At 39.4% G+C, this 70,077-nt stretch overlaps 1 protein-coding gene and 2 long non-coding RNA genes across 4 annotated transcripts; all 3 read right to left on the bottom strand.

Annotated features, from left to right (window-relative positions):
• Positions 1–15,302: 15,302 nt before the first annotated feature.
• Positions 15,303–40,868, bottom strand: LOC124276183. The gene is made up of 4 exons (XR_006898438.1): positions 40,800–40,868; positions 17,897–17,956; positions 16,556–16,652; positions 15,303–15,761 (listed from the first exon to the last, which is right to left on the bottom strand). It is a non-coding gene; the product is annotated as an uncharacterized LOC124276183 (long non-coding RNA).
• A 4,150-nt stretch (positions 40,869–45,018) lies between these two features.
• On the bottom strand, positions 45,019–46,161 carry LOC124276197. Its single transcript, XR_006898447.1, has 3 exons — positions 46,131–46,161; positions 45,515–45,628; positions 45,019–45,112 (listed from the first exon to the last, which is right to left on the bottom strand). It is a non-coding gene; the product is annotated as an uncharacterized LOC124276197 (long non-coding RNA).
• Positions 46,162–54,764: 8,603 nt separating this feature from the next.
• Positions 54,765–63,222, bottom strand: LOC124276182 (contactin-2-like). 2 transcript variants are annotated; one of them, XM_046711844.1, is made up of 10 exons: positions 62,898–63,222; positions 61,484–61,558; positions 59,591–59,755; positions 58,683–58,796; positions 57,966–58,068; positions 57,112–57,293; positions 56,738–56,767; positions 56,375–56,446; positions 55,700–55,789; positions 54,765–54,873 (listed from the first exon to the last, which is right to left on the bottom strand). In XM_046711844.1, exons 2-9 carry the CDS (start codon positions 61,542–61,544, stop codon positions 55,704–55,706), a joined length of 813 nt encoding a protein of 270 aa, XP_046567800.1. In that variant the 5' UTR covers positions 61,545–61,558; positions 62,898–63,222; the 3' UTR covers positions 54,765–54,873; positions 55,700–55,703. The 2 variants fall into 2 exon arrangements, with proteins under 2 accessions (XP_046567800.1, XP_046567799.1); XM_046711843.1 differs by having other exon boundaries at positions 62,893–63,218.
• Positions 63,223–70,077: the final 6,855 nt, after the last annotated feature.

The raw sequence follows: 70,077 nt of genomic DNA, 5'->3' as shown, positions 1-70,077 counted from the left end.
TGGGTTTGGCATGAAGACAGCACAGGCAACCATGTTTTGACTGTGGCGTAATGCTTCAATTGTCAACACCTGGCACATTTACTAAGAATTAACTGACTCATTGAAATGAACACAGATTACAAGACAAAACACATTGTATTCAGAAACGCTGAAAATATTGTTTGATACGTTTGCTTTCATCAAAACAGTCCTAATTTTAGGAAAAGATATATATAAAGAGAAGAGAGTATATAAATTGTTTTCCGGCCAAATTAAGGGAATTGTTGTTGTCTTGGCGTGAAAAATACCATACTCATTGATCGCTTCGTTGTCCTCTAGAGGTCCGTCAACTTCTGCAAATTCCCGTAGTGAGATCCAAACGATACTCCTCCGAAGGCAGTTATCGATGAAGTTATTGTCTGTGGATGCCATCGAGGATGTTAGTGAACTTCTAAACCAATCTGCTGCAAGTCGACTGGCTACCATGACGTCAGGTCACGTGATAACTGCTCCCCTCATTAACTCTTGGTAGTTTCCGGAATGCGAGTGGTTTTTAAAGTTTTTCGCTATTAATATCAACAATTTGAAAAAAAACCTTCTTCACGTTATTAATTTTGATATGCCTTATCAGTGATTCCAAATACAGTGACTGTATATCTCCTTTAATGCTGACACTAGATATCCAATAGTTTTATCCAGTGAAAAACAATTAGACCGTGTACATCCTTTAATATCTGAAAATAACTAATTTTAGGTTAAGTTGAAATGTTTCATTTAGTGAGTGTTTAAATACATCATTGTTAAAAGATATACACTGAACGGGTCAAATATCGGGTCAAATCATGGTAAAGCAATAAAATATGTAAATAATATGAATTTGAGTCATAAAAGTGTTGAAGAATTGTTAGTTTTAAGAAATATATAGGTAGTTACAATGAAATTGCTATTGAAATATTAATCATCATCTGACTCTACATTAACGTTGTGGTTTGTCATGTTATTATCTTGTATCATAACCTTTGTAAATTGTATTGGAGCGGCATTAAAATAAGCTTTTAGCTTGTTTGTCAATCCGTTCGTTTCACGAATAAATATGTTTAAACCAAAAGTGTTTCTAAATGAGATTCGAACACCCAATTCTCTTTATTTACCCTCAAACACCGACATTCTTAACTTGTCTCACCTGTCCCTAATACATTATGTCAGCTTAAACTGAAAATATGACAGTCTCTTGAAAAACAGAGCAGATGTCTTTTGCAATCTTTCCAATAAATACAACTTAGGCAACTCATCATTAGTCAATTGTGCTAGACAAAGTCAAAACATCTTTCTCACTCGCACAGAGTATGCACTAGACGCCAAAACAAACGTTACCCTTTTACCTTTATGAATTACTGAAAAACTATGAAAGATATTTTAGAAGGTTTTTAGTTTACATGAAAGCTTAACAACACTGCTTTATGCAAATCACGAAACAAAATCTCAAATGCATTCATATTTTGGTGAAATGCATCTTTTGCAGAAGAGTTAAATTGTTCTATATTCGCCCGTGCCGAAATAAACCAATAATAGTGATTTTGATGCCCAAAAGGTTGAAATACAATTTTTGCTTTGGGACAATGATACACCATTTAAAGTCACCATTTGTCAACTATTAAAACAAGAAACAACTGTTGTAGAGTGTGTAGAATTGTAAACTAATCCATTGCTATGATTTCATTTTCTGCTGATTTGAATGCGTGAAAACGTAAAACGTGTCTTTGATATTGTGAAAAATGTTTAGGAACATTTAAAATTATCTTTGTTAACATTTTTGCTTGCAAAGTAACATTTTTCCATTTTCTGTTTACACATAGCAATATCAATCGCCAAAACGCAGCAATATTTTAGCAGTATTTACATCCATTTCACATGTAGAATGATATATAGGGTATAAAGAAAGCCTAGAAGACAAGATCTGATACACAAGTACGAGAAATATGCCATGATTAACAGCTGAAGGGAGAGAAAGAGCCATTGGGATGTTGCAGATGGGGTGGACGGTACAATGTTGTTGCCAATGCCCTCGGATGCCACCGGATCACGGTTATCAGACTTATTCAGGGCTTCCAGACACACAGGGTCACCAACAGACCATGATGTGGACGTACACGCATCACAAACGCCAGCTGAAGATAGGTACCTCCGTCATTAAGGAAGGAGGTAATGTTTCTTTGGGGTTTAGTGTATACACGCTGTGAAAGAAATTCCCTGTAGTGCTGTAACAGAACGTTGAATTACGCTCACTTGTGGCCTCGGCCAGTATCGACGCCCTAACCCTGGGTCCCAGCGGTGCGCAACACTAGATCATGTGGCGAGACTGTGACATTTTAATTTCGGCTTTAATCCAAGGTTTGGGATATGAGGAGTGATAAGCAAGCCCTCTGGTTGATCAACGCTGCTAAATCTGCACATTCTTTATAAATTCTCGAGAATTTTCACTTTCATTGACTGCTTGACTTGGAAGAAATGCAATGGCTTCTCAAAAGAAAGCATCATTGTAAATGTCTCTTTAACAAACATCAACCAACCAGAGGGCTTGCTTCGACCACACCCCCGTTTTGTGCGGAAATATCGTCAGCCATTTGTGTCAAGATCGTTTAGTTGAGAGTCAAAATCGGGTTTCAATCGACTTGCGGAAATAACAATAAAGAATTGGTAGGTGTCATGAGTGGTGCCCGATAGGCCAATCATCCATGATTATGTTTACATTAAGTTTTATTCGATTGTATGCGACGGTAGTGTAGCGATCGGCAAAGCAGTCGGTTGGGGTGCACCGAAGTGTCCGGCCTTGTCATAATGTATTATACTATGAAGCATTTCGAGTCGGGGTCATCTCAAATATTTGTATATATTTTTATAAAATCTTTAATCCTCGCAAAGACACGAAGACCTGTGATTCGAACCCGGGTCTTCGGCGTAAGCGACATGGTAAGTCGACGACTCACATTACCACAAGCAACATCAAATACAATGCTTTACACTACTGCGACACCAAACCAAAACCTATTGTCAACATGAGATTGATATTAAACACAGCATTGTAACATCAAAACACAATAATGCGGATCTTTTCAGTATTTTTAATTAAAAGCTTTCTCATCAATAGATGGTCATACAAATGTCATACATTTCAATGTTAATGCTAAATACAAGCATATCTATATTGATAACACGATTATATATAACAAACATCACCACAGTATTTAACATTGTTTTCACTGGGGCGTACATGAATAGTCAATACAATGACAAAACGAGACAATACTAATACCACCAACACAAAATCATGAAGAGTTTAGCAAGTATAGATGCACTTTAAAGATTTCCTTGCTCGTGTATAAAGATATATTTCATGTATCATTTCAAGACTGACGTCAGCTACCTATTTCTTACATATACAATAAAATACTCATAAAGAGCCAACTATAAATCGTTAGATATAAGTATGTACACAGGCTTACATTTTATGCAAGTCCTTAATATGATGGGATATGTTTCAAAAGCACGAAAAACAAGATCTGCGGCTTTTCGTGCCATGCGTTTGCCACTTGTTTTGTATACTGCCAATCAATACTGGTTATAAAATGGCATTCCATTCACCGTCCTGAAGGAGAACTTCACCGACCTACAAAACAGGGGTGACTTGAAGTCAGATGTTGCCTGAAGTGTTTGTCGATGCTGGTTACGAAGAAAGGACCGATAAAATACATCAGAGCCCCTTTTCATTGTTCAACAACAATTCTCGTTGAATCAGTTGATGAATCATCATCTTTAATAGATGTCTAGTTGTACCCTGTTTATCAGGCTTGTTGGAATTTTCAGTGAAGGAGTCACTGCCGAACAATCGCCGAAGTCCCTGGTCAAACGACGTCATGCCATCATCAAAGCCTTGATGTGGCGCGCTGTTACCAGCCCTTGCTGTAGTACAGAGCCAAGTAAAAGAATGAAAACGGATGAAAACATTGCGCTCATCTCTTGCCTTCCTTGCCAACTGAATGAATCCTGGAGGGAGAAAAGAAATAATATAAGAATAATAATATCTGCATCACAATATCTGCATCACATTCTCGTGTAATTAAGTGAAGTCGATTCCAGGTTACTTTGTCTATACCACATCACATCACAATGTCCTTGTCAGTTTTACATATTGTATTGTAGTCACATCCTACTGGGCAAGGATTCTCCTTCTGGTTGTCCACAGATGTTACCAATGTATTTAGGGGTACTAACGACTTAGTCAACTGGAACACTGTATATAGTTTCCCTTTCTTTTTATATGGATCCGTGAAGATACAGTTTAGAATTGATCTTCAGCAACCCATGTTTGTCGTGAGAGGCAACTAACGGATCGGGTGGTTAGGCTCGCTGACTAGGTTGACAAACATGTCAACATATCATGCTGTTGATCACCGGATTGTTTGGTCCAGACTCTTTATCTATGTAATCGATAACAGTTATCTTTTATACATATGTGATAGTTATACGAATGATTTTTCTCAAATTTCAACAATGAATAATACAGTACCTTTATGAACGAGTATTGCTGCTGCCTGGTGGACACGAATCTGTGCTGCTTGTGGTGTGGTGTCACTGAGAACAGTGATGTTGCTCTTTACCTGGCACAGTTATATACGTCGCATTCGTGATAATTACCCCCTTTTATGACGTATTAACATAGTCATCCCCGTAGCGATGATAGTACAATTTCCGAACAAAGTCAAATCTCGCCACCTCTTGAAAACTGTGAATTACAAACTGTGAATCGAGTGAGAAAACAGTACATTTTTTTAACGCACTAAAATGTCCAGTGTTTTCAGCATCATACCCTTGCTGGCGGCTGGCAACAAAAGTCTGAGACCTACATCACTTCGACCTTTCCGCCAACATTACGCTGAAATAAATTGAAATATTTCAAAGACACTCATGAAGCATGTCCAGTGTTTTATAGGTTTTGAAATCCCGGGGTTAATTCCGATTCGAAATCTGAAATCTGAAATCAAAAACAGAGGGGAAAATTTAAAACCAACTGAGTCCTTTGTGCGAAGAATGGAAGACTGCAGTACTCGAAATGCTTGCACAAGTCTAGTTCAGTAAAGTTAGTTGTTTCCAAAGCAGAATTGGACGTGCGGAACCTTTTAATATGTTCATCACGTCTTCGTGACAACAACATAATCTTAGCTTTCGCTTTTAAAAACGTAAAAAATAATTTGTGTCTTCTTGAACTCTTCAGATGCTCTAGCACAAATCTATCTACGATAGTTTAGGAAAACAACAACGGGACAAGCAAACACGCTGGCACTAATAATATGGTACATGCCACTCCAAGACATTGTTCCACCGCCAATAAGGTCAGAGTGGCTGCGTGTTGACGTTCATCAGCGAAATCTAATGTTATTTCATTTTGTTTAAAAATGTGAGTGAGTGAGTTTAGTTTTACGCCGCACTCAGCAATATTCCAGCTACATGGCGGCGGTCTGTAAATATTCGAGTCTGGACCAGACAATCCAGTGATCAATAGCATGAGCATCGATTGGCATACGACGACATGTGTAAACCAAGTCAGCGTGCCTGACCACCCGATTCCGTCTGTCGCCTCTTTCAACAGAACAAAGGTTGCTGAAGACCAATTCTAACCCGGATCTTCACAGGTAATGAGAAGATAACAAATCTGAAGAAACACTACATAATTGTTAATATTAATTATCATCTTTAATTGTATTTACTCAGTCGCAATAACCAATCAGGATTATGGTAGTCGCAGTCGCTTGTGCTGCAACCGGGGAAAGTTACCACTTTGACCCTAACGTCACGAAAACAGGTGATAGGTGAAATCGGCCGACTGTAGCTATCGACTGGTCATATCAAGCACTGGGCTAGAAACATGTTACATGACACTTGGTTTCTAATTTTGAACTTTGTATGAATGTGTGCAATGATTCCCATCCTCTCAAACAACTGTACCCGTGAATTGGTCTTCACTAACCAATGCTTGTCGTAAGAGGCGACTAACGGGACCGGGTGGTCAGATCTGGTTGACACATGTCATGGTATCCCAATTGCGTAGAACGATGCTCATGCTATTTATTACTGCGTTGTCTGGCCCAGACTCCATTGTTTACAGACCATGGACCAGGATCTACCATGTGATGAAGATGTTTCAGTTTCAAAGCAGAAGGAAAGCTAGGCAAGGTTTCATAGTCACTGAGTCAACAAATTGAGAACCTCTCAAGTTCATCCTTTGCAATACTCTAAACAATACAAGCTGTCTGTGGAGAGGTCAAAAACGTTCACCTCTCCGACTCGGTATATTTCTTGTGGAGTGTTAAGGAAGACAGCAATCAGTCAATTTATTAAATCGTCAGTGTTGCTGTCCCAAGGCACAGAACACACGGCTCACATACACGCAGTGTTAGAGAGACTGTTGTCTGATTGACGAGTAACTTCTGTCAAAGTATCTCGTTGTTGGAAACAGAAGGGTAGAACTGCACCAAGCAACACATACATACCTGTGTATTAGTGCGGGTCCACATTGGTGATGATACCGAAAAGGTAAGCGTATCCTGCCCCACCGATGGCACCAGTCGTAAACATATGTTGTCTAGTCATTTGTTCACCTGGAATAATTCGGGAACGTATCAAAAAGTCAAAATAGGGAATTGCATCGCACATCATGTTTGTCAATGATGAATCAAATTTGGAAATTTCCTCCACATGTCTACCATAAAAGTTACTGAAAGCTTTACTCCTAACAATATTCCGTTGGATGTATTACTAAGTTAGGCTCAAACCCTTTCTCTGCCTAAGTTTAAACAACTGAGAGAATATCAACAAGAATATGTACAACACCGAACTAGACATGACGCTCCTTGTTCAATGTTGGCAGATGAATCGAAACATGTTGCCAAGGTTTCAAGTGCCACTTGCACCTTCTGGGATCAAACCCGATAGTTTATAATAGTTTCACAGCTGAAGTACTGGATATTGTAGAGTTCATATTCTTCTCTCTGATTCTATTTCCTGTCTAATGAACTCAATAAGTGTCCCCGTTAGCATGACAAGGTAAGGATGTCTTCAACGGGTGACTCAACTCCTAACTACATGTGCATAATCGGAAATACTCTAGGGGACGTCACCCATCCAATGCCAACCAAGTGAACATTTAGTTATACATACCTGGTTTGCTACCAGGGCATTATAAAGTTGAACATGAATATTTACTGAAACGAATAAGATCTACCGTCCTCTGTCCTTTGTGATGAGATTCACAGTCAAGTTGGGCTGAAGGCTTTTTCGTCACAAGGTACATTTTGTTTCATCTCCTTGAAAGGTTCATTTTAATATATATATATATAGATATAGATATATATATATAGATAGATAGATAGATATATATATATATATAGATATATATAGATATATATAGATATAGATAGATATAGATATAGATATAGATAGATAGATAGATAGATAGATATATATATATCACGGTAAGTCCCAAATACCTACTGTAAGATCTTTTAAACCTGAATTGTGAATTATTAAAGGTGGTGTCATTCAAAGCCTTATAGTGGGGTAAAAGATTTGTAACTCTACCATGTTATGCGAGACTATCTATAGGGAAATATACAACACTAACTGATGTTTTAGTTCCTTTTATATTTGTTCAATGTTTATCAGCAGTACGTGCAACAAACGTGTGGCGGAAATCCGCTGGAAATCAAGCAAGACAGCTCAAGCATGGTATGTCCAAAATACCCACTTTCAGATCTTTTAAATCTGAATTGTGATACTCATCTTTTCTATTGTCCTTTGTTTACAGATTCTTAAAAATAACGTTTCATCTCGATATGGCTGGAATATTATTTACAAGGATTATCGCTGTGGTCGAAGTTGGAGAATGTTTTTTGTGATTACAAGCATATTGGGTCTGCAGTAATAAAAATACACTGGTCCCATACTTGGTTGCAGATTTGCAAACCAAGGTTTCAAGAAAGTGTAGTATTAGAAATACATGTACTAATTTCATTGTTAAAGTTTGCTCAGCTTGAAAACTGAAATGTTTAATGTACATGTCTATGGAAACATAGAAAAATATGTGGATTTTGATAAGCAGTCTCTGTCACAGACAAAACTCAATGTCTGTTTTATTGACACCTATGTGTCTGCCTGCCTGTCTGCTAATGACAATATGCAATACACAACTTCAATCATTGACCACATGCAATTTGAACTTAACACCTATTAGGCTATACACCATAAACAAAATACATTGATTTTATGGCTCGTGCACCTGAGTTCTGTCTCTGTCACATTATGTAATTATACAGACAGGCAGGTGTGATACTTGTACACATGACATGTTATTATATCTATGGGTTGCAAACAAACTGCGTCCATTTTTCTCGGATGACTAGATCGGACGGAAACCGGTGCAAACTCAGATTGTCAGTTTCAAGTCCTGCGTTGTACTTGGACGAACGACAGTTTCCAGCCATGCAGTAGTTCACCATCTCAGAATTTGTTGATTGGATCGAACGCAAATACAGAGAGCATGTATTTACAAAACCCAACAGCTCTATATACATGTACATTCTTTATGGATAACAACTTCTTCTATTGTATATGATGCGACGTGTCGGTTGTCACTCTTGCTTGACAACGGTATATGAATCCATACCGAAACGTCGCATCATATACAATAAAAGAAGTTGTTATCCATAAAGAATCTTACTTTCTTATTACTCACCATACTTCTAAAATGCCAATCAAACAGATCATCTCTATATACACACAATGAGCGTATCGGCAAATGAACCAGCCAATGAAAGACTTCGTTACACACCCACCCACTCTGACTGGGTTCGCTCTCCCGGGTGATCCGTTTCGAGGGAGGTAAACCGAAGTATAAAATATTGCACTTTTGATTCGCGATTGTACGCTTATATTTTTTTTTTTGGGGTGGGTTTGTTTTGTGTGTTTTTTTTCACAATCAGCAATGTATATTATATGCCATGAATAAGTGATAATTGTGTTTTAATTATGTTTTTTTTGGGGTTGCATGTGACCTTTAACATTAGGCTACCACGCCGCTCCAAGGCCAGAAGGCGTCTGCTTGACTGGCCAGAAGGTGTGTCAAACGTAAGCTATGACTATGACTCCACGACTGAAAATCCGGGAAAGACCAAAAGCTCTCATTGAGGTAACTCCAAATGCTTCTGGGGAAACATCTTCCAGTTGCATGATACTATGACAACATCATAACTGCGAATGTACATGTGGAGGATGTGAGAAATACCTCTCCACCATTATCACGTTCAGATTTGCCAAAATACCTCAGTGAGTGAGTGATTGAGTTTAGTTTTACGCCGCACTCAGCAATATTCCAGCTATATGGGGCGGTCTGTAAATAGTCGAGTCTGGATCAGACAATCCAGTGATCAACAGCATGAGCATCGATCTACGCAATTGGGAACCGATGACATGTGTCAACCAAGTCACCCACCCGATCCCGTTAGTCGCCTCTTACGACAACCATGGGTTACTAAAGATCAATATTCTAACCCGGACCTTCACGGGTCAAAATACCTCAGAAACCTGAGGATGCTAAACCTGGTGAATGAGGATGCTGTTAAATGATTTCATGGCGCCTTAACCAGCTCGCCCACCGCGCCCCATAGTATGACAAGGTAAGTTTCATCAACGGGATGACTCAACTCCGATGCTGTTGAATGATTTCATGGTGACATAGGCATATTTCCGTGGTGAAAAAGCACAACATTCGTGTTATTTCACGATAAATAGCCCAAACATTCCATCGCAACGTCCCCAGCAGACAAGCGTGTTACGACGTAAATTGTAATTAAAACGTAAATTGTAATACTTTCAGCAAATTGTAATGACCGTTGACGTAAATTGGAATGAATATTGGTGTAAATTGTAATACGAAAATTGTACTAAAAATTGACGTTAAGTGTAATTATTTCAGTTGCAGTAAAATGTAATAAATATTTACGTAAATTGTAATAACAGGTTTAATCATTCGTGAATACGCGTGTGTTCATTTTTCGTTGCATTTCATACATCATATAAGCTTGTTAGGGCGATAACACAGGACACAAATGATGGATTTTGTTCAAATTTGGTACCAAGGTGTATTGGCTGGATTCACCAACAGCAGTTGAATTTAGTGACATTGAGGTCATTTTAAAGGTCACGGCGAAGATTTATTGGTTTTGGACAGACAAGGGTGTATGCTCAGCCCCTTTTTGTTTCAGATTTATATAAATGAATTAGTTAATGTAAAATATTGAAAGTGAATGTCGGTTTGGCGTCCAGCTACATCCAGATGATATTCATATTTACCTTCTTTAATTTGCTGATGAGACCTGCTGATATTTCGTTTGGGAACAGTGTGAGGAGTCTACAGTTTAAACTAGATATTCTTAGCAGGTATTGTTCAGAATTGAAATTGTCAGTCAATATGCATAAAACTAAAATTGTAGTTTTTAAGAATGGAGGCGGTTTATCTCGGTTCAAAAAGTGGTTTTATAACGGTAGAGTTGTAAAAGTGGTTTCGGGATATTCTTATCCTGGATTGTATTTTAGTAACAGGTTACAGTTGTGGAAAGCGTTTGACAATAGTTCTATTCAAGCCAGAGATTGATGTCATTACTTCTTAGCAGTATACATTCTTTGAAACCACACTCGCCTCATCTGTACTTCAAATTATTCGATACAAAGATAACACCCATATTCCTCTACGGGGCTGAAATTTGGGGGCTTAATATTATGGACGAACTGGAAAAGGTACATTTATATGCTTGCAAACGTTTTTAAATTTTAAGTTATCAACGTTGAATAATTGAGTATAAGCCGACTGTGGTAGATATCCTATTCAATTATCTGCTGTTTCAAAATGTGTTAAATATTGATTAAATCTTATAAACATGCCTGAATGCCGTTTGCCTCGAAAATGTTACTAGAATATGATGCGAACGTATGATGTGCAACCGGTGCCAGCTTGAATATCTGGACACAGTGTTTTTGACAGATTAAAATGGGAGTGTCCTTAAAAAAACAGCCCCGTCTAATATAAGTCAAGCAATCCACATCTTTGAATGTTGATTATGACGGGAAGTCATCCAATACTATACTGAACATATTTTATATGATATTATCTGAGGGCATACCATAATCCAAGAGATACAAAATGACAGATCGTTTTTATTTTCTGCAATTTTGTCAGAAATATTATACCCCAATGTGTTGTGATGACTAATATCTCATTAACCACATTACCCACATATGTGAAATTTTGGAAATAGCTTTGCTGTTAGTTCCTTCAAAATAAAATGGAAGCTTTTCAAACTTTGGACATCGAGAATATAACTATCCTGACTTTTGTAACGCCCCTCGTATTTTAAGTTCAATTACCGATTTCTTGTGAAACATACTCATGATACTGTATCCAAATTAAGGTTTTGTTTATCACGATTTAGTTCCCATAATTTCCATGGAAACGAACATTACTTTTGTTTTAGGAAACGATGATATACCTACTCAACCTCACTGCTTGCTTGATAAATGTCAAAGGTTCTTTCATCCATATTAAAATCCATCGCCAGCCTTTTTTTATTGGCTGATAAAAGGTTCGAAAATGTGAGTCAAAATGCATGATAGTATTTATTGGTGTACGTTACATATACCCGTTAGACCCCTACCCCTCTACATGTATTTGAGAATGTTGTATATATCCGCTAGACCCCCCAATCCTCTATAATGCATTTAAGTATGTTAGATATACTCTTTAGAACCCCTCTTTCAGCATGTCCCTACTCTACTGGTAGTTAAGTTTGTTTGTTTGAACATGTTTTATTCAGTATAGAAAGGGATTTCGCACAAGTTATTAAAATTCTGCTCCCGACAATTATTTAGTATATGGAAAACTTCATGTGATGGACAATGAACAGAGACAAGACATGTTACACATTAATTGAAGCCCTTACTAAGTACAATGAATTTATGGATTTGACTAAAAATATTTTCAATTATAGTTTGTGGCAGATTAAGGCTACGCTAATATCTACGCTAACTTTTAGTATTTCAAATCCTTCTATCAAATCAAACCGGCAGCTGACACATTTTAGAAAGAAGTGATTGTCATCTTTCACAAGAGTACAAAGTTAAGCTTTACTTTGAGATAAATTGACACGAAAAAGATCAGCATTTGAAGAACTACATGAGTGTGTAGACTATTAATCTTCCTTTCACCAAATAGGAAATATTTAGGAATTGTATCAATGTTTTTCAGATAATTTAAATTTAAATGATAGAAATGAATTGGTAAATTTTATTGTGGAGGAGAGATTATTCCATACACAAACACAATCATAGATAAATGACTTTGAAGAACTGTGAATCGAAACTTTGGAATAGCCAAATTGTATTGAGAAATAGTTTAAGTAGATGGTGGAAGTAAGTCTTTAAGATAATCAGGAGCTAGCATGTTATCAATTTTCTAAAGTTTCTGTCAAAAGCTTTTGAAATGTCCATACAAAATACCATACAGTAAAGGTGGCGATTATCTAGGGTTGAGCAAATATTATGATAAATTTCTGAGTTGAGAGTTGGTAGAATGACTAGCAGTAAAACCTGACTGGGATTTACTTAAAATGCTGTGTTCATGGAAATGGTTATGCAAATGCTTTACCATTATTCTTTCAAGAATTTTCCCATGGATATATAATAAACTAATAGGTCTGTATTTAGTTTGGAGGAAATTATCACCTTTTTTAAATATAGGAACAGCATTTCCTGTTTTCCACATTGGAGGAAGTACACAGTCACTCAGTGATATATTGTACAACAAAGATACCGGTTCAGTTAACACTCTCACGTTAATACCATCAGGATCACTAGATGTGTTTGCTGGTAAGGTCTTAATCGTATCGGATACCTTCATTTCGGTTACAATGACATACTGTTAACGCAGCGATTGCTAACAGGTGACAAAGTATTGCCGCCTTCATTAACATTTGAAACAGATACAAAATATTCATTTAATGTTTGAGCTTTATCCAAATCTGTAAAAACTAAACGTATCCCAGAATCATCAGTTACAAAAGGGGAAATGGGTCCCGATCACGTAGTACCTTTCAACAAAAATTAAAGATCTTCCAATATCCATCTGATTGAGTAGACTGAGATCATACAACGTTATCTAAATTAGAATAAAAGTTTCCCTGGGCTGTTCTTTTCAGATTATTTACTTTATTTATTTGCTTTTTTTTGTATTTAAATAGGTCAGAAGTATTAAGAGATCGAAATACCTTTTTCCTTAGACATACTCTTTTTAAAATATATGTTAGATATAACCGTTAGAAACCTCCTCTCCATCCCCCCACCCACACACCCCCACATACACATGTATATAAGTATGTTAGATATACCCGTTACAATCAATTCTTTCTTGAATTATCGCGATAACAAGCTTATATGATGTACGAAATGCAACGAAAAACGAACACACGCGTATTTACGAATGATTAAAACTGTTATTACAATTTACGAAATTGTTTATCACATTTTACCGCAACTAAAATATTTACAATCATTTTTTTTAATTACAATTTGCGTATTACAATTTACATCAATATTTATAACAGTTTACGTTTTATTAAATTTAGTTTAAGGATTATTACAATTTACTGCAAGTATTGCAATTTACCTTTTATTACAATTTACGTCGTAACAAACCGTAATACTGTCCATAAATGGTCTGATAGGAGATGGTCTACCAGTAGGTTCTTTGAAATCCCAGAAAACCCATTGGTTTGCCAGCTGATGAAACAGTCTTTGCCTGCTTCTTCAAGGGAGACAATAAATGTTTCCCCATGTCTTTTGTTAAGTCTCTTGCTAGTGAACCCAAGACCCATGCAGTTACAAATTTTGTAAGAAATTCACTTGTTTTTCAAAACGACGTACATAATCTCACGAAGGATAAACGTGACACGGTTCTATTAACACGTCAGGAGGCTTAGTGTAGACCGTTACCTCTGTATTGCCAGCTCTTAACTGACCCATGAAGATCCGGGTTAGAATTGATCTTCAGTAACCTGTGCTTATCGTAAAGGGCGACTAACGGGATCGGGTGGTCAGGTTCGCTGACTTGGTTGACACATGTCATTGTATCCCAATTGCTTAGATCGATGCTCATGCTGTTGACCACAGGGTTGTTCTGGTCCAGACTCGTTGTTTACAGACCGCTGCTATATAGCTGAAATATTGCATAAAACGTGACGTACCATTTTGCTCAAATACCAATACTGAACACACATAAAAGATAGCATCAGGGTTTAATTCAACAGCATTGATATCATTTATGGAAGTCTCTTTTACTGAATAGACGAAATACACAAAAGGAAGAACATGGAATAGTAATAACATTTGTAACAATCTACATATAGATAGTTAAATGGCGGTGTGGTAACGTAGTGACTAAAGCGTTTAACGCCGAAGATCGGGGTTCGATTCCACACATGGGTACAATGAAGGCCATTTCTGGAGTCCTCCGTCGTGATATTGCTGGAATAGTGCTAAAAGCGACATAAAAATAAACTGTACATAAAAATAATTGACAGTACAATATACTGTATATTACAGATACTAGATCTGCTTTTGAATGAGGCTTGTGCTATACCAAAAGAAATGGTAGTTAATTCATGTAAGCTAAATCTAATTAATATGTTTGTATTTCCACAGGTTTCGAGATGTGTAAGATAATGTTCCTTCTGTAATGTAGAATATTATGAAGGAAGGGAATCTCTGTTAATAATCATATAGTCTTTTGCACTCATTAAAATATTAGAGCATTTATTTCAATTCTGAAAACTGCGTATATGGTTTCATTAGTTTCTTCGTATTGTTCAACAGAAGGTAACTCGACTTTCCCTTGTCTTTGAAGAACAATAAATGTAAAAGGTAAAGGGAAAATGGAATTTGATTGTACCTTTGTAAACCAAAAAACTCTCTCTTCAAATACAGTTGCACAAGCATGCAAATGGTAAAGTAAATTGTGTTCCAGAGAGTTTTTGGAATTGTATCACTAATACCTGAGTACAGCTTCATCTGACATAAATATATACTGGAGGAAACAAATAAGGGAACAAATAAGGTGTTCCTATATGTATTCTAAGGTTTCCTCCCACAGCGCTATTCACTGGAAAATATTAAAGGAGCACTTGAATTTTCATGTGTTCCTTTATTTGCTTACATAAGAAAAAAATGCAATGTCACATGACAATCACGTTGTACAAATTAGGTCACATGACTAGAATAAATGCATCGAATGTACGTAGAAAGTAATATTTACCATCAGCCTTATGTCCAAATTTTGTAAACGACGTGATGACGCAGCTATTTTGTTTTGACGATGCAACGAAACCCATCAACAATCTTTGCATTCCAAGCGATTTATAAACGTTAACTAGAATGATATTTACACTGCAGTCGCAAAAAGCGTAACTGATCTCCCCACCTTCATGAACACACACCCACACACGTCCGCATGTACACACGCACGCACACGCACACACTTGCACTTTTGTTTTTACTTTCATTTGCTTTGGGTCCAATTTTACAGTAGGTGAGACGTGAGATTACATTACCGGCCCAAATATGCCCCTCCATCGTTGTGTTGGAAATTTGTTTTCCTGTTTTCTCTTTTGGTTTTTTACAAGCGCCTGAAACCAAACCAAACAAGTTAAACGATTTGCATGTACAAAACACTGACAATATATAGACACATATATGTACATGTATGCTGCGTAACTATGTTGCACATTTTGTCAACAAATCAATGACAGTGGGTGAAAGTTCTTATTTTGTTAAACATTGTAGACCAAATATTCAAATATATGTATCAAAGTAAAAAAATATATTTATGTTCTTTTAAATGTTTTACGTTTCGCATATATATATATATATATATATAAAACACTGATATACGGTCCCATTGTTGGCAGTTCATCAGAAAGTCAAAACAATATAATTCTCTGTGGCTATTGAATCAGAGAGCACATATGCATTGCAACAACATTTTTTAAAAAAAGGAAAAACACCATGTTAATATTTTCATTGTATCATTTCATTTGAGGTCGCGAAACACGGTATTTTCAGACAATCAGTGTAAAATAGGGAAATATCCTGGCCGTTTAAATCAGAAAGTTGTGTATACATATGCGTTATGTGTATATGTTACAGTCAATGTCTACAATTAGGCAATGTGTACAATGACTGAAATCTTGTCTTCTCAATAATCCCTGTTCAACAATCAGTCAATCTGTACAATAATTGGGTTAATTAATCAGGCAATGTACACAATGCCTGGAAATTTTAGACAATGTACACAATGACTGAGTGAATCAGGCAATGCACACATTGACTGGTTATTTCAGTCATTGTACACATTGCCTGATTGTAGACATTGACTGTAACATACATACCATTGAAAACCAGATCGTGGTTCTATTCTCACCATATCATGGTACACACAACCGCTCCAATTAGGACAAGTACGATGAACACAACCGTCAACACAATGACCAGAACAGAAGGTGTCCTGTCAAAAGACGCTGAAAGGATAAACGGACACAATGGGACAATGGCTTTACAAACACCCGTTTGCTGTTGCTGTGTGAGCACTCGAGCACTTTACAAAAACAAATGATTCAATCTGGGAAATAACACTTAAACAATATGATTGACAAGTTCTATGTCCCGAGAAAAACGAGATCAATTTGTTCGTTTCTATTACCAGAGTTTAAAATTACCATGGCGTTTGTGTTACAAGGCTGGACGAACTGTTGTTATACTTAATAAAGAACGAGATGCACATCTTACCTGCTGTCGTGTCAACATTCTGCTGGACTGGTGTAGTGGACTGCTTATCATTTCGTGGGACTGTATACAAAGGGAAAATAAAACCCGTCCAGGTGAATTGTCTATTAGTAAAATGGAAATATTTTAGAGTTGGTTATACGAAGGGCAATCATCATCCCCAGCAGCAGCGTCCTCGTCAGTAGCATTACCATCAACCGTCAACACAATGACCAGAACAGAAGGTGTCCCGTCAAAAGACGCTGAAAGGATACACGGACACAATGGGACAATGGCTTTACAAACACCCGTTTGCTGTTGCTGTGTGGGGGGCGGTGGGGTAGCCTTGTGGTTAAAGCGTTCGCTCGTCACGCCGAAGACCCGGGTTCGATTCCCCACATGGGTACAATGTGTGAAGCCCATTTCTGGTGTCCCCCGCCGTGATATGGCTGGAATATTGCTAAAAAGCGGCGTAAAACCATACTCACTCACTGTTGCTGTGTGAGCACTCGAGCACTTTACAAAAACAAATGATTCAATCTGGTAAATAACACTTAAACAATATGATTGACAAGTTCTATGTCCCGAGGAAAACGAGATCAATTTGTTCGTTTCTATTACCAGAGTTTCAAAATTACCATGGCGTTTGTGTTACAAGGCTGGACGAACTGTTGTTATACTTAATAAAGAACGAGATGCACATCTTACCTGCTGTCGTGTCAACATTCTGCTGGACTGGTGTAGTGGACTGCTTAGCATTTCGTGGGACTGTATACAAAGGGAAAATAAAACACGTCCGGGTGAATTGTCTATAGGTAAAATGGAAATATTTTAGAATTGGCTATACGAAGGGCAATTATCATCACCAGCAGCAGCGTCCTCGTCCTCGAGATCAATTTGTTCGTTTCTATTACCAGAGTTTCAAATTACCATGGCGTTTGTGTTACAAGGCTGGACGAACTATTGTTATACTTAATAAAGAACGAGATGCACATCTTACCTGCTGTCGTGTCAACATCCTGCTGGACTGGTGTAGTGGACTGCTTATCATTTCGTGGGACTGTATACAAAGGGAAAATAAAACACGTCAGGGTGAATTGTCTATTAGTAAAATGGAAATATTTTAGAATTGGTTATACGAAGGGCAATCATCATCACCAGCAGCAGCGTCCTCGTCAGTAGCATTACCATCAAATACTAACACTACACGACAATATTTTGAACAATAGTTACAAACTTGAATATATATTTTCTGTCCGTTATGAAAGAGCATCATCACCACCACCATCATCTTGTACATATTTAGGCTACACGAGGTTATGTTGAACAATAGTTACAAACCTATTCCTAACAAGTAAAAGTTAACCTTCTTACGGAAAGAAATATGAATAGTACATGTTTAAAACAGTAAACATTATCATGACCGTACTGACACATGCGTTTATGATTCATTATTGTAGCATGTACAATTAATGGGACAAATCTGCGGCGACATGTACCTTTATTGTAACAAATCTGTGGTAACATTTACATTTAATGAGACAAATCAGAGGTAACATTTACATTTAATGTGACAAATTTGTGACAAAATGTTCATTTAATGAGACAAATCTCTGGTAAATTGTACATTTAATGTTACAAATTGCTGTTTTCTGTTGTTTGTTGCAATCTTCCAGCTATATGATGGCGGGCCGATAATAAGGAACAAGAAGCTATCACTCATGTGGACCAACCATTATCCTGACAAGGAACAAGAAGCTATCACTCATGTGGACCAACCTTTAGACTCACAAGAAACAAGAAACTATCACTCATGTGGACCAACCTTTATCCTTGCAAGGAACAAGAAGCTATCACTCATGTGGACCAACCTTTATCCTTACAAGGAACAAGAAGATATCACTCATGTGGACCAACTTTTATCCTTACAAGGAACAAGGAGCTATCATTCATGTGGACCAACCTTTATCCTTACAAGGAACAAGATACTATCACTCATGTGGACCAACCTTTATCCTTACAAGGAACAAGGACCTATCACTCATGTGGACCAACCTTTATCCTGACAAGGAACAAGAAGCTATCATTCATGTGGACCAACCTTTATCCTTACAAGGAACAAGGACCTATCATTCATGTGGACCAACCTTTATCCTTACAAGGAACAATAAGCTATCACTCATGTGGACCAACCTTTATCCTTACAAGGAACAAGAAGCTATCACTCATGTGGACCAACCTTTATCCTTACAAGGAACAAGAAGCTATCACTCATGTGGACCAACCTTTATCCTTACAAGGAACAAGAAGCTATCACTCATGTGGACCAACCTTTATCCTTACAATGAACAAGAAACTATCACTCATGTGGACCAACCTTTACCCTTACAGGGAACAAGTAGCTATCACTCATGTGGACCAACCTTTATCCTTACAAGGAACAAGAAGCTATCATTCATGTGGACCAACCATTATCCTTACAAGGAACAAGAAGCTATCACTCATGTGGACCAACCTTTATCCTTACAAGGAACAAGAAGCTATTAGTCATGTGTTCCAACCTTTATCCTTACAAGGAACAAGAAGCTATCATTCATGTGGACCAACCTTTATCCTTACAAGGAACAAGAAGCTATCACTCATGTGGACCAACCTTCATCATTACAAGGAACAAGAAGCTATTAGTCATGTGTTCCAACCTTTATCCTTACAAGGAACAAGAAGCTATCATTCATGTGGACCAACCTTTATCCTTACAAGGAACAAGAAGCTATCACTCATGTGGACCAACCTTTATCCTTACAAGGAACAAGAAGCTATCACCCATGTGGACCAACCTTTATCCTTACAAGGAACAAAGAGCTATCACTCATGTGGACCAACCTTTATCCTTACAAGGAACAAGAAGCTATCACTCATGTGGACCAACCTTTATCCTTACAAGGAACAAGAAGCTATTACTCATGTGGACCAACCTTTATCCTGACAAGGAACAAGGAGCTATCATTCATGTGGACCAACCTTTATCCTTACAAGGAACAAAGAGCTATCACTCATGTGGACCAACCTTTATCCTTACAAGGAACAAGAAGCTATCACTCATGTGGACCAACCTTTATCCTTACAAGGAACAAGAAGCTATTACTCATGTGGACCAACCTTTATCCTGACAAGGAACAAGGAGCTATCATTCATGTGGACCAACCTTTATCCTTACAAGGAACAAGAAGCTATCACTCATGTGGACCAACCTTTGACTGAGCTTGTTATTGCAGTTGGATTTTTGGAAGTGATAATTCGACAAACGGATAGGAGATATAATATGATACGATATATCAGCGGGAAGTAGTACTCCAGCTTGATATGTGTGGTAAACTTAAAACAATAAAGTGTGATATTTGGTCATTTGTATCATCAGTGTTTTTATCATATCACAGACACTGTCAGTATCGGATGGGGCGTGACCACCATTTGGGTTGATACAGGCCTTGTGCGTATTGTGGATACAAAACAACAGAAAGCAACCTACAGTCGTTTCAAGTGTCATCCAAAAACTTGCAGCGCAGACCTAGCGTTACTGCCCAGTTCTGGGCCCCGTTTTAAAAAGCTCTCGTAGCGCTACGACTATTGTAAGTCAATGTTACTGCATAGGAGGTACGATTGCTACGAGAAAATTTACGAGATCTTAGGCTTACGAGAGCTTTGTGAAACGGGGCCCTGGTTTGCTGGTCCTGTCGTTGTCGTCGGCTATCTCATCCAAGATTATGTTCTGTTGGGAGGTGGTTGGGAGAAAGAGCCGGTCATGGCAGTACAGTGATGATGTGCTCCCTAAGAAAGCATGTTGCAACACGTGAAACATGTATGTGGACATTATCTTGGTGGAACGAGGCGTTACGTTCCTGAATTTGTACATAGGGTAGAGCATGATCTAAAAAATCTCATCCCTGTAGCCTAGCCTATGCCATTCAAACCGCCACTACAACATTCCCAGGTTATTTACGGTTAAAAATTGGAATTTATAAACACGTGACACATAAACAACCACTGCGAGGTGATGACATGCGAAAAAGCACGTGAGTGAATATCGTGCTCCCAACAAACACGGACACATCCAAATTATGCGTCGTGAATTTTTAAATGCACAATCGGTCATCCAAATGGTGCATGTTTACAACGGGAATACAGCAACTGTGCATTATTTGATGTTATGCTACTTTTAATGCAAAAAGATAATAACATGAGTTGTGGTGTTTTCCTTAATCAATGTTTCACACTGGGCAGCGTGACACGCCCTTGAAGAGATGTGATGTCAAAATTCAGTTCACAAATTCAGTATCGTGTGTTTCAACCATTGCCGTTGATGCAGGCTTGACAAGGACGACGGGTAGACGACACTAAGCGATTGAAGAAACCCTGGGGGAATATTGTCCTATGTAAGAACCAACGCTTGTCCCAATTTAGTTAACGTCAATGACTGATTCGGGTTTGACGTAAACGTCGCTCCATTTCATCCCAAGCTTGCTCGATAGGGGACAGGTCCGGAGAAACAGCTGGCCATAATCTTTCTGAGGCGTGAAGTTACGTCTCTGTCCCAGAATGAACGGCTGCACATGAGGCCCAATGATCTCATTCCTTTATCGCAGACCTGTCAGATTGCCATTGATAATGAGAAGTTGATGCCTCCCCATACAATAACGCCTTCGCCACTATACTGTCGCATGCTTCAGCATACCGTTCACCTCGCCCACTGCACACCCTTGCTCTGCCATCTGAGATGACCCAGGTAAAACATCGACTCGTCAGTGAACAAAACACGATCCCAATCTTGTCTCCTGTACCGAAGATGTTGTCTGCACCAGGCAAGACGTGCCTGTCGATGACGTTGGAGCAAAATTGGACGTACTGCAGGCTTGTGCTTAGCTACATGTGTATTTATTGTTATGTTCATACTTTTCAAATAACTCTTATTTTATGCAATTTAATGCTATGCAAAGTTACTTTTTTTCAATTAGTATATGTTTTGACAGAGCCATCATTGAAATTTAGGCGTATTCAAAATGGAAACAGAAAAGTCATAGGCACTCACCTATCACCATCAAAGTGACGTTGTGGGAGTCAAACGTGACTTCGTTCTTTCCAGTACATCGATATGTTCCTACGTCCTCTTCAGACACGTTCTTGATAGTTACGGTGGTATAAGATAGCTGTACACGAGTAGTGTTAGTCACTTGCTTGTCGTCACGGTACCAGGTGACTACTGGAACGGGTCTGTCAAACAATCACTGGACATATACTAACCTCAATTTGAGGGGTTATTGAACAAAAACTTGAAGGTGTACATCATTTAGTGCTGATCAGGTAGTTATATTCCATTGATTTATCCACCAGGGTCCCCGTTTCACAAAGCTCTCGTAAGCCTAAGATCTCGTAACTTTCCTCGTAGCATTCGTACCTCCTATGTACCTCCTGGAGGAGCGGTGGGGTAGCCTAATGGTTGAAGCCTACGCTCGCCACGCTGAAGACGCGGGTTCGACTCCCTTCATAGATACAATGTGTGAAGCCCATTTCTGGTGTCCCTCGCCGTGATATTTCTGGATTATTGCTGAAATCGGCCTTAAACCATACATACTCGCTTCTGAACTAGAGATTAGAAAGACCACCTGAACCACCGTATCTGTCATATAAACTCTGTCAAAAAAGAAACGCAACCCCTGTCCTCAGATATGAAAAATTCGTTTGAATGAAGTTATTGCTTCCAAACTAAATTTTATTCGAATGTATTGAAATGATACACGTAATTAATAAAGATTACCATCCAAACAACTGCATTTGTACGCATAAGTGTATTTTATTGCTTATTCCGTCACAACGCATGAAATGACCCTCATGGTGACTTCGCACAAAAAAAACACATGCAAATCATGAAAATGGCAGTTAATGTAGGAGTGTATAAAAGCCCATGTGCTTCCGTATTATATTCATTCATTTGTCGCCGAAAGCTGTGTTAAAAATGCCACGATTGAGTGCTGCTGACCGAAATATCGCCATTGGTCGTGTTCAAGCCGGAGAAAGTTTTGGAACTGTTGCACGGCACCTAAATGTTCACAAAACAACGATATCCCGACTTTGGAGCCGCTACAACAACTTCAATTTGACCAACGATCGCCCGAGAAGTGGAAGGCCAAGAATCACGACCCTTCAAGATCGGTACATCCGGGTCCATCACCTGCGTAATCGGCATGCCCTACCAACCGTGACTGCCACACAAATACCAGGTTTGAGGAGAGTGTCAGCTCAAACGATTAGGAACCGTCTGAAAGAAGCGGGTTTACGTGCCTGTAGACCAGTTGTTGGACCTGTACTACGCCCCTACATCGACGCCGACGACTCAGGTGGTGCAACAACGTAAGGATACGGACTTTACAAAACTGGAGGCGAATCTGGTTTTCTGATGACTCACGTTTTTCTTTGCAACGTCACGACGGAAGACAGCGTCTGTATAGGAGACGTCATAAACGTTTTGCGCCCATCTGCGTCCGACAGGTGGACAGATTTGGCGGAGAAAGCGTCATGGTTTGGGGAACCATCTCATACAACCAGAAATCAGACTTGGTGATCGTTCCAGGGAACCTGACAGCCCAACGTTACATCAACCACGTGTTAGAGCTTCACCTTCTCCCGATTATTGACCAACAGACACAGATTTTCAACGGGACAACGCCCGGCCTCATACTGCACGTGCAACAATGAACTTTCTGCAGAATTCCAACGTCAATGTCTTGCCATGACCCTCTAAATCACCAGACCTCAACCCTATTGAACACCTGTGGATACTCTGGATCGACGCGTCCGTCAACGTCAGCCGCCGCCACAGACGCTGCAACAGCTCGCCGTTGCACTGCAGGAGGAGTGGAGAGCCATTCCCAGGAAAGAATCCGGCGTCTTATCCGTTCTTGTCCGGCTGGAGATGCCGTGCAGTGATTGCAGCGCGTGGTGCTCATACGAGATACTGAGAAAGACGCCCCCCTGGTGACAAACTGGTGTCTGTGAGATGACTTTTGAAATGACAATTTTAAACATGCCCATCTTGGTTATTATTCTGCCAAATTTCAGACTTCTGTCTTAAATAATAAAAATGCCGTGTCGTCCTAAAACTTCAGATCAAAATCTCTAAAATACAGGGGTTGCGTTTCTTTTTTGACAGAGTTTATTTGATTATGTAAAAAAACACATTCAAGAGTGACGATAAGTATTCACACGATTATAAACTCTATATAACAAAGATTTAAGAAGATTTTTATCACGTTTAAGATTAGGTGAATTAAATATTATGAAGAAAACGGGTTAAAGAAATAATATCCCAAACGAATTAAGATTTTGTCCATTTTGTAAGAACATTTTAGAGATGAGGTTCATTTTATGTTTATTTGCCCACAATATAATGATTTAAAAACAAGATATATGTTAAATATTGACTGTAAAGAAAGAAATTCTCTAATTCGTCTTCTTCAAAATGAAAACAACAATTATTTATTATATGTATGCAAAATATATTAAGGAAGCGTAGCGCATTATTATTGTAATAATATAAAAATATGTTTTACTTATTGTGCAAATCATTCCTTTGATATTGCATTATACATTGTACATGGGCTTTCTTTCTTCAGCTGAATTATTTACTTTGATTGACATGTGTTTGTGACTTTTTTATAATGATTCATAAAGTCATACTTATGATGTAGTTTTGACGCTACACACAGGAGAGATATTGTAGCAATATGGAAATAATTTGTTGGCTTTTATTATTGTAAATTATTTTACCAGCAAGAGCAAAGATCGAGTAATACATACACCCACTACACACAAGAGTTTTCTGTCAAACACACTGGATGTATGAATAACTTATACCTGCCACTGAATATACACTGTTGTGTGACGTCATGACCAAGAGAAACATTTGTTGCCTCAGTAGAGTAGATGAGTTTGGGACTTGTATTGGTGACGTTACCTGCAGACAGAACACCATGAGAAGTAAACCTAACAGGACTGGCATAAACCTAGCCGTTACTGTGTAACGTACACACCAACCTTATTGGTTGACAAAGTAATAGCAGAATATAGACGTACCATAAACATGTTAACGATGATAAACATAGCTCACCTGAGTTTGAATACATCACTATGTGGAAAAATTTGCAATTGTGGTAAATGAACTTGATTTTCAGAATTCGTCCTCTTATTGCTCTTATAGCTTTTAAGAAGAATCATTTCGTAACTTAGGTTCTGAAGGATAAACCTACCGTAACAGAAGATCACGATACAAAAAGACATGGAACCGAAACACGTTTTTCAATGTTTTTCAGCGTCCATTTCAATGATTACCGATGCACTACCAACCACATCAATGATTGCATTCCAGCTTAAAAAAGCCGATCCAATCCATCCCAAGCCAGATATCATCACCAAAAAAAACAAAAGCTATAGAAGGTCGCATGCCACCCTAAAGGAGAAAATAAGTCGCTTACTAAACCCCAAACTGTTCAATGGTCAACCATGAATTACGTACCTTCCATGACGTTCAACGTGACAGGGTGGACAAGTTCCACTCTGCTGTTACTGGAAATCCCGCATCTATACTCTGCAGTATCTGACACATCCACGTACGCAAAGTGAAGAATCCCTACACAAATTAAGCAAACCTTAAGAAAGTGATTACATATTTTATAAGGGTATATATATGAGAAAATCACTTTTGGCGTAGCTTTAAACAGCATTCCAGTTATAGCACGACATGCAAGCTTGATGTGGAAAGCAAGGAATCACTATCATTTCAGTGAAACTCACAAGCACTGAAAAGGTTCTGACATAACTAGAAATATTATCTGGACGAACCGGGATTCAGACTCACGGCCACAGGTTTCTGCATGGGAAAGGTACGTAACTCTGTACAGGTAATTGCGGCGCCTTACTCAAACAGGTCCATCAGTATTCCCCGGGAGTTATGTAGCAAATGGTTCGAATATATTGTGGTGACGTGTAGGTGCTGTGCACAGAGCACAGGTCACGAATCAGTTGAAGTTAAGCAACGTCCAGTTCTGAGAGTTCGTCCAGACTTCTGAGATTTTCTAGGACTTCGGTTCTGCCCCATAACGAAGCACATGTGATACATGTGGTCCCACCTTAGGCAAGTAAGTTTGTTGTAAATTGCCTCTGTTCACCCAGCAGAAAATGGGTACCCGGTTGGATAAAGTCATAAGACTATAACCTTCCAGCGCCTAACAGGCGGGTTATCCGGGGTAATAAGAATCAGATTCTGATTAAGCGCCGCGAGCAATCACTTGGTATTTGGAGACTGTGCGCTATAGAAAATGACTTATTTTATTATTATTTTTATATATATTAGTTCAGTAACTTGTTGGTAAACTACAGACGAAGCATTTGCATTTGTTCTAACGCTTTGGGGCAGTGTGGTAGCCTATTGGTGAATGCATTCGCTCGTTCCGCCAATGACCCCGGTTCGATTCACTACATGACTACAATGTGTGAAGACCATTTCTGGCGTCCATCGACGTGATATTGCTGTTATAGCGGAGTAAAACTAAACTTAAGTTACTCACTCACTCTAACGCTTTGGGAAATATGTGCTATATGTTGCTCACCATGTTTGTCCATTTGTCTTCTCCGGTCACCAAAGATAAGCTTACCGCCTACAAACCAGCTGTGTCTACCTGGCTCTCCACAAGTCAGTGATACAGACTGACCTTCTGTTACATTTTGCGTCCTCTGTGAAGATGGATCTCCTCTGTTGCTGAGTAGGCTGGGAAATAGTCAGAAAATATCCATGGCATGAATTGAAGTATTAGATTTTAGACTAATTTTAGTATTAGCCATTCTACTGTAATAAGGCTCCACCTTCCAAACACAAACCTGGGTTACAACGGTATGGTGCTATTCCCCACGTCATTCTTGGAACTGAATAAATAATGACATTTTCGTTGACATGTATTTCAGTATGGTGTTTGGCAACTTAGATCGTTTATTAACGCTTCAGTTTCAGACTAAGTGTCATACTTTTTCTGTCTTGATCACTTGTGATAAAAATGCAAATTGATTTGGAAATATTATTTTAATGACTCAGTAGTGCCGTATAAAGTATACATGTATGTCGACCACTCTCAGGTCTACGTGTATCTTCATTGTACCAACTTTGACAGTGCCCATGACAGTGTAAGGGCTAGTTTTGAAATCTCAGAAGACGTTAAAATCATCTCACCGCCACGGTGTCCGCTCATTATTGTTAAAACAGTCCAGATCAGCTTTGTTCCTCGCATTCTATAAAATACGAAATATAAAATATATTTTATATCTATTGATGAAAGGTGAGTAATGATAGTTCTACCATGACTTCAGTAAGTACTGGATTGTGGTTGGTTAATCAAAGTCATTCAGAGGTATATAATCATATTATATACCTCTGATTTTCCAACACAGTATGTATTTTCTTAAATCTTAATAACGCTGTTATGGGGGAATGGAGATAAACATACTGTGTTGAAAAATCAGAGGTATATAACGAAATTATAATAGCTCTAAGTTTTGTATTTAGAGCTATTATAATTTCCTTATATACCTCTGATTTTCCAACAGAGTATGTTTATCTTCTATTTACACACATTATGCAAAACTCCTGAAATGTTAATTTTGTTTTCCAGTAGATTTGCATCATTACGACAATACATACAGAGAGGAGAGAAATATACCAGCACACACGCACGCACGCACGCACGCACGCACGCACGCACGCACGCACACACACACACACACACACACAATTGCATACATACATAGGGCAGAGGAGACAGAAAGAGACAGAGAGAGAGAGAGAGAGAGAGAGAGAGAGAGAGAGAGAGAGAGAGAGAGAGACACTAATAATAATTTCAGTTTGGTTTAAACTTGCTACTAATGTAAATCAAAATAAAATGTCAGTTATAATTCACAATGTTTTATCACAAATGCTAGAAAATACTATGCATGCTTCACCATGGCTTGCTAATGTTAAACGTATTTATTTATTTATTAAATTTCTACCATGATAACGGGATCAGACGACGACTCACATTTCTTTGTTTTTCTTGTGTATTGAGAGTCCTGGAAACGCTAAAGTCAGTGTTCACTGTAGCATGACCGTTCCCGCGAAAGCGACACCTAAATTGAGGTTTGGTCCAGATTTCGCTTTCCCGGGGACCCCCCACACACACGCACGCACGCACGCACGCACGCACACACACACACACACACACACATACATACATACATACATACATACATATAAAATCGAATACTTACATTGGTCTCGTGTTACTGGGTTCACTAGCGGTGTATTACAGACGATGGAACTGATGAAGTGCGATTGAAATCGCGAAATTGGGTTTCGGTTTCTGGGTGTCACAATTGCACAGGGAAAAGAAAACGCAACACAAACAATAACGTGATGAGATTAGCCAGGCATCTACTCATCCACACTTGAAGTCAAGTAGTTTCATAGCAAGTGCATTGTAACCATTGCAGAAGTGAAAATAAACCCTTTAAAATACTAAATATCTGTAAATATTGCTAACCAATGCTCTGTAAATCCCCTCGAGTAAGTGAGTGAGGACTGTTGGGTGAAGACTCGATTATTTACAGACCGCCGCCAAATAGCTGGAATATTGCTGAGTGGATCTAAAGAAATCAACAAGGAAATTATCTTGCAGTCGATTCTAGTTTAGTTTGTCCATACAAAGACAATATTAACAAATATTCATAGTTCCTTTCATAGACACCAGAAATAGGCTTGACATATTTTACCTATGTGGGGAATCGAACCCGGGTCTTCAGCGCTATCCCGCTCCTGCACACCTTCGGCGTGCGCACGGTCTTATAGTGATGTAACAAGGATTTGAATACTGTGAGTCTGTATACATGTAAAAGCTGTTGTATGGTAATTCAGTAGCCTAACCCTATAAAGCTGCATCAATCTGGACTAGTCCAAACACGTGCACATGCACACACATACGCTCACGCACACACTCATACACACGATAACGTATAGCATATCGCTATTAAAATCTATGCTATCTCACCCTATTGTACGAGGTTTTTGAAATGAAACATGTTTCGTATAAATATATTTTATATGTATGTACGACGTCGTCGGCAGAAATCAGTATATACTGAACCGCAAAAGAAACGTCACCTTGGAGTGAGTTTTTCTTTAGTTTTACGCCGCTGTAAGCAATATTCCAGTAATATCACGGCGGGGGACACCAGAAATGGGCTTCAGTCACCATTGAGAGAACCTTTTTAAATTATTAGAATTAGAACCTTTATTTTTCCAAACACTTTAAACCTACTTTGAGATATAGGAAGAAGATGAAACTTGGCAAGAATGATAATCAAGGTTGGAATGAAAATGTCAAATGTTCTTAATAAGAAACAACACACTATGCTGTCTGGAGTGGCCATCAAAACTCAGTATGTCGTGTGTCCGCCATGTGCATTGATTATTGCCGTCCAACGTCGGTACATGGAATGGATGAGGCGATTGATAAAGGCCATAGGCAGTTGACCCCATACTCTGAGGAACGCCTGACGCAGTTCAGCTGCAGTTGTCGCTCTTGGTCGTACGTCATTCAGCCATCGTTGAATCTCGTCCCACAGGTGCTCAATTAGGAGATAAACCTAGTGTGTTTGAAAATCAGAGACATGCTTTACTGAATTGATGGCGACTAAATATTTCAATTGAAACCTCACTCACGCTACGCGTTCGGTTCCAATTGAAATTTAGTCGCCATCAATTCAGTAAAGCATGTCTCTGATTTTCAAACACACTAGGGTTATCTCCATTCTACCATGAACCATTTAAAATCGAACTTCCTCGCTCTGCGGATGACACTGCGTAATCTGGCATGGGACGAGAGGCGAATTGAACTCGTCTGTGAAGGGAGCGGTAGGTGCCGTTCGTATTTTTTTAACATTACAACATAACAATATTCTGTCCAAAGAAATCAAACTACTGTTTATTCAATGCAATTATGTAATACCCGAGATCTTGGGGTTTTTTTCATCCCAACTCCACACGACTAAACCAGCTTATTGTTTTGTGTGCCGTGAAACTGTACCCCCCTGGCGACACTATAATGGAATCGTCTGACCTACTTATTTTCTTCGAAGTAGACAGTTACGTAACAGTTTGAAATGGCGGACGAGCCAGTGTTTACATTTTGCGAAAGGTTGAAATTTGAAGTGACAGTGGGCAATACTTGACTGACTGTCGAATCCGAACCCTGCAGAATCGAAGGATAGATACTTTCCTGATCAACCTACGACCTGTAACTCATCAAAGACTGTTGATTTTTATGACTGGCCGATCATGATTTCACGTACTGCCTCCACCCCGGCATGCGACAAAAGGGTGACAGTGCTGCTGCGACTTACTTGTGATTCCTTGGAACTTTGCTTTCATCGTTTGGGACTGGACTGTGTCCAATCGTTTTTCAAAGTAGATGAACATAATAGTGACAACCTTGCGGGGAAGCTGGCAGAGAGCAGAATTATTTTGTGAACGATGCAACGGGAAATGATGGAGTATGACTATGAGTGGCATAAATGTGGTGTTTCGCCAGACCGTTAGATCTATCTTGCGAATTTCCCATTCTAAACGGAATTAAATATACCATTTACCCGGTAGGTTAATGTTTACTAATGTTTTGCTGCATATTTTGTATAGATAGGGATGTATTTTTACAAGGCTTTCTGATTTATATGTTAGATATTGTTTTGTTTATGTGTATTGTAATTGAGTTTGAATATTTTTATAATAGAAGGTAATATGATAATGAGGTTCCCTCACAATTGTGTGTGAGTGTGGGGGGGATCATATAATTGTATTTTTCGAGATTAAATAAATGTTTCATCAGCATTTCCATCACGTCTGTTGTGTTGATATTAGTCATGTTGGTGGTCAAGCTGAAGTAGTGCGGCAGTGTTCTAAACGTGCGCAGTGAAGCGCAATGAAATCAAACGCATTTTCCAATTCCTATGTGGAATATTCGAAAGTCAGCGTCAAAATCCATGGAGTTGTTGTTATGATCCGCCGTCATTGTGGTCAAACGGAAGTAGTTCTCACAATAAGATTTGTCAATGCGCGGTGAAGCGGCCTTACAATCAGATGAGCGTCAATCCACAATTGATGCCGTCTGATTTTCTGAACAACCAATCAGAATCTAGTATTTTCTTGATTCATGGTAGAATGGGTATTAAATAGGGACTGAGGGGAGGCCACTGCATGGTCCTGATGCCATTATGCTGGAGGAAGTCTCTTGTTGCTCTCGCATTGTGGGCAAGGACGTTATCATGCGTGGACTCAAGACTTGATCAATGTACCGAGCAGCTGTGACACCATTGCCTCTCCCTGGACCGATGTTCTGGAATACCACAGGCTCGACTTTCTGTGCAAGACCAATTCCAACCCACACCACGATATTCCAACCCACACCACGATGCTAGTGGCACCCCACGAGTCTCTCTCAACAACACAAGCATCTGAATAACGTTCCCAACGGCGTCTCCAGACTCTCACTCTGCCATCTGCTGTTGAGATACAGTAACGGCTCTCGTCTGAGAAGAGGACCCTTCTCCACTGTTGGTGGCGTCAATGCAGGTGCTGTGTTGCCCACTGTAGACGATCCTGACGATGAAGTGGTGTCAGAATTGGTCCTCGGTGTGACCTGTGACAGTTGAGATTTCTGCTTTCCAATCGAGGACGCACGGTGTCCGCACTAAAGTGACGCTGGGTTGTCCCCGTGGTCTGTCGAGTTGTTTCCGCAGCAGTAACAAAGCGACCTTGAAGATTTCGCACAATGTGACGATCTTGACCTCGGCTGGTGACCCTCGGTCTTTCACTACGTGGTCGGTCATCTGCAGAGTCGGTGGCCTGGTACCGTTGCCGAAGCCTGTATATGGTTCTGACGTGGACTTGAAAGGCATTGGAAATCAGCCGGACGGTTGCTCCAGCTTGCAATCGTCCAAGGGCAAGGTTTCGCTGATATCTTGCCAATCTTGGCATGTCGTAGCAATTCAACAACGAATGAATGTTCTCCGTTCTGGGTGGATTTTTATAGGGCTAGATATGGGGAAACAAATATACCGAGATATTTCAATGACAAATTTTCATGCAATTTTACTTCAGGTGACGTTTCTTTTGCGGTTCAGTATAGTTTATTTCCGTAAAATACTGTTCCGACACGGAAACATTTAGAAATTACTCTCCCGTTTGCTACATGAAGCGACCCCACATATAGAAGATTCGAGTGTTAATGTGTGTGCTGGAAATAAAAATTAATTATTCTACTCATGGTAAATTTGAACATGGTTTTACATCCATGGGACAGTACGGCCCGATATATAGATGTCTCAAATGGTAATGTGTGCGATGGAAATACAAATTAATTATTCTACTCATGGTATATTTGAACATGGTTTTACATCCATGGGACAGTACGGCCCGATACATAGATGTCTCAAGTGTTAATGTGTGCGATGGAAATAAAATTAATTATTCTATTCATGGTAAATTTTACATCCATGAGACAATACACCACTGTTATAGATAGACCCGTGAAGATCGCGGAAAGAAGTGATCTTCAGTCACCAATGGTTGTCAGTTTTACATATTGTATTGTAGTCACATCCTACTGGGCAAGGATTCTCCTTCTGGTTGTCCACAGATGTAACCAATGTATTTAGGGGTACAAACAACTTAGAAAGGCTTTTGATTCTGTTGACAGAGATCAAATGTGGAAATGTCTTAGAAACAGGGGTCTTAAAGGGAAAATGTTTGATATTATCAGGTCAATGTATTCAAATGTAAAGTCTTGTGTTCGATGTGATGATGCTTTCAGTGACTATTTTGATTGTCCTACTGGTGTACGACAAGGCTGTGTTCTAAGCCCAATACTTTTCTCATTCTTTATCAACGAACTATATTTTGACGTTATACAATCTGGCAGACATGGCATCCAATTATTTCCTGATCTTGTTGAACTTTTATTTTACTTTTGCCGACGATGTGATCCTTATGTCAAGTACTGTTATTGGCCTTCAGAGACAAATTGATACACTTTCATCTTATTCAGATAACTGGCGACTTGATGTTAATCTTGAAAGACCAAAATTGTTGTTTTTCGTAAGGGTGGCCCAACGGAAGCTACAGAAAAGTGGTACTTTAAATGTGAACGTATGACTGTTGTTAACGAATATAAATATCTAGGGATACTGTTTACACATACACTAAATCTGAACAAATCCATTATTAATTTGGCAATTAGAGGAAAAAGGGCCCTACTTCAATTGCTCTCTGTTATACCAAAGTTGGGGGTTGTTGGTCCCAATATATTTTCAAATTGTTTGATTCCCAAATTACAGCCTATTCTTCTTTATGGGTCAGAAATTTGGGGCAATAAGGAATTTTATGCCATTGAAAAGGTTCACCTTCTTGCATGTAAAAGGTTTTAAATGTTGGGATGTCTACCCCTAATAATATGGTGTACGGTGAATGTGGGAGATTTCCTTTGTACATAATTTCTTACTCTCGCTGTTTAAAGTACTGGTGTAAAGTAATAAATATGCCAGAACATCGTCTGCCCAAAAAAACCTACAATATGATTGTCCATCTTGATAATATTGGTAAAAATACTTGGGCAACCCGTATTCATATTCTTTTGTTTAGATACGGCTTTGGATTTGTTTGGCTATCCCAAACCCTGGGCGACGTTAATGCATTTATCAAACTCTTTCGTACCAGGGCTATTGATATCTTTAAACAAGACTGGCATTCATCTTTATATGAAAGTTCAAGATATGATTGCTATCGTGAGTTCAAATCTTTACTTGAACCTGAGTCGTATTTATACAACTTACGTAGTAAAAAGCTTCGTAGTGTTTTCATGCGCCTGAGACTTGGCCTAAATGATTTATATATCAATCAAGGAAGATATTCATCTATTATAAAATCACAAAGGTTCTGTCCATTTTGTAATACTGTAGAGAATGAATTACACTTTCTATTTCTTTGTCCTGCATATAATGATTTAAGGCAACTGTATTTTCCACAATGGCTACAATCAAATATTAATGCTACAAAACTGTATTCAATACTTTCATGTAAAGCATCCCTATTACAATATAAGGTAGCTCTATTTATTTATCACGCGCTTCTATTGAGAAGAGATTCAATGTAACGTGTGTGTCGCCTGTTGTATATGTTGTACATATCATACATATTTATTCTGTATATGGGCCTCTGGCCTTCATGCAATAAACTGATAAACGACACAACTTAGTCAACTGGCCATGGAACACTGTATATAGTTTCCCTTTCTTGTTCATGTTAGCTATGGATCCATGAAGATCCGGTTTAGAATTGGTCTTCAGCAACCCATGCTTGTCGTGAGAGGCAACTAACGGTATCGGGTGGTCAGGCTCGATGACTTGGTTTGCACATGTCATCGCCTCCCAACTGCGCAGATCGATGCTCATGCTGTTGATCACTGGATTGTCTGGTCCAGGCTCGATATTTACAGACCGCCGCCATATAGCTGGAGTGCAGCGTTAAACAACCAGCCAGTGTTGTACCGTTTAAGTGATGGCACATTATCCTCACAAACATGGTGGAGTGAAGCAACGCTGACGTCATAGAGAGTTCAATAGGTGACCCCAACTAGCAGGGCCCTGGTCCTCCCCATTGCTCTCTGGATACCATATTTTACCATGTCTTTTGTAAAGGTCACCACACTTTGTACAAGTTTATTCAACAATAGCTCCAAACATGAAGAACAGTAAACATCAGTTTTACTATCATATCTTGATCACGTACATGGATATGGTCACAATATAAAGAGACCAATGCTTTATCGAGACAAAAGCATCATACTGAATGCACTGAAAATGCATAATTATTTACATGTGAGGGTTGGAATGTTATATGTCACGGCACTGATATTTGCCAATTGTCACCTGCACCGTAACAATAACGGGGCGGTGGGGTAGCCTAGTGGTTAAAGCGTTTGCTCGTCACGACGAAGACCTGGTTCGATTCCACACATGGGTACAATGTGTGAAGCCCATTTCTGGTGTCCCCGGCCGTGATGTTGCTGTAATATTGCTAAAAGTGGCGTAAAACCATATTCACCCACGTAACAATAACAGATGTCTAAACAAAATATTGGAAAAAGTACAATGACTATTGAATGAAATTGCAACTCCTTAACGGGTCCACGTGTGTGTGTGTGAGAGAGAGAGGGGGAGAGAGAGAGAGTGTGTGTGTGTGTGAGAGAGAGAGGGAGAGAGAGAGAGACACAGAGAGAGAGAGACACACACACACATAGAGAGAGATACAATATGAAACTGTGACAGGGATATTTCCTGACTCTCAGGGCTATTACATTACATGTACACTATTGTTAAGTAGGGACCTTTCTATCGTAGTATAAAACCGAAACCGAGGAAGAGTTGAACTTTCATGAATCATTTATCATTTAACATTTGACGTGTTCACTCTTGCTGCATAAGCTTTCTTTGTAATAAAACTATTTCTATATTAAAAACAGTCTGCAGCGTCGACTTACGATTCCAACTATATCATGAGCAAGTGTTTATGACTATCATTGTCATAGAAATGACACCTGGTGTCCACGTAAAGGTGGGGGTAGCATGTCATACTGGTATCACCATCATGAACACATGCAAGGACAAGTCAACTGCTCACCCGAAAGTAAGTACGACGCTTTTCAGCAATATTCCAGGTATGTCGTGACGGAGACGTTACGCTACACACATTGTACCAATGTGGAGAATTGAACCCGGGTCTTCGGCGTTACGAGCGAAGGCTCTAACCACTAGGCTACCCACACTCACCCGAAGGGACACAAGTTACCCAAGTCTAAATGGGGAATTGCACCGGACGTAATTTTTGTCACTGACCCTTCAAATGTGGAAATGTCCACAACATGTCCACTACACAACATTTGAAATCGCCTTGAATGTTGTCAACAGAATGGAACAGCTTTTGAGCTAAGAGTCGTATGTCATTCTTTGAAACCTTCACGGGAAGTGCATACTCGATTCTTCCCCCAACAATCGTGAAAGGCGGCATAAAACGCTGTTCACTCAGTCATCTGATCATCCTCTGTTAGTACTGGTTGCAGGTACATTGGTGTATGCTTTCTGAGTGGTCGCTCATATGCATTAGTAATTTCGTCCTCGTTGATCGTTGAATAATCTGAAGCTTGGTCATCACATTCTGTCACCTCACCTCTGAAACTGAAACAAGCGATTTGCAATTAGGCAAGTTTCCCAACCGTACATATGCATGCACTGGTTCGAGATTCAAGGCCATAACCAATTTGTCTAGAACCCGTAAAGATCCGGATTACAAATGATCTTCAGTAACCCGACTAACGGGATCGGGTGGTCAGGTTCTCTGACTTGGTTGACACATGTCATCGTATCCCACTTGTGTAGAACGATGCTCATGATGTCAATTACTGGATTGTCTGGTCCAGACTGGATTATTTACAGACCACCGTCTTATAGCTGGAATATTGCTGAGTGTGGCGTTTAACAATTAACAAAGAAACAAAACGAACTAATTTGTCTACATAAATCTTGAGCAGACTGGATGGAGGTTTTTGGATGCGTTAAGTGTGTTGAAGCAATAGCGTCCATCCAATGTTTACACATTTGTACTGTTCACGATCGGATACAGTTCCATGTGGGTCAAAATCTCACTTGCCGTCTAAAAATATTTTTGCTATCTTCAACAAAACATAACTCACCCATCTTCTCCTTTTCCTGAAAGTACAAGTAGCACACTTTGAAATTTGCCTAAATGTAGACATACGTCAAGGAGGGGAGACAACTTTCATTTGTCTTATTTCTTGCCAGGTGGGCTGTTTTATAATTGAATTGTAATATTTTACCATCTTTTACTAAAGTGATAAGTGTGTCATAAATAGGCTGTATTGCTTGGATGATAGCCCCTTGACAAGAAGGGTACTTATGTTAGTAAAGTTATCTTATACTTAGGTAACTTATATTTAATATATGTTATATATGACAATGTAATTACACCACCCAACACACACTTAAATTGTCTTTAACTCGTAATATCCTGAAAATCGCCAGAAAGAACACTGTCAGTTACTGTGTCGTGAAGAATTCTTTTAAACCTTTCAGGCAAAGCTTGTCACCTTTGCTCTATCTTTTTCGCATCATGTAGTCAGTGGGCCTGTATAATTAAGAATCAACCGTATTAAAAAATGATAACGTACAATGATATGTTGCCGTTTATCCGCATTGTAGGATGGGCTAAATATTCTTCAACATATTTACCATTTTGGAGACAGCAACGATTGACGCAAGCTGCTACAGAAGATACTACCGCAAGGAAAGCAAGGCAGGAACCACTGGTGATGGCGATCACTGTATATATCGCTGGCACATCTACATCATCAGCATCAGTACCTTCATCGTTGTAAAAGAAAAACATACATTTTTATAATGACTCAACACTCCAGACTGCGTGTGCCTCTGAAACATCGAACAGTATAAACACTGTATAGTCGCCGCACAGAGAACCTTCTTAGTCCGAGTCCTGTTGGTGTAAAACTTCACAGGGCTATTGCGTGGAACTACCAAATTGATTACTCTGTATCGTCTATGTAGCAACGGCACTGTACGTTATTTATAACGGTATTACCTGAATGTGCAGCGCTTCACTGTCTACACGGTTCTACATAGTGCGGGCGGTGGGGTAGCCTAGTGGTTAAAACGTTGGCTCGTCACGTCGAAGACCCGGGTTCGATTCCCCACATGGGCACAATGTGTTAAGCCCATTTCTGGTGTCCCCCGCCGTGATATTGCTGGAATATTGCTAAAAGCGGCGTAAAACTAAACTCAGTCAGTCAGTCAGTCAGTCTACATAGTGCTGCACTGTAAACGTTGGATTCAAACTACTGGTTATTGAAGTTAACTAAGGACATACCAATTTAATTCACATATTCAATCCCTTGAAATTAAACAAATCTGACGGAGTGGATTAAGGTTACATTCACAATGACGTGATCTCACACGCACACACACACACATGTGTGTGTCAGCTTAATGTTGGAGCCAAGCCCGAAGTGCTGAAGGTCTCTATTACTATGGTGAAACCCAAGAAAACGTGTAAGGCGTTAAAAAACGTAGAACTCTAATCGGGGCGAACCGGAATTCGAGTCCACTCTGATATTCACTCACCCTGTTTCAGGTCTGTTGTCATCTCATCACTGTGCAGTGCAGTTGCACCTGTCACGGTAGATCCGGTTTCATCTGTAGGTACACAGAGAGCAAAAAAGTTATCTGAAATATTCATCAAACCAAGGATTTGATAAGATAGTGTTAGGTATATTAGCAGACATTCTGAAGTGAAGGATAGTCTTAGGTATATTGGAGGACATTCTGATATTCACTCACTCTGAGTCAGGTCTGCACCTGTCACGGTAGATCTGGTTTCATCTGTAGGTACACAGAGAGCAAAAAAGTTATCTGAAATGTTCATCAAACCAAGGATTTGATAAGATAGTGTTAGGTATATTAGCAGACATTCTGAAGTGAAGGATAGTCTTAGGTATATTGGAAGATATTCTGATATTCACTCACTCTGAGTCAGGTCTGCACCTGTCACGGTAGATCTGGTTTCATCTGTAGGTACACAGAGAGCAAAAAAATTATCCGAAATATTCATCAAACCAAGGATTTGATAAGATAGTGTTAGGTAAATTAGCAGACATTCTGAAAGGGAAGGATAGCCTTAGGTATATTGGAGGACATTCTGATATTCACTCACTTGTCACCTGTCACGGTAGATCCGGTTTCATCTGTAGGTACACAGAGAGCAAAAAGGTTATCTGAAATATTCATCAAACCAAGGATTTGATAAGATAGTGTTAGGTATATTAGCAGACATTCTGAAGTGAAGGATAGTCTTAGGTATATTGGAGGACATTCTGATATTCACTCACTCTGAGTCAGGTCTGCACCTGTCACGGTAGATCTGGTTTCATCTGTAGGTACACAGAGAGCAAAAAAATTATCTGAAATATTCATCAAACCAAGGATTTGATAAGATAGTGTTAGGTATATTAGCAGACATTCTGAAGTGAAGGATAGTCTTAGGTATATTGGAGGACATTCTGATATTCACTCACTCTGAGTCAGGTCTGCACCTGTCACGGTAGATCTGGTTTCATCTGTAGGTACACAGAGAGCAAAAAAGTTATCTGAAATATTCATCAAACCAAGGATTTGATTAGTCAGTTTTATGCATATTGACAGACATTCTGAAATAAAGGATTACAGATGTCAGAACACATCGTCATCGTTTATCTTCCACCAAACATCTGACTGTTAGTGATTCGTCGTCCACAGACACGTGCCCTAAACATGACTGAGATTATTATTTGTGCATAAAGGAACATTGATACCATGTATAAAAATATCATTAAATTTATTCCAAAATTTCAAGTGCAACACATCACATATTACAGCGTATTCCGACAACATATTATATCTACCAATTTCTTACTATGACAGGGTTGGAGACTTAACATTTAGCAATGCGCTTTCATTCGCGCTATAATATTGAACAACCCGCGACCGTGCTTGTTATCTCTTCGGAGTCTGATTAAAGCATGTATCAAAAATGATATGTTGAAAAACTATGTAAGATGCGATGTGATGTGGTGATAGTCTTTGTGTGTGGGGATGAGCTTACTATATACACACCAACACACACAGAAAGCCATGTTTACTTGTCCCTTTTTAATCCATAGCAATATTTCTACGAGGTCTTAATTACATTATTGTTTCTTCTTGTTTAATGCAGCCATATTACAGCGAAATGATGGACCTAGATTTTCGAAGCTCACTTAACGCTAAGATAGTCGTAATTGCCATACGTCAACATTAACTTACGACTATCTTAGCGCTACGAGAGCTTCGAAAATCTAGGCCATGGTCTGTAAGTAACCGTTCAGGTCTGCCTTACTTTGATCCTGTTGTACGGATACCCGTCAAGAAAAACTTGAGGTGTACTCTTCTGTGATGTAACGGTGTACCCTTCTGTCATGTAACGATTTCTACCTTTCTCAGTCCAACCATATTGCAATAATTACCGAATCTAGGGCTGTACTTTTTACATCTAACATTAAACAGAAGAAAGTACTCTATGATTGTAGTAGTTGATGGGATTAATAACAGTTAAATACAACAGTTTATACATACTTTACTGTTTTAATTATCATAGCTATTTGAAAGGTAGTCCACTAAGAGTATCAAAACAGTTGAAACCTTGTGAGGAGATTTTCAAAGGAAAACATATGATGTATCTTCAAACTTAATCCCCCTTGTTGAGTTGATATTATTTGTTGATCAATACAAGCTAGGTCCACTAAGCAGGGAGCACTAATTAGGACTGTTCCATTTCAGCCGTGGGTGTTGTCTTAATAAATCTCCCTCATTAGTGTCTAAGAAATGGTTGTCTAAGATATGGCATGGGTGTCTAAGTTTTGGGAGACAACCAGTCTGGACCATTCACATCATACTCATCGATGTACGCAAATGGAATGGCGACAATGAGTTATTCGCATCTTGCGACCAGGTCAGTTGTAAGCCACATCTCCACGGGTGTAAGTAACGCTCTACGCAGTATTCCCGACTACATGTCTTCATGATTTCGGAGAGACAATATGCTCGTATAATAGTAATTAAAACTGCACTCATCGACTGATCTATTGTATCGATATTGGGAAGTGATAGTTACTTACCCGTCACAATCAAAGTGACGTCATGGGAGTCAGACGAGACGCCGTTCTTCCCAGTACATCTATATATTCCTGCGTCCCCATCAGACACGTTCTTGATAGTAACGGTGGTATAAGATAGTTCCGCACGTGTAGTGTTAGTCACTTGCTTGTCGTCACGGTACCAGGTAACTACTGGAACGGGTCTGTAAAAACGGTAGCATTCAAATCTAAATACATATTACATTGTGAACCTTGACTGAAACCATAATCTTATCGAATTTGTCGCAAGAAAAATTCTTTCCTGTGTTAATAAATGAGCTGGTGACAAGATACTGTATGCGATGTTGTGTCGTATATATTTTTGTCTCGTAGTAAAAGCTTATTCCTTATATAGTCATTATTATTTAAATTGTTTCGAACCACGGATGACTACGAAATATTTCCTTGGGTCCAAAGAATTCGACATGAATGTACCTTTTTGTAGTGTTTGTACTTTCGGTTAATGAAACAAATGACCATTTCAGAGAAAGAGGAGTGAGTGAGTGAGTTTAGTTTTACGCCACACTCAGCAATATTCCAGCTATATGGCGGTGGTCTGTAAATAATCGAGTCTGGACCAGACAATCCAGTGATCAACAACATGAGCATCGATCTGCGCAATTGGGAACCGATGACATGGGTCAACCAAGTCAGCGAGCCTGACCAGCCGGTCCCGTTAGTCGCCTCTTAAGACAAGCATAGTCGCCTTTTGTGGCAAGCATGGGTTGCTGAAGACCTATTCTACCCCGGATCTTCACGGGCCTTCAGAGAAAGAGCATTTCGTTATGAGCACCTGCCGCTGAAGATACACTGTTGTGTTACAGCCTGTCCCTGTGTAGCGTCCGTTGTCTCGCTCGAATACATGAGTACTGGCCACGTGTCTACGACGTTACCTGAAACAAATACCATCAAGAACAGTATCTCGTGCAATTTCCCGCTTCGCATGCGTCATTAATCATTCACTTGTGTGGCAACGTTGCACTTTTGTGTCAACAGCTGGATGTTTCGCCAGAATGGAGGAAATAGTTTCTGTTGACACTTACTATATCCCGTTTGGCAGTTGGGATACTAGTAGTTAAAACTTTCGCACGTCACACCAAAATCCCCAGGTTCAAACACCCACATAGGTACGATGTGGGAAGCCGAGTTCTTGTGCCCATCGCCGCGATATTGCTTGAAAACTTGCTGAAAGAGGCGTAAACCACACTCACTTATTACTATATCATATGTGTACGTTTTGATGAAACTTTGGTTTTTGAAAATACTGAGAAACTCAATGGTATTGATTAATGTACCTTTCGTGACGTTCAGTTGGACCGGGCTACCGAGTTGTATGGTAGACGAGTTGGTGACGCCGCACTTGTATACCGCAGTGTCCATGATGTTAACATATGAGAAGTAAAGTGTTCCTGTAACATACAGAAAATCCAATTACATTATGCTGTTAGAGTGAGTGAGTGAGTGAGTTTAGTTTTACGCCGCACTCAGCAATATTCCAGTTATATGACGTCCGTCTGTAAATAATCAAGTCTGGACAAGACAATCCAGTGATCAACAGCATGAGCATCGATCTACGCAATTGGGAACCGATTACATGTGTCAACCAAGTCAGCGAGCCTGACCAGCCGGTCCGGTTAGTCGCCTATTACGACAAGCATGGGTTACTGAAGATCAATTCTAACCCGGACCTTCACGGGTTTAGTGTTAGAACATTGATCAGGCTAAATGAGGTGAGTATTGGAAGTTTCCAGGTGTTTATGGAAAATAATATGCTATCTAAATGCAACTAAAATACATTTATGGCAAAACTCAGACGAAATGTTTGTTTAGTATGTAGCTTGTCCAGAATTAATTATGCTTATGGGCGTTCCTCTTACTGTTGGGCTGTTGGGATAATTTGGTAATGATTACCTTTGGCGGATATTTGTATCCTGGGGTCGACGTTGAGCTTGGAAACATATCCTCCTTTAAGTCTATACCACCCAACATTCCCTGGGGTTGGTTTGCGGCACGTGAGTGAAACCGGCTGTCCGTCAGTTGCATACTTGCTGATCAGGGGAGCTCGGTTATTCCATGACTGTGAGTTAGCTGAAAGAAGTAATGGAATAAACATGAAAGGGGCGTATGTAGGTATCTACATGTATATGTGTATCTGTATATTCATAATATATGCACACAAACACACACACACACATATTAATAGTCTCCATGATATATATGTGTTTGTATACATATATGTATGTGTGTGTGTGCGTCTGTATAACGGAGACTATTGATATATATATATGAGATTTCTGCAGGTGCATAAGCCTTACATACATAAATGATTAGTCCAGTTATTTCTTCTTGTCAAAAGCTCCTGTATCTGCACTATAATATTTCGACAAGGAAATATCCGGACTCATTTTTATTTAGAAACTCATCTTTTATTTATATATAAAATATATACATATATGATTGCTTGTTTGTTTAGCTTGTTAGTTTAACGACGCACTCAGGAATATCCTAGCTATATGGCTGCGGTCTGTTAATAATCGAGTCTGAACGAGACAATCCAGTGATCAACATCATGAACATCGATCTACGCAATTGTGATACGATGGCATTCGTCAACTAAGTCACCGAAGAAGCAAAATGACTAACGAGAATGCTGCACCAGAACCTACACAAGTATTTTACTAATACGTACTCTATCAACTCATGTGGACTAACCTTTATCTTTACAAGGAACAAGAAGCTATCAGTTATGTGGACCTACCTTTATCCTTACAAGGAACAAGGATCTATCGTTCATGTGGACCAACCTTCATCATTACAAGGAACAAGAAGCTATCACTCATGTGGACAAACCTTTATCCTTACAAGGAACAAGAAGCTATCACTCATGTTGACAAACCTTTATCCTTACAAGGAACAAGGATCTATCGTTCATGTGGACCAACCTTCATCATTACAAGGAACAAGAAGCTATCACTCATGTGGACCAACCTTTATCCTTACAAGGAACAAGAAGCTATCACTCATGTGGACAAACCTTTATCCTTACAAGGAACAAGAAGCTATCACTCATGTGGACCAACCTTCATCATTACAAGGAACCAGAAGCTATCACTCATGTGGACAAACCTTTATCCTTACAAGGAACAAGAAGCTATCACTCATGTGGACAAACCTTTATCCTTACAAGGAACAAGAAGCTATCACTCATGTGGACCAATCTTTATCCTTAGAAGGAACTAGAAGCTATCACTCATGTGGACAAATCTTTATCCTTACAAGGAACAAGGAGCTATCACTCATGTGGACCAACCTTTATCCTTACAAGGAACAAGGACCTATCATTCATCTGGAACAACCTTTATCCTTACAAGGAACAAGAAGCTATCACTCATGTGGACCAACCTTTGACTGAGCTTGTTATTGCAGTTGGATTTTTGGAAGGGATAATTCGACAAACGGATAGGAGAGATAATATGATACGATATATCAGCGGGAAGTAGTACTCCAGCTTGATATGTGTTGTAAAATGAAAACAATAAAGTATGATATTTGGTCATTTGTATCATCAGTGTTTTTATCAAATCACAAATAATTAAAAAATTACTTGAATAAAACTGCACTCATCGACTGATCTATTGTATCGATATTGGGAAATGTTGTTACTTACCCGTCACAATCAAAGTGACGTCATGGGAGTCAGACGAGACGCCGTTCTTCCCAGCACATCTATATATTCCTGCGTCCCCATCAGACACGTTCTTGATAGTAACGGTGGTATAAGATAGTTCAGCACGAGTAGTGTTAGTCACTTGCTTGTCGTCACGGTACCAGGTAACTACTGGAACGGGTCTGTAAAAACGGTAGCATTCAAATCTAAATACATATTACATTGTGAACCTTGACTGAAACCATAATCTTATCGAATTTATCGCAAGAAAAACAGTTACTGTATTAATAAATGAGCTGGTGACAAGATACTGTATGCGAAGTTGTATCGAATTTATTTTTGTCTCGAAGTCAAAGCTTCTCTCTTATATAGTCATTATTTTTTAGGTTGTTTTGAACTACGGATAACTCGAAATATTTCCTTGGGTCCAAAGAATTCGACATGAATGTACCTTTCTTTGTAGTGTTTGTACTTTCGGTTAATGAAACAAATGACCATTTCAGAGAAAGAGCATTTCGTTATGAGCACCTGCCGCTGAAGATACACTGTTGTGTTACAGCCTGTCCCTGTGTAGCGTCCGTTGTCTCGCTCGAATACATGAGTACTGGCCACGTGTCTGCGACGTTACCTGAAACAAATACCATCAAGAACAGTAGCTCGTGCCTTTTCCCGCTTCGCATGTGTCATTAATCATTCACTTGTGTGGCAACATTACACTTTTGTGTCAACAGCTGGATGTTTCGCCAGAATAGAGGAAATAGTTTCTGTTGACACTTACTATATCGCGTTTGGCAGTTGGGATACTAGTAGTAAGAACTTTCGCACGTCACACCAAAATCCCCAGGTTCAAACACCCACATAGGTACGATGTGGGAAGCCCAGTTCCTGTGCCCATCGCCGCGATATTGCTTGGATACTTGCTGAAAGAGGCGTAAACCACACTCACTTATTACTATATTATATGTGTACGTTTTGATGAATCTTTGGTTTTTGAAAATACTGAGAAACTCAATGGTATTGATTAATGTACCTTTCGTGACGTTCAGTTGGACCGGACTACCGAGTTGTATGGTAGACGAGGTGGTGACGCCGCACTTGTATACCGCAGTGTCCATGATGTTAACATATGAGAAGTAAAGTGTTCCTGTAACATACAGAAAATCCAATTACATTATGCTGTTAGAGTGAGTGAGTGAGTTTAGTTTTACGCCACACTCATCAATATCTCAGTTATATGACGGCCGTCTGTAAATAATCAAGTCTGGACAAGACAATCCAGTGATCAACAGCATGAACATCGATCTACGCAATTGGTAACCGATGACATGTGTCAACCAAGTCAGCGAGCCTGACCAGCCGGTCCCGTTAGTCTGCTCTTACGACAAGCATGGATGGGTTACTGAAGATCAATTCTAACCCGGAGCTTAACGGGTTTAGTGTTAGAACATTGATCAGGTTAAATGAGGTGAGTATTGGAAGTTTCCAGGTGTTTATGGTAATAAATATGTTTTCTAAATGCAACTAAAATACATTTATGGCAAAACTCAGACGAAATGTTTGTTTAATATGTAGCTTGTCCAGAATTAATTATGCTTATGGGCGTTCCTCTTACTGTTGGGCTGTTGGGATAATTTGGTAATGACTACCTTTGGCGGATATTTGTATCCTGGGCTCGACGTTGATATTGAAAACATATCCTCCTCTAAGTCTATACCACCCAACATTCCCTGGGGCTGGTTTGCGGCACGTGAGTGAAACCGGCTGTCCGTCAGTTGCATACTTGCTGATCAGGGGAGCTCGGTTATTCCATGACTGTGAGTTAGCTGAAAGAAGTAATGGAAAGGGGCGTATGTAGGTATCTACATGTATATGTATATCTGTATATTCATAATATATGCACACAAACACACACACACACACACACACACACATATTAATAGTCTCCATAATATATGTTTGTGTATACATATATGTATGTATGTGTGTGTCTGTGTGTGTGTGTGTCTGTATAATGGAGACTATTGATATATATATATATATATGAGATTTCTGCAGGTGCATAAGCCTTAAATACATAAATGATTAGTCCAGTTATTTCTTCTTGTCAAAAGCTCCTGTATCTGCACTATAAAGGATACGATAAGTGCAGATAATGGCGTTTTCGACAAGGAAATATCTGGACTCATTTTCATTTAGAAACTCATCTTTTATTTATATATAAAATATATACATATATGATTGCTTGTTTGTTTAGCTTGTTATTTTAACGCCGCACTCAGGAATATCCTAGCTATATGGCGGCGGTCTGTTAATAATCAAGTCTGGACGAGACAATCCAGTGATCAACATCATGAACATCGATCTACGCAATTGGGATACGATGGCATTTATCAACTAAGTCACCGAAGAAGCAAGATGACTAACAAGAATGCTGCACTAGAACTTAAACAATTATTTTAATAATACGTACTCTATCAAATGAGTGAGTTTGACTTAAGCAGCTGTTAGCCTTAACGAGAAGTCAGTTTTGCAATTTTCAAAACTCACTTCATATCATATCATTCATGAAATGTAATGACATTTCCGCCTGAGTAAATTAATGCATGCCTTGTTTGTTTTATTGATCCATCAAACAAACAAGAAATCTCGTTGTATCCATCGAGATTCTCTGTCCCATTATGGGATTCTGTTCCGGGCTCTGACGTGTAGTTCATATGGACAGAGGTAACTTCCGTCAGCAGGCCAACAAAATAATGATGTGGGAAAACTAAACTCCCAGCTAAATACCCAAAGCAACGTCAAAGTACCCACTTACAATGTCAAGGCCTTTCTTCACAGCAATGTATCTAAAGCATCGAAAACGTAATTATCAGGGAATGCAAAAGTTGTCATTTTCCAAAGAATGAACCATGTTATATATCCATGTATAAAGCTACAAATGATGGCATACATGCTGCAAGAACAGTTATGTGAATCAAAGCGTTCTACTCACCCACAATGGCATATACCGCTGTTAACACCAATACTGCCAAGCGGATTATCAGCATGTTCTTGTTAAATACTACAAGTAAATGTACAAACGATCTAAAGATGTAATTGTGTCTTCATCCCCGAATCATTTTGGAATACGTTATTGTCGCTCTTATTTAGAATAGATGTTCGAAACAGGATTGTGATCAATACATTACGAGATCCCTGGCGTTGATCAGAACAATATATTGCAAAACGCAATGAAGGGTACGAAAACAAATTGTTGACGTCCAAGAATACGTTAATGCTAATTTATTCACATCATGTTACACACAGATGCGGCACACAATAATGAACGCTCCAAGCCAAGACTCGGTTGCATCTTTGTCGAATCATTCAACTTAACCAGGTGCACGTACAGGGTAGTTGTAAAGACAACCATCCTCCTGCAACGCTTAACACAAACCACCCTACATGTACAACATATGTTATATTTGGGATTACACCTTCTTAGTAAACAACGAATTCTAGTACTGTTTTGGGGTTGAACCCACACCCTCAGAGTCTCAGGGACTCAACCCCCAAAAGTACTAGAATTCGTACTTCACTAAGAAAGTGTAATCCCAAATAAAGCATATGTTTCGGTTGACCACTTTCTAAATGGCATTGTGTAAACACCCTACATGTAGTAGTTTAAAGGTACGTTAGACTCCCACATGTCTCACCATTGGCGCTCCTTGTTTAGTATATGTTCACTGACTGACCGAGTTTGGTTTTACGCCGCTTTTAGCAATATTCCAGCAACATCACGGCGGGGGACACCAGAAATGGGCTTCACACATTGTACCCATGTGGGGATTCGAACCCGGGTCTTCGGCGTGACGAGCCAACGCGTTAACCACTAGGCTACCCCATCGCCCCTTAGCATATGTTGAATCATTAAATACACAGAAACGTACGAGACCGTCATGGTAATGCAATGAATGAGTTCAATAATAACAGTCTATTTATCATGCCCATTTCTCCATGCACTATGCATGCTCGAAGCTCCCAAAAATCTGATTATTATTACCCCGAATAAGCCAAGCTGAATGTAAGGTTAATATTCACATGACCCATCCCACCGGGTACCCATTTTCTGCTGAGTGAACAGAAGCAATTTTGAACAAACTCACATACCTGAGGTGAGACCACATGTATCACGTGTGCTTCGTTGTTTGCTATGCAATTTGGATTATTCGACCTGAACTCTATGCACAGGACCACACACCACCACGGCATGTACCACGGCATGTACAGACTCATAGATAATTTATCAGCATCTCTTCATATAACTGTAATACTTATACATTAAAACCTTAGATCAGCTCAATGTGCCCAGAACCCAATACTACCCATGAGAGTTATACCTGAAATAACAAGAACATTAAAGCTACGCATGTCGTTCACAACCCTTATCTTACCTCAATGGAGGGTAAATGTGACATGAATGTTCACAGCTGTAATCGCTTACGTATAATGCCCGCTTTAGGTGAATGTCTAAATATATAAACAAGAAAGCTGGCACGGAAAAAAGCATTTTGCTAAGTCAAAATATCGAAAATGAAACCGGCGCAGCTTACGACACTGACATCACATCAGGTTAAGACACGTGAAGATCCGGGGTAGAACTGATCTTCAGTAACCCATGCGAAATTGGTTGACACAATCACGTCATCGTATCCCAATCGTGTGCCCCGTGAAGGTCCGGTTTAGAAGATTGATCTTCAGTAACCTATGCGTGTCGTAAGAGGCGACTAACGGGGATCGGGTGGTCAGGCTCGCTGACTTGGTTGACACATGTCATCGTACCCCAATTGCGCAGATCGATGCTCATGCTGTTGATCACTGGATTGTCTGGTCCAGGCTCGATTACTTGCAGACCGCCGTCGTATTGCTGAATTATTGCTAAAATTGTTAAACACCAAATAATCAAAAACATCAGGTTAATATTTTCTTCAACAATCAGACTTGCCGACTTGGTTGATACATGTCATAATATCCCATCCTAATTGTGTGGATAAATACTCGCGATGTTGGTCACTCGATTGTCTGGTCCAGACTCGATTCTTTACAGGCAACAATCATATAGCTGGAACATTACTTAAAGAACAAACAAACTGAGATGCATTGAATTTTCAGAAGATTATTGGACAATATATCATACTTAATTTGCTACATAACGTCAAAATACAGTGTGCTAAATATTTGACCTTAGTTTGTGTGAACTATACAGAGGCCTGTATTACTACCACTATTGTTACATCGAATTATTTTTCATCTATCCAAATATGGATGTATTCTAACACGATTCCACAAGTATGACTCGTACATTGCAAAACAATGGAGATTCAATCACAGTTGAATCAAGTACATTACAAACGAATGACTCAGGACATCTGTATCACTTTCCTAATGTCACGACGTCATAACGCCATGCTCTATTCCAGCGCATCATAACTTCGCTTCCCTATTGGGATCAACGCTGACACCAATATTGTGCAGGTCATTGCTGGAATAAAACCATTTCTCTGCATGCCAAAACTGACACATTTTCCATGCTGTACCTGGGTGTCTATCATACAGAAAAAATGCAAAGAACTTTTACACAATAGAAATAACCCTCTTGATGTCAAAAACGACAGATGTATTTTTTGCCCCTGTTACCTCTTCTGTTGTCCCAATCTCCATATTAGGCAATCTTCGTGTTCCCATTTCTCTCTGCACTAAACGTATCACTATGCATAATTATATATTTTCAAAAATGGCAACCATGGTTTTATGTACTATAAATATCCTACCGATTATGCCTACCGACAATTATCTTGTTCAGTATTGAACAAACGTCATGGATAACAACTTCTGTTTTCGTGAATGCGACGTTTCCATACAGATTCTTGTACCATTGTCAAGCAGAAGTCATTCCTGCTTCAAAAGCCTCTGTTCAATATTACTGACTGACTGAGTTTGTTTTTACGCCGCTTTTAGCAATATTCAAGCAACATCACGGCGGGGTACACCAGAAATGGGCTTCACACATTGTACCCATGTGGGGATCTGTTCAGTATTAGGTTTGATGAGGAATATGAAACTATGTCTTATATTTCATACGGGGTATAAACGTTGCTAATGTACAATCATATATTAGTTTAAGTGACGGCTGATGTATATTTTTGGATATAGGAATTGAAACAGTATAAAATTTCCGCAATCTGTACTGACCCACGTAGCAAGTGCAGCAACGTTATACGCAACCGCAAAAATAACGAGACTGATAAAATGAAAGTGAAGGCGTGTAAAACTAATTCTGGCATCTCAAGAGTCCAGTCGTGTTCACTCTACTCCCAAAAGTTCAGATGTTGCATTGGGCTCTTTCCAGGCGCCTCATCGGGTCAGTACAATATCCACGTGCCTCCTCGATGGAGAAAATCAGTGGCAGCCAGGGATATGGGGTGGGGGAAGGGAAAAGACTTGCGCTGGTGGCATCTGCTTGTCATATCTAGATGGTTGATAAATAGCTGTCTTGAAAACATGTTCAGTGATAGTATTCAGTGAAATCGTTGATCTACAGACACAGGAACATAGTTAATATAGTTCTGTATCATAAGGAAAGTTGACGTGGATGTTCTTTAATAACATGTCCTGTATAGACCTTGATCTGATTATTGAACGTCAACACCAGTCTCGATTATCCAACGACACAGACGAAACCATCTGTTGCTACTACTGCCAGGAACTGAACTCTATTCTAACTCTACATTTGAAGCTACGAGGGAGTGAGTTTAGCGTTACGCCGCTTTTTGCAATTTTCCAGCAATATCATAACGGGGACACTAGAAATGATCTTCACACATTGTACTCGGGTGGGGAATCCAATCCGGGTCTTCGGCGTGACGAGCGAACGTTTTAACCACTTGGCCACCCCACCGCCCCTTGGAGCCTACGAACTTAATCCTGGGGTCATCGTTAACGGGACTTTCAAAGCTCATCTTTGCATGAATGACATTCTTCGTCCATTTTAACTACTAGTTCTATTATGTCACATGGTTTCCCCGATCTGCATGTCAACGCCAAACTCTGTACCGCCAGAATTGTACACGACTTCATTGCAGCCAACAACGTCAGGATGTTGCCATGTCCTGCACGCTCGCTCATCACGTTCCTCATATAACTCATCTGCGATGTCATGTAGTGTTCCTACAGCAAACCATCTGCCTCACCCGAATAACCATTCACCTCCTTACTCAGATAGCAGTGAAACCAAGCTTCGTTACAAACACTGCAAGATTAACAAAATACCTATTCTTCGTAGAATTAGGCTTCAGGAAATACTTCATGAGCATTCAAAACTGAATCTTTAACAACCACAGTGTCCAGTGTCGTGTTTGTGGTCAAACAATGATTTGTCTTCAAACAATCGTGTGTGTTTTATTTGAAACTAAGTGTTCCTACTCACAAGACAGGATTTCACATGTTCTCGTCTAAGTTCAATAGAACAATTGACTTGCCTTTGCATGTGTGTATGCCGAATGTCAACGCTTGGAGAGGACATGCTCACCTTTCACGAAGACAGAGTGTCATCAATCTTCGATATTGACCTTGAAACACATACTCGAGATACAAGCGGATGTTATGTTAGTCAGAGATTTCGTATGGCCATTGGATAGGGTTTTGTCGCCAATATTTTCAAATCTATACAATGTATTCTACAACAAGGCTATACATTTTAACTCTTGGTACTAAATCTGCGCGTCACCACACACCCACCCACCCACCACACCACCCACCCACGCAACCCACACAACCCCCACACACACGCTTTTTGTGTCACAAGTCAAACCCATGTACACATCTCTCCATACTGCATGCAACGAGCGTGCATTTCAATCCAAATGACTCGTTCTCTATGTTCAAGATGACCCGAACAGTGATCCGTGATTCATGAAAGTCCCGTTCTTCTCCGGTTTCGGTTTTCTACTGTAGAATGGACCTGACATATAATATCCTTGGTTACAGGTTTTCACATAACATAGTCAATATCTCTCTATGTATGCTACGTATAGGAGGTGAGGTGAAAGTGGGTTTAACGTCGTACTTGAGAATATTTCGCTCATATGACGACGTGCATGCGTGTGTATGTGTATGTGCGGCTGCTTGTACTAGCTCAGACTTAAGCTGGTTTTATAGTGCTTGCCCACTGAGATACCATGCCGAAGTGAAGCATGAATACCCCACTCAGACACATTATACTGACTCCGAGCCGACCAGTCCTTGTTGTACCCATTAATGCCGAGCGCCAGGCAGGGACCAACAAGTACCATATTTTAACGTCTTTTGGTTTGACGCGGTCTGGGATCGAACCCGCGACCTTCCGCTCTCCGGGCGGACGCTCTAACGACTACACCACGGAGGCGGTCGCTACGTATAGGAGAAACCACGACTACGAGGGTTTACTAGAGATTGTGAACCCTGAGAGGAGGGATGTTCTAGTAAACCCGAGTAGGATTGGTTTTTCTGACTTATCAACCGTTTTTGCGTAAAATATATTTTAAAATAGTATTTTACGATCGACATCAATACGCGCAGAGCAGAACAACATTGATGGGACAGCCGGTGTCAACGGGGATGCGACTGGCAGCCAACACCTTGCCTTGCACGCGCAATGCACGTGCTCCCCGTTCCCTGCACGTGGACTGCCCGAAGTACCCGTCTTGTGAGAAACACCCGTTTCATCTCATTCTTCACAGTGATCCTTCGTAGCCTAGTGGATAAAAGCGCCTAGTTAGAGAGCAAAGGGTTGCAGGTTCGAAACCAGTTATTGCCACTATATAATGGAGGTTTTCAATAATGTGATAGCAAGACAAAGTTGTATCAATCATGAATAGTATCCTAGGTTTAGAAATGATCAGTGCAAAGTCACAGCAGAGGTCTGGGAACCCACTTTACAATTCACGTCCCAGGGATTACAATTCACATCCCATGGATTTACAATACACATCTCTGATTATATAGTATAACCATATGATACGACTTTGAAGAGACTGTCTGAGCTGACCCGTTATTCGTGAGGTAGGTTGATAAAAGACACATAATTGTTGATGTTCGCAATGTATTTTTCACTATACCCCAGGCAAGCTGATTTGTCAAATGACACATACAACATGTTCAAAATATTTACAACTGGTCGCATATAATATTATCCTTTGCAAGAGGATAGCTTGACGTTTATCTAATATACATTGGAGGACTCTTTTAATGATATACATGTGTCAGAATAGGTAATGTAAAAATCGACAGACGTTGATATTTTTCATGCACATTTTATTGATCAACATTGTAAGATATATTTTAAACAATCGAAAGGTGGCATTAAGTGTGCGTTCGAATACATAGTCTAAATACTTGTTCAATCATGGACACGAATGAAGTTTGTTTTTCTTAATTAAAGTGTATATTCCAAATATAAAACAAAGATCAACTGTAAACGTATTGTAAAGATTAATGAATTAAATGTTAGTCATGTTGAAATACTTGCCGCCGTTGTGTCATGCACTGTGCTTACCTAATTGAAACCATAACTTGTATTATAATATCATAAGGCTGCATTATAAAAACGTAGACAATGGTAGACATAATCTTCTCCTACATACAAAAGTTGGCAATGGTTTAGAAGCACAAATATATGATAAAAATAGGTTACACGCAAAATAACATTCAATATCTAAAAAGCGAAAAGCCTTACATAGTACAGTATATACAATGTATCATTTATTTCACAAGGAAACTCGTCATGTGACTTTGAAACATGAGGGAGTCGAACCTAAATTAATAAACTTACGCTTCGAGCGACGTGTAATAGTCTATCGGAACTTCAAGCAATAGGCAATAAATGCAATATTTATCATACACATATGGCATTAGGGACCGTTCATAATTTATGGCTAGGGGGCTGATGATGATTTTAAGGGGGGTCACCCATTTTGTTCTGGGGATCTAGGGGGGACAGCAATTTTGTACACACGTACTGGGGGGTAGGGTGTCAGCAATTTTGTACATAAAATACGTTTAAAATTATGGGGAGGGGGGCATTGATTTTGTACATAAATTTTAGGGGGGGTCATCCACATTGTAAATGCTTCTCCATAAAAATAATCATCACCCCCCATCTCCACCCACCCCTAGCCATAAATTATGAACGGTCCCTTATGAGGAATGACGTCAAATACACATAAAGCTTCAATTGAGGGTTCCGTTAACAAACATCTCCTCAATGCAATCTACAAGGCGAACCCACATTATATTGTTCATTCTTCTTTTATACAACCGCGGGAGTTGTCGTGGTACCTCAACGAGCCCAAAGGACTCATTTTAAGCATGGATCTGAAATCAAAGAAAAATAATAGTAACACGTTTACTTATTAAATTGTAAGAGACCTAAACGTTACTGAGTGAAAAGAGGATCATTTCATACATTAATTGTAAAGGGTCGAGATGCCGATAATACAATGCAATGTGGGTGAGTATTTCGGTTATGTAAGCTTGATGTGTGACGTACATCACGAATTGACCAAGGTCTTAGATGGAAACCTACGAGCAAGGTAATGAAGTAGACTAATGCATAGTCGGTGAATATATAGAATTTCTATAGAAACAAAATTAATGCTTCCTCTTTAATTGAAAATTGAGATGGGGATTCAGAACCTGAGGAAAATCGAGATTCGTTTCATTTTGGTCTTTAGCATGGCTGAAAGGCCAGTGTACGAAATAGCCACTGCCCCGCTAGCCCGTGGCTAGTAAAAATCGAGTCGGGCGAGTAAATCTCCACAGTCACTGGCCCTAATGGCTAGTGAATTTTAGTGGGGTCATTTTGTAAATATGTCACTCTCTCCGATTTGTTAAGTTATAATACACTTTTAATTCATGCAAGATGGTATTTTACCTTTTTGTAATGTTTTGCTTAGTTTCTACATTCAAATTTCGAGCTAGTGAAATATTTTGTGGGCTAGTAACTTTCAGACATAGCTAGCCCGACTGGCTAGCAAAACTTGGGAACTCTCGCACACTGCTGAAAGGGCTGGGTGAATTGAAACAATGTGGTTCAGGGACTGTGAGAAGGACTGGGTTATGGAGCGGACAAATCTAGACCAGGGCCTTCCTTCACCCGCTCCTCCAGACATACAGAGTGAAATATTAACACGACTCTCACCATATCAGAGGAGCCAAAGCGTTGCAGCGACAACGACGACCACACCTGTGGCAGATACCGTGCCACTACCAGCCGACCCCGCTTCGATCGCTGAAACATTAACAACCAGAGTCAGTATATAAAAATAGTCACATTTACATTTAAAATGCTATTTATTTTATAGTTCGTGTTCACATGCACAGTTTCATCGGTTATAAGTAACTGTGAGCTTGTTCTTTACACAGGAGGTTCAAATATATATTTCCGGGATCTCCTTCTCTATGATCTGAGATACTCTCCCTTACTTGACGTTTTTAAAGCACATCTCAAGGCCTATCTCTTTGGGAGATATTAAAATTGACTTGAACTGTTGTATGCGCTTAGAGCATGCTCATGGGGTGTGGAGATCAGCGCTATACACATGTCCTGATTCGAAGTGGGATCGGCTGGTAGTGGCACGGTATCTGCCACAGGTGTGGTCGTCGCTGTCGCTGCAACGCTTTGGCTCCGCTGATATGCTGAAGAGATGCTATTCTCGTACATAACGAAACCAGAAAATCATTTTCGTGACACGTTTTCCCGCACTATTTTATTTGTCATGTGTAAATGTCCTTCGCTTTAAACACGCATAATTTTAACACTAACCGCTAAGCCGACCTGCATAATCACATTACATTGTTTTAATCATATTCTTGCCTGGATTCGGTTTCGCAGTTCCTATGTCTGTCTTCCCTACAGCTAGCGTTGTCAGCTTTGTTTCCCGGTGACCTGCGAGGAAACAGAAACAAAGTTCATATATTAATATTCTAATTTTCAAAAATACACAAATGAAGTGATACGTCTTTCGATGATGTTTGTGCTGTAGAGCGCTTTCCCCTCTGAGAGAGCAGTAGCAGAGATCTCAAGACGGGATTGTTAAGTGTAAAACGTCTTTGCTAGTGCAACGTGTTAAAAGCTTTTCCATTTTTAACGACATAAGCATACGTTAACATTCACATGTTTCACAAATCTTGAAATTCTTTTATTAAAGTTATTTTTTTTTTGCAAATTTAAACCTACCTCTGGTCGAAGGTGGTACTTCATTTGGATCTGCGGAATATACATGTATAGAAATTTACTTTACTGATTTATTTTATGATGACTAAGAAGAGATTTAATGAAATGTGCAAAGATGATTATTTCTATACTCAACATAGAACTACAAGTCAATTAGATGATTGATCTTTTTAAAGTTTATAAGTATGTGTGACCCGGGAAGATCCGGGTTAGAATTGGTCTTCAACAACCTAGCTTGTCGTATTAGACGACTAACGGGATCGGGTGGTCCGGCTCGCGTTAAGCAACAGCCAAACCAAACCTAAAGTATACGTGACATGGATATCTAAGGTAACAAAGAAACTGACTTACAGAGAGACTGAAATTGTGTTACTTACCTATGACATTCAAATTCATAGTTGCAGACTCTTCTCCATCATTGTTATTTCCGGAACAGCTATATATACCTGTGTCTGTCTTAGACACCTGTTTAATTGTAATTGAGCTATTTGATATGGTCAAACTGTCGCTGTTGCTCAGCTTTCTATTCTGGTGGAACCAGGAAACAGTTGGGATTGGCCTGTTAAAGAGAAAAAATGATTTGTCTTACTTTTGTGGGGGGTGGGGGTGGGGGGGTTTACTCCCAATAGGGCAACAGATGTTTAACCATTCCGCGAACGCCTACTGCCACTAGTCATCCATATAGTTCTCACCGCGAGATTGCCTTTGCGTGCTGTTTCACAAGAAAATCAAGATTGTTCTCTTGCCCTGACATCTTACATCGAAATATGTTTTAGTATTCATCTATTTAAACTGACATGGCTGGGTTTGCTTCAAGAACATCTAAAATGGTTGGAAAGATGAATTTACCATGATGTGTTTTGTATCTGTATTGCGGACAGGTTCACATAGGTACGTTGCTACCCACCGAACGTGGTATTTCTCAATACAACTTCAAAACGTCCTCTAGGTATTGGTCATGTTATATTTAGCAGCGAAAACAAGTTTACAGGTTTGTACTTCGATACTGAATCCTTCAATTGCAGAATCACTATGCCTTTTACAAAGAGTGGTAGAATTTGGTTTTACGTCACCTGCAGTAATATTACAGAAACGTCAATTCCAATATGGAATCAACCGGAATCAAACCCGGTCCTTTGTCAATACGAGCAAGTGCTTTAACCACTAATCTACCCCAACCCCCTTTAAAGAACGCCCTTTACCTCATCGCCCCATAGAAAGCTAAGCGTACCTGCCGCCGAAGATACATTCTAGTGTCACGTCTTCTCCCAGGTTGGCAGACGTGTTTCCGGTAGACCGCAAGAGCTTAACTGGTACATTGCTGTTGGTTTCACCTGGAATAAAACTTCCAATACTGTACCAACTTTTCACATATTCAGTTAACGATAACAATCTTCAGATGCATGTTAGAAACTGAATTAGGTGATGGGATCATTTCATTTTGTTGACATGAGTACAAAGGTTATAGTGGTATACAATCCGGTATAAGGTATTGCAGCATACACACTTGACTGGGCCACGTCAACCAACATGTATCTTTCTCGAGTGACATCGTAGATTGGTTTGAGCCCGATTGAGCAGATCTTTGCCCTTAATGAATAAAACATGCAGGAAAGTTATCACCTAGTCCTTACGTTGCCACATATTACACCTATGGTTTGATGACAATCAATGTTAAAACTTGGCTCTTCATGCAACTTTCAGCAACCAACGCTTGTCGATAAAGGCAACTAACGGGATTGGGAGACACATGTCATCGTAAACGAATTGTGTACATCGATGCTCCTGCTGTTGATCACTAAATTGTCTTGTCCAGACTGGATTATTTACTGTCCGCGATCGTATTGCTGGAGTGTTGCTTAGTAAGGCGTTTAACTACACACAAAGAAATCCATTTCAGAACACCTACGACCCGTGAAGGTCCGGGTCACTCCCTCAGCACACCTACCTTCTTTGACGTTCAACTGGACCGGGCTACCGAGATTTATGGAGCTGCCGATGGAGCTTCCGCATTTATACTTGCCAGTGTCCGTTACTTCCACGTATACAAAGTGAAGTGTACCTGAGTCACAAAATTGATGCAGTAAATCACTGAATTGAACTCATATAGCAAGGAAAATATGCATACATGACGAGGACTTCAAATCACTGTCAAACATCATTGTTCAAACCGAAACATGAGTCTCATTACATATTCAGACAATGACCTACTTTTCAGCCGCTCCGGATTTTCTAGTGTGAAAGTGAAAAGAGATACCACAAACAACTATGGTTACACTGAATTCCAATTTTTTGTGTCATAAGAAAATTGTATTCATAAGTTAATTTCAATCTTAAACTTTAATAACATCGTATTTCTATATGATATGGCGAGGTGTAGGCAGCATGACCTTAACTAGGACGTCACAGACTGCCCCTGTTTGATGAGGTCGTAAAATGATTTATAATTCATCTAGCTCACTGGTTACACCTGTTATGGATTCTTTGTGCTTATCCAGTGTAGTTTTGTAACATACAATGTGATTGATATAATACCAAGTCCGTACCAGACCGTCAAACTTTTCCAGCGGCAGAGCCTCGTTTTGAGATTTCCACGATTTCCAGATTTCCGTTTGTCAGAGCACACTGTACGACAGAGCACACTGCACGACGTGTTTGCAAGGATTGGAAGGAGCGTAGTGTTGCAATATACAAGTGCTTAGATGTATCAAATAATACTGAGAAATGTTTATGTATCCAGTTGAATGAATTGGTCTCTAAATTCTGGACTGGTTATTGTACTATGTTGCGCAATAGGATAGAGCCCAGTCAGCAGGAAACGAGTCTGTTTTGTAATCAATGTTTTGACTTGCTCACCCTTTTGATCTGTTTGTTTTCTTCTATCATTTGAGATTTGACTGGTTCCGGCTTCATCTATTTTATACCAGCTTAATCTCCCTTTTGGGGGGTCTCGGCAAGTCATTGACACGGATTGCCCCCCGGTTACATTCTTCGTCAGCAGTGGGGCGTTCCACTGGTTTGCTGGGAAAAAGACATGAAGAAGGTTGGCTACATACACTTTAATGAATTGTGAAGTGGTCTATATTAACATAAGACAATCGGATTACCTTCATTGACTTTATTTGTATATATGTTTATCAGCTCTGTAAAAAATGGTGCAGATGTTGAATTTTTCAATCTGTAATTGTAGCTTATTGAATCAAAGCTAGCAGGTATGGTATGAGCATTTACAGTCAGAAATAAATGTACATGTGAGTAACATTCATGATTTACATAATGCATATTCTGTCGAGTCAAATAATCAGAAGGTATCCATTGTATCAGTAAATACGTTTACCGCCCCTTTAAACAGTATCCTAGTTGTATCACCTAGTGTCAGCTTCATAAGGGTAAGTGAGCGAGTTTTACGCCTCACTCAGCAATATTCCAGCTATGTGGCGGCGGTCTGTAAATAATCGAGTCTGGACCAGACAATCCAGTAATCAACAGCATGAGTATCGATCTGCGGATTTGGGAACTGATGACATGTCAACAAGTCAGCGAACCTGACCATCCGATCCCGTTAATCGCCTCTTACGACAAGCATGGGTTACTGAAGATCAATATTCTAACCAGGATCTTCGCGGGTCAGCTTTATGAGGGAGGAAAGCCCGAAGTAATGTGCCTTCAGAAGTTTACTACCTTGGTAAAACTCCTGAGCACGTGTGTGGTGCTGTCAAACCTAGAAAAACATACAGGTCGAACCAGGATCCTGTGGAATGCAAGGGACGCAACTCTGCACTGGTCATCGACTGAATGCAGTGGGTGGTCAGATGCAGTGTCTTGGTTGAAGCATGTGAATAACTGATAACATCACACACAGACGGGACCGCCTCCGCGGTGTAATGGTTAGAGCGTCCGCCCGAGAGCGGAAGATCGTGGGTTCGATCCCCGACCGCGTCATACCAAAAGACGTTAAAATATGGTACTTGTTGGTCCCTGCCTGGCGCTCGACATTAATGGGTACAACAAGCACTGGTCGGCTCGGAGTCAGTATAATGTGTCTGAGTGGGGTATTCATGCTTCACAGCGGCATGGTATCTCATTCGGCTAGCACTATAAAACCAGCTCAAGTCTGAGCTAGTACAAGCAGCCGCACATACACATACACACGCATGCACGTCGTCATATGACGAAATATTCTCAAGTACGACGTAAAACCCAATTTCCCCTCACCTCCCCTCACCTCACACACAGACGGTGAGTGAGTGAGTGAGTGAGAGAGAGAGAGAGAGGGGGGGGGGGGTATTGTGCGAGAAGTTTAAACATGAAACCTACTACATGATAAACGAAAGAATAAGAATTCTACCATGTCCTCAGTAAATACTGGATTGTGATTGGTTAATCAAAGTCATTCACATGTATATAATCACGTTATATACCTTTATTTTCAATGGTTACACAGTGTGTATTTTGTTTTAAATCTTAATAACGCGGTTATGGTAGAATGGAGATAAACGTACTGTGTTGGAAAATCAGTGGTATATAACGGAATTATTATAGCTCTAAATTTAATTTAAAACCAAACGTGCTATTATAATTCGTGATATACCTCTGATTTCCAAAGACAGTATGTTTATCTCCAAATTATCCTCCTACTTATCTTCCACTTATCAACTGACATCTATCAAAATAACTCCAATATTTGACATAATATAAATTACCCTTGACTAATTGCGGTTTCTTAACATCTGACCTGATATATCTTACCTGCAATTTGATACACAGTTGTCATTGCAATCAAGGTCAGTTTTAGGTTCATTTTCCCCATGTTATGTTAGATTCCTAAAAAAAGAGAGAAGGTAAAATGTATTGTATACTATATACAATACCCTTGTCCCGATAAACCTGTGATATAAATATTCAAATTCAGCTGACTGTATTCCAATCAGCTTTGGAGAACCAGAGTATTCGGAATCAATATTTTGTAATGTTCAGGAACGTTTGACAAGAATGTCCACTGGATATGTACAACATGTATTTGGTACACTCACAAAGGCGTGTTGACCAATGGTCAAGAAAAAAACGAAATCATAAATATCGTTGCAGGCAACGGTGAGGGCTCCTTGGCCTATCTATCTATCCATTGTATCTGAGGGCTAGAAATCATCGTCCAAAACGGAGCCAGAACACGTTTTTGACAGGCGAGCGGATCTTCCAAATACATCTGGGGTCGCGGGGGTCATGTAACTTCCGGAGAAGAAATAGTTCCCGCTGTAAATGGCTGTATCTCAGTTGTTCTTGGGTCTACGGTTAAAACAATTAGTGTTCTGGAATCACCAAGCCTTCATCTACCATACTGGTACTTTGTGTGCAGAATTTGGACATTTTGGGAGCAAACTACTCAGAAAACTGCTGAAAAACATGGCCAAAAACTGAAAACAAAAATAACTGCCAAACGGTACGTTTTAGCGACTTGACCCGTCCAGGCAAAATTGTTGGGAATTCAATTGTTCATCTGTACAAGAGATTTAGAAGTGTTGGAACAATTAGTTCTTGGGATATTTGCTGTCAAACTTTGAAATTTTGGATTTAATTTTGAAACATCTCCCCTTTGCTATTGGGCCTAGAGACTAGAGATTTTTAAGGGGAATATCTACACCTCGGTGCGCATCTGTGTGATTTTTATGTAAGCGATTCGGAGCATTGGTCTAGGACTAATGTTTGGTACAAAAATCGGCGGAATAAAGAACCCTCTCTGCTGCAATTTTCATCTTTAATCTGTAAAACATAATAATAATCCGAACAATTACAATAGGTATCCTGCTTAGAGGCAAGGAGCCCTAATTACAATATAATTTGGAAAATGTGTTACCAGCATTTATATTTTTTGTGCTTCTCACCGCCTGAACGACCCTTCTAATTTTATAGACAGCATGCTCCTGAATTTGCCGACGAATTTGCTTTGGATATAAGTAACATTCTCAAAAGAAACCATTGTTTGGGGGAGGTGAGGTTCTAAATGTCCCACAACGTTTAAATTTCAGGAAGAACCATCAGTTGTTTTCAGATAACAACACAATGCCATCCGCAGTGTTCAATAATAGGAACAAAGTGGACTTGGCAACCCATGATTACAAATGGCTATGTTCCAAAAGGGATTGTCTATCTACACTTACCTTACGTTAGTACTGTCTTTAATGGAGAAGGATCCTTGAATGTACACCTCCAACTGAAACATCAGTCCTTGTACGAAGATCAGGAGAGAGTAAGTCGGGACAGAAAAGGGAACGGAAATTGTTAACGAAAGCGGAAATTATTACTCATTATCGTCCTACACGTAAGCCTTCGGGAAAAAATCCGTCCACGATATACCTCTTTTGAACAGATAAGTCCACGTCCGCAAATGACACATCAAATAATGTCGCGAAGTCCGGGCCTGTGCACGTGTATGATCAGATCAAGTCCGACGGAATGAAAGTTATATCCCCTGTGTGACATGGTTATTACATATTGTTCACGTTATAGATTGTGTGCTTGTTATTACTGTTAAACAAGTACGAATCTATGTAACATATTAGTCATAAAAATACACAAGGAAATTAAAACTTATATGAGAACTAGATGTGTTAACACGTAAATTAGTGAAATGAATTGAACACACATTTATGTGCTACGTTTTGGGACGTCGGTGGTTTCGGTTTCGGCACGTGCAACACTGTCAACTGCGTTGAGGGCATGAACGTCAAAAACTGCTGTCGATTTGGTATTGTTTGACGTTTGATTGTTATAAAACGAAACTGATAATGAATGCAACGACTGAAGAACGTTCCGAGGCGATTGGAATGGTCAGTGGGTCAATGTCCCAGTGTCAGGGTGCTGCGCAGAGCCATTGCCACCCAAAACATTTCGGCGCTGTTAAGATGTTATCAGAATAATAATGAAGGACGGATAGATGGACATTGGTGACCCATCAACTCTTGGCATAGGTTCCCGACTGCAATGACCACTGCCCAGACCATTCAAGGATTTCGATTACATTATTGCGGGATAAGACCAAGTCGACCCTCCACACGACCTCTGCACAAAACCGCCAAAGGCGGTGCCCAAATCATGTCCATCGTAAAGGACAGTTGCCGTGTTAAGTACACGTCAGTAAACCCCTTTCGTTGTGGTTGAGGGCAGAATGTCGGCATTCAGACCAGTAGCAATTCCGGTTCTTCAACGTCATGGCTCATAGACATTCAACAGAATAATGCCCGCCCTCACACCGCTAGTGTTTGCTATGGACTTTCTTCAACAACACAATGTTAAGTACTGCCTTGTCCTGCAATTTCACTTGACCTCTCTCCAAGAAAGGATGTGTAATGAAATGGAAAGACGTTTATACCGCAAACCAAATCCGAAAGATGACGTTCGTGATTTATTTGGGAACAGGGTTGCAGTAAACATGGCAAGCCAACCCACAAGACTTCCATGCCCAGTTCATAAACTCCACGCAATGGTTGTTTGGTTGATTTGTTGTTTAACGCCGCACTCATCAATATTCCAGCTATATGACGGCGGTCTGTAAATAATCGAGTCTGGACAAGACAATCCAGTGATCAACGGCTTGAGCATTGAATCGTCGCAATTTGGATACGATGACATGTGTCAACCAAGTCAGCGAGCCTGACCACCCGGCCCCGTTAGTCGCCTCGTGCGACAAGCATGGGTTGCTGAAGATCAATTCTAACCCGAATCTTCACACACAGGTTCAATCGGCGATGTACTGCTCTCCTATCTGCTAGTCGTTACTGAGATTGCTACTTGACCCCTGCCTCGCATTTGGACTCAATGTGAATGTCATGGACATTAAACATGCTGTTCTTCTGTCTTCGTATGACATCAGTATCAATTTATTTAGTTTACATCAATACTTTTCATTGTGGATATATTTCCAATTATGAAACAATTTTAACAATGCACAGTTATTTTGGTGGCTGCGAATGTATGGTTGTACAAACTACTAATCATCAAGCATAGGCCACAAATACGGATTATGTTTGTGGTGTGTTGGATTTAAGTCACATACTGTGAATATTTGTACACGATTCACCGGCAATTGTCTAACAATTTCGCATTCAATATCGAATTTATACTGCAACACACACACACTCACTCACATGCGCGCGCACACGCACGCGCACACACATTTTCAATAGCTCTGACGTGACCTATGCACAAATTGATTACTAAGCAATATGTTCACCTCCGACGTCATACTTGACCTTTGTGTGTTAGGGTTGTCACTTTTCTGTTTCTTCAAGCACTTGAAATATAACCAGGGTTAACGATTTACATTAAAGTACTAATATTTACACGTGCGTGTGGACGGTTATGAGTGAGTGAGTGAGTGAGTGAGTTTAGTTTTACGCCGCACTTAGCAATATTCCAGCTCGATCTTCGTAATTGGGAACCGATGACATGTGTCAACCAAGCCAACGAGCCTGACCACCCGATCCCGTTAGTCGCTTCTTACGATAAGCGTAGGTTACTGAAGGTTCATTCTAACCCGGACCTTCACGGGTTGCACGGTTATGAATTCTACAGGCATGGTATATATAACAGTGTAATGACATACATGTATGACTCATGTTAAATTATACACAGCAAATTTGGAAACTTGTGTGGAATAAGATCAGATTTGGTTTTATTATAATTGATAGGTTATATTTCATATCATGTTACAAATCATCGGCCCAAATATTCATCAATATGTCGCAAACTTGAAATTATGCTCATCGTCTGTGTCACTAAAAATCAAAACGTATTAGTAATGGCGTAAAGCGAAGATTCATATTGGTGTTTTTTTTCACATTACTGTTTTAATAAGGAGATGGGAATTTTTTTCATTTATATGTTGATAAACACCCTATGCCCACGTTGTTTAGCCTTACATAATCAGCACAAAGCATGCTATCTAATATAATAATATTTTGTTTTTTGAAATACAAAAAAAAATACTTGAATTTATCCGCATGTATACTGAATCCGACATGTTTATTGAAACGTTGTGATGAAAAGAAAATTGACACTTCCATCTGTACGTTGAAGCCGCGATGTCCTGTATGTTCAGATAATCGGTGTAAAATGAGGAAATATCCTGAAGGTATATTGGTTTCACTGAAAACAGCCAGATTCTCACCATATCATACACACAACTGTTCCAATCCAGTTCTAACTGGTTAGGACAAGTACAGTGAACACAAAGACGACAAGAACAAAGACCCCACGCTGAAAGGGTAAAAAAAAACACAAATAATACACGTTTTATCCATAGCTTGGTGCTGATGCTGTACGAGCTCTCATGTATGGGACAAAACCCTCAGCAAATGATACAACCTGGGAAGTAACACTTAATAAATTGGATTCACAATTGATATTCTGATAAACGAATATTTTAGTTGCTATTATCAGAAATTCAAATTACCGTGGTATTTGTGTTGCCACGTTGGTTTTTGTCTGTTAGTAAAATTGGAAAGTTTTAATCTTTCCCAATTGGCTGTTCCTACGCACATCTCCCCAACAGCTGGAAACAGAAACACGGTCTAATGTGAATATTGTTATGAAATGCGAAACTATTTGAAATTATATCCCTCTTTCGAGGATGTTTATGGTGCACAGGGCTATGCTCCTCCACTTTCACAAAATCTCCGCTGTTTTCCTCATGTCTGCAATGTCCGCATACCAGCGCCTCATCACTATACAAAGTATGACCAGCTAGTTATCAAACTTTCAGTAAATTAATACCTCTTACTTTCTTTGTACATACTCCCACTGTCAATTGATGTAATCAACATCTGATCTCCAATCCAAGGAGGAAATAAATATGATGATGATGACTACACATCGGGGATACATTGTAATGTACATAGAACTGAGTCATTCTCAAAATTTATCTCAATATTTATGTTATATGTTTCTACCCGACAAACTTAAGTCAGAATCAATAAAAACTTTATGGTAACTAATTTATCTCCGTTTATTCTACACTTTACAGTAAACCAAATTGCGAAAAATCTTTTTTTAAAATTTATTTTAAATCCCCAAACCACCAAATTCTACTCAATTTTCATGTGTCACAACTCCTGTGGCCGATGTGCAATTTGATTTTTTTGGTTGTCTTTTTCATGCTTTTCAAAAGAATTTTTTTAACATATCATAATTAATGATGTAACAGCTACATGCTTCGCATGGTTTGGCCTTTTTGTACGTAAAAAACATTTTGTAAAAAAAAATCAAACTTGGTCACAAGGTTTGATGTCACTACCGTCATCCAACACATTGCAATAATGATTACTCCCTGTACTGTCTTCTGATTCTACTTCATGTTTGCAAGCAATGGCAGTGAGGAAACATGGCTGTCAAACACTGACACAAAAAAAATCATTTTTCGTAATTTTATCGCAGAAAAGGTGTGTACAAAATGATATCTGAGATTTTTCCATATCCTAACCAAATAATTTTGTGAAGCCAAACAATGCCAAGTAACTTAGACAGTAGGTGAAATCATTTGAAACCATGTGCTCAGTAAACTTTGGGGACCAGTTACTGTTTTAAAACTGATACTATTAGTGGCTGTCACTACCGTTATTGTCACTGCCGGTATCATGGATTGTTTTACGGTAAGGACAGATTGTGTGACGGCACTGACATTTTTCTAGTTTAATATTGTTTGTATCTAAATTTCAATTCAAAGATTCCAAATGTTTTGGAATCTTATTTAACATAAACGTTTTGTATCAAATTTATAAAATCAATATGCGAAAAGTATGATTTGTAGTTACGGTAAGGACATGGTAGTGTAACAGCCGTGACAAAGAAGAAGATACCGTTACAATGTCACTGCCGTAACACGCTGTCTTTACTTGTTTTTTACATGACAGGGACATCCATAAGTAAATCTTTTGCCTACTACATATTCTTCAAACATTCTGAAATATCTGACTGACAAATTTCATTAAATTATCTTTTAAAGTTAACATATAAAACTGGCTATTATCAAAAATGTCACTACCGTTGTTGTGTCACTACCGTAACAATTAATTCCACTGTCCATGCCATGACAACATCATTATCCTTATTTAATTAAAATTTATTTATCTGTTTTGTGTGAAATTTGTAGTGCAATTATGTTTGGTAGTAGAACTTCAAGTAAGCATAAAATAATTCATATTCTCACTTTGAATTGACCGAGTGCGGCGTAAAACTAAACTCACTCAACTTTGAATTGTTTTGCTACATATTACTTTACATTTGCAAATCAGAAATGAAAGGAACTGTTTAGCTTGTTGGCCCCCTTTAAGCAATAAATATAAACTTTCAAAACTCATTAGCCATGTTATATTGTAAAACTAGATATTTTAATATACATGTACATTAAATGAATATCATCTTTAGATTTTAGTAGTGAAGCAATTGCATGAAGTTTCTAATAAAAAGAGAAAATATGAAAACTGAAACGTCGTTAAGCTTGCATAATTTATGTTATGTATATTCAGAATACTATAAACGTAATCAACAACATTTCAAAGTAAAACCAGAAAACAAATTTGCAATTTTTGCCTACATGAAATATGGACGAATTTTGAGAATGACTCAACTATAAATCGATTTTCATGAGTAACCATTTATTAAGAGATTTGAAGTGTGAGGAGATATGTGTCATACCGTGTCTCACCTTCCGCAATTAGAGGTAACAAAGAAAGTGTCTAAAATGTGACATTTGATATAAATTTGGCAGACCCTTCACGTCATTGCTATTTCCAGAACTTCCTCGTACCTGTGTTTTTCTCAGACACCTACTTCATTGTTAGTGTGTTACTGTCTGTTATCGTAGAACCATGAAACAGCTGGAATTGGTCTGTTAAAGAGGGAAATTAATAAAATAAGAGAGACTGTCATCGCATAGCAGGAAGCAGGAGCAGGTGATAAGCACAAGCATCTTTATATGAACATTATGTGGGGGTCGGGTTCTGTCGGTGGTGCGATGCATGTTTAACCTTTAATCGAACGCCACCTGATCTGACTGACAAATTTCATTAAATTATGTTTTAAAGTTAACATATAAAACTGGCTATTATCAAAAATGTCACTACCGTTGTTGTGTCACTACCGTAACAATTAATTCCACTGTCCATGCCATGACAACATATTATCCTTATTTAATTAAAATTTATTTATCTGTTTTGTGTGGAATTTGTAGTGCAATTATGTTTGGTAGTAGAACTTCAAGTAAGCATAATATAAGTCATATTCTCACTTTGAATTGACCGAGCGCGGCGTCAAACTAAAATCACTCAACTTTGGGCACCCGTGAAGAGCCACCTCCTCGTGGTGGGTGCTGGGTAACGCTAAGCGCTCTTCGACCCCCCGTTGTGGACCCGAGGGGATATTTGGTCCACCAACCCGTTTGCCGTGGGTTGCGCCCCTGTGTCGGTGGAGGACGGGATTCTGGTGGTTGAGGGCACTGGTTCCAGGAACAGAGTTCCTTTGCCCAACACACCATTTCGGCCCTTACTTCACCTAGACGGGTGGTAGAACTGGCCCGGTTCTACCAATCGGCTGGTCACGCCAAGCCCTGTGTATAGACTATATATATATATATGTCATTGCACCAATTTGATTTGGAATTGTTATATTTTCGGTCTTGGCCTACTTGTTTATCTAAAACGTTTGTAATTTTGAAATATACTGTTATGAACTTTGCCTAGAGTCTTATGCCCAGAAGGCGGTGGCTCATGGGCCAATCTGGTGGAATTATTTATCTTTTAATTCTTCTGCTGGAGTATATCATCCGGGTATCCTTGGTGCTTCAAGTTGGAAATCCACTTGTTTTTAGTATTGTCCTTGTGATACTCCATGGTGGGTGGGGAGCTCGGATGATGAAATCTTACTAACTAACCATGGCTTACCTAAACCCCCCCAAAAAGACCAAGCGTCAACTTGACACTGATCCTGTTGAAACTGACCTCAGACTGCCCAACTCAATTGATTACTGGCCACGTTTTCTTGTGCTTGAAACTATTGACAAGACACCTTTGAAGTTGAATCCTTTTGCCGTAGCTAAAGGTATACAAGGCATAGCTGGTGACGTTAAGAACATTAAACGATTACGTTCCGGTGCTCTGCTGGTTGAGTGTGCAAAGAGGCACCAAGCCACCAACCTTATGAGTAATTGATTCTTTTGTCGGCATTCCAGTCACGGTCTCAGCTCACAAAACACTCAACACGAGCAAAGGAATTATCAGAGATCGGGATCGATTGTTTGCTGACATATCAGAACTTGACATCGTCTCTGAGATGAAAGATCAAGGCGTACT

Source organism: Haliotis rubra, unplaced genomic scaffold (genome assembly GCF_003918875.1).
Source record: "Haliotis rubra isolate DU_JTF1 unplaced genomic scaffold, ASM391887v1 Scf207, whole genome shotgun sequence".
NCBI lineage: Eukaryota > Metazoa > Mollusca > Gastropoda > Lepetellida > Haliotidae > Haliotis > Haliotis rubra.
The sequence above is the reverse complement of the archived record's forward strand: the minus strand, read 5'-3'. Positions and strand labels throughout refer to the sequence as shown.

What these genes read in the sequence shown, in the direction of transcription:
- LOC124276182 (XM_046711844.1), bottom strand. Translation starts at nt 61,544, where the DNA reads ATGGGGAAAATGAACCTAAAACTGACCTTGATTGCAATGACAACTGTG. An exon ending in CCAGTTGAACGTCAAAGAAG is followed by an intron (nt 58,069 to 58,682) that starts GTAGGTGTGCTG and finishes GTTTTATTCCAG; the next exon opens with GTGAAACCAACAGCAATGTA. An exon ending in AGTACCACCTTCGACCAGAG is followed by an intron (nt 56,447 to 56,737) that starts GTAGGTTTAAAT and finishes GTTTCCTCGCAG; the next exon opens with GTCACCGGGAAACAAAGCTG.